The sequence below is a fragment of the Neoarius graeffei genome, chromosome 17, assembly GCF_027579695.1.
Source record: "Neoarius graeffei isolate fNeoGra1 chromosome 17, fNeoGra1.pri, whole genome shotgun sequence".
In the NCBI taxonomy this organism is placed as follows: domain Eukaryota; kingdom Metazoa; phylum Chordata; class Actinopteri; order Siluriformes; family Ariidae; genus Neoarius; species Neoarius graeffei.
Window position 1 is genome coordinate 27,302,021 of NC_083585.1, and position 72,089 is coordinate 27,374,109.

At 44.0% G+C, this 72,089-nt stretch overlaps 2 protein-coding genes across 4 annotated transcripts; one reads left to right on the forward strand and one right to left on the reverse strand.

Moving 5' to 3' along the window:
• Nucleotides 1-707: 707 nt before the first annotated feature.
• Nucleotides 708-15,957, forward strand: LOC132901501 (gastrula zinc finger protein XlCGF57.1-like). 3 transcript variants are annotated; one of them, XM_060943940.1, is made up of 6 exons: nucleotides 895-954; nucleotides 3,442-3,611; nucleotides 5,518-5,719; nucleotides 5,959-6,050; nucleotides 6,133-6,232; nucleotides 14,417-15,957. In XM_060943940.1, exons 2-6 carry the CDS (start codon nucleotides 3,552-3,554, stop codon nucleotides 15,862-15,864), a joined length of 1,902 nt encoding a protein of 633 aa, XP_060799923.1. In that variant the 5' UTR covers nucleotides 895-954; nucleotides 3,442-3,551; the 3' UTR covers nucleotides 15,865-15,957. The 3 variants fall into 3 exon arrangements, with proteins under 3 accessions (XP_060799922.1, XP_060799923.1, XP_060799924.1); XM_060943939.1 differs by lacking the exon at nucleotides 3,442-3,611 and having other exon boundaries at nucleotides 708-954; XM_060943941.1 differs by lacking the exons at nucleotides 895-954; nucleotides 3,442-3,611 and adding an exon at nucleotides 5,023-5,068.
• Nucleotides 15,958-16,263: 306 nt separating this feature from the next.
• On the reverse strand, nucleotides 16,264-24,833 carry si:dkey-182i3.11 (slit homolog 2 protein). The gene is made up of 2 exons (XM_060943922.1): nucleotides 24,630-24,833; nucleotides 16,264-20,692 (listed from the first exon to the last, which is right to left on the reverse strand). The coding sequence occupies exon 2, from the start codon at nucleotides 20,674-20,676 to the stop codon at nucleotides 17,197-17,199; it is 3,480 nt and encodes a 1,159-aa protein (XP_060799905.1). The 5' UTR covers nucleotides 20,677-20,692; nucleotides 24,630-24,833; the 3' UTR covers nucleotides 16,264-17,196.
• Nucleotides 24,834-72,089: the final 47,256 nt, after the last annotated feature.

Below are 72,089 nucleotides of genomic sequence, written 5' to 3' on the forward strand. Positions count from 1 at the left end.
AAAGAAAGACCCCTGTTGGCCACTAGGCTCGAACCCAGGACCTTCTTGCTGTGAGGCGACAGTGCTAACCACTACACCACCGTACCGCCCACCATGTGGAGATAAATTCATCTCATCTCATCATCTCTAGCCGCTTTATCCTGTCCTACAGGGTCGCAGGCAAGCTGGAGCCTATCCCAGCTGACTACAGGCGAAAGGCGGGGTACACCCTGGACAAGTCGCCAGGTCATCACAGGGCTGACACATAGACACAGACAACCATTCACGGTCAATTTCGAGTCACCTGTTAACCTAACCTGCATGCCTTTCGACTGTGGGGGAAACCGGAGCACCCGGAGGAAACCCACGCGGACAACATGCAAACTCTGCACAGAAAGGCCCTCGCCGGCCACGGGGCTCGAACCCGGACCTTCTTGCTGTGAGGCGACAGTGCTAACCACTACACCACTGTGCCGCCCTTCTATTTATTATAATAATAATAATAATAAAATTGGAAGCCTGTGACTTGAATTCAGTAGCTATTTTTCAGTAGAAAAATAATTGGGTATCAGGGAAATTTTTTTATAACCTAAACTTGAAAAATCTGAAAGGCAGTACAGCTTTAATATAAATTTCACATTCAACAAACTTCCTGTGAGCGGCTGTTATTTTGAAATTCAGCAGCCTGTAGGAGCGACAGTGTAGGCGGAAGTGACGTTTGGCATCTTTGGTCTTCCGAGATGCATCATTTGTGATATTTAGCTTAGCAATGTCTGTGGTGTTAGCCACCATAGCGTCTGAATAAACAATAAACCTGTAGCCATTTAAAGCAACTTATGTTGAGGCATAATGTCGCAGTATGAACTATTTCAGAGTCAGACCATGTCGATAATGAGGTTGTTAGCCGACACAGCCCGTGCTGAGATCTGCAGGGTTTATCATGATAACACAGATACAGAGAAAGAGCTCAAACTGGTAAGTTTAGACCGGTAAAGGGTTGTTTTACAATCAGGGTACGCAAGCTAAAAATCACATTTAACACTTATTCTCTTCAATATCAAAAGGCTTGACTAAATAAACTTGGTTGTTTATTGTAGCCCTGTGATAGCTCTATTTACCATGCAAAAAAAATTGGTGATAACGTTATTTTTGGTGAATGTATGGCAATATATGTCATATTTAGCAAAATTACTCGTGTCATTTAGAAAAAGTGCTTTTTTGACCACAGGTAGCTCCAAAAGGGATGCACTTAAATCATTCTTTATACCATAAAACACATATTTGGTTCCATATCATTGGAAACATAGTTAAGTTTTAATGTTGAATGCCAGTAAGTTTTCAGACTATTTTGATCAAATTAGTATGTAATTGTGTCCAAAAAATGTCCTCTAATTTTTCAATATAAAATAACATATCTAAAATGATTATTTTCATCCTAAAATGTGGTCAAGATATTGGGACATAAATATTAGAGACAACTAACACAAAGCTTACAGCCTTATATTTAAAAGCACTCTGGAAGTAGTGGATTCTGAATTGTCAAAAAAAAAAAAAGTCCTCTCCGAGAATCACTTCATTTGTTTCTCCCAGCCCTGCTTAAAGCTACACTTAATTTACTTAGAAAAAAAAAACCCTGAATAGTTCATGAACATGCGATAACATTAGGTGAATGTTATGGACTACTAACAATTTCTTAACTGTTGGAATTTTATTTCTATCAGCTATTTTTTGACAAGGAGTCTTTAACATTTTTGCTACTTTTCTTTACCTTATAGCAGATTACACAAAACTCATCTCATCTCATCATCTCTATCTGCTTTATCCTGTTCTACAGGGTCGCAGGCAAGCTGGAGCCTATCCCAGCTGACTACGGGCGAAAGGCGGGGTACACCCTGGACAAGTCGCCAGGTCATCACAGGGCTGACACATAGGCTGCGTTTACATTAGACCGTATCTGTCTCGTTTTCTTCGCGGATGCACTGTCCGTTTACATTAAAACGCCTGGAAACGCCGGGAAACGGGAATCCGCCAGCGTCCACGTATTCAATCCAGATCGTGTCAGCTCCGGTGCTGTGTAAACATTCAGAATACGCGGATACGCTGTGCTGAGCTCTAGCTGGCGTCTCATTGGACAACGTCACTGTGACATCCACCTTCCTGATTCGCTGGCGTTGGTCATGTGACGCGACTGCTGAAAAACGGCATGGACTTCCGCCTTGTATCACCTTTCATTAAAGAGTATAAAAGTATGAAAATACTGCAAATACTGATGCAAATACTGCCCATTGTGTAGTTATGATTGTCTTTAGGCTTGCCATCCTTCCACTTGCAAGTGGTAAGTGATGTGCGCTGGGATCACACACACAGCGGCTCAGTCCCAAAAACACTGCTAGTGTGCTTCACTCGCGCGCTCTGTGAGCTGCGCAGGGCCGGAGTGCGCACCCTCCAGAGGGCACTCGCTGTTCAGGGCGGAGTGATTTGGAGCGCAGGATGCCTGCGGAGCCGAGCATATCCGTGTATTGGTATTGTTGTGTGCACGCAAATCGTGTATTGGTGTTGCTGTGTGCACACTAATCGTTTTAAAAACGTTAATCTGATGATCCGCTGATACGGTCTAATGTAAACATGGGCATAGACACAGACAACCATTCACACTCGCATTCACACCTACGGTCAATTTAGAGTCACCAGTTAACCTAACCTGCATGTCTTTGGACTGTGGGGGAAACCGGAGCACCCGGAGGAAACCCACGCGGACACGGGGAGAACATGCAAACTCCACACAGAAAAGCCCTCGCCGGCCACGGGGCTCGAACCCGGACCTTCTTGCTGTGAGGCGACAGCGCTAACCACTACACCACCGTGCCACCCCTATTACACAAAACTACCATACACATATGTCAAAAAATTACCTGAAATCTGTTCTTTAACTTGTCCTTCACTTAAAAACTGGTACAAGAACCAGTTTGAATCAATTTGAATTTTGGACCCCTGTGACACAAACTTTGTACCCTGATTGTAAAACAACCCTTAACATGCTAATCAAAAGGCTGGCTAACTAACATTAGCCATATCGTGTAGCTGACAGGGAACTCGACACTAACTGACTCAGCTAGTGGTGCTTCAGGAGTCTGAACTTCACCTCCTTCAAGCTTCAAATTCAGAGTTGTGATGTGTCGACTCTTATATGTATATATGATTCTTTTTGTGTGTGAGAATATGCTTTTGCCAGCATTGTCATTATTTGTTATATTTATTGTCTAATTGTTTCTTCTCTCTCTCTGTGCTTTTGTAATATTTTACTTTGGAAGAGAAATGACAATAAACCTGGACTTAAATTTGAATGTAATGGAAATAAACAACTGAACATGACTTTTTTTTTTTTCATTTCATTTCATTGATTGATTCTTCATTTCATTTTTAAAAAAGGTCGTTTAACATTTAAACATTTGTCAACCTCAGCAACTCCTATTATACTATCCGCATTCACTGGATATGAGCAATCGTGCGCTCTGATTGGCTACTCTACTACTAGGATATCAGCTCATATACCGTGAATAGAGAAAAACAAAATGGCGGAGCGTGTTGCTGAACCAACTGAGGATGAAATAAAACCTACTCAAAAGTATTTGGTAAGAACGTATCTTTGTTTAATTTTTCAAGAATTATTATCGCATTTTTCACAAATTGCTCCTGTCATTTCACCGGTTTGTTTACATTCTAAGCAGAAATGATTTTGTCGGATGTTTTGTATAAAATTTTTATTTATCAAATTTGGAAAAAAATAAAAATGCACAGTTTCTCAAAATCCAATGAAATGTGGATAGAATAAAACAGTTATTCCACTCAATCTCGTCGTTCATGGCTTATCAAAGTACGTGGTCATACATTACACCAAGAAAATGGTGTCTTCACTTCTCTGTCTTGTTTACTTGGCGCTCCATGCCTCGTCAGCTATCAGCTCATGTACGACTCGATTTCGTGGAATAACTATTAATTAGCTGCATGTGCTATAAACCATGTAGGTGGAATAAAAGTCTTTTATTACTCTTTAAATGGATCCCACTTCCATTTCATTGATTGATTTTTCATTTCATTTTAAAAATAGGTCGTTTAACATTTAAACATTTGTCAACCTCAGCGACTCATATTATACTATCCACATTTACTGGATATGAGCAGTCGTGCACTCTTATTGGCTACTCTACTACTAGGATATCAGCTCATATACCGTGAATAGAGAAAAACAAAATGGCGGAGCATGTTGCTGAACCAACTGAGGACAAAATAAAACCTACTCGAAAACAAAACACCAAAAAAGTAAGAAAATATGGAATAAAAGTATTTGATGGTAGGAATGTATCTTTTTTTTTTTTTTTCATTTTTCAAGAATTATCGCATTTTTCACAAATTGCTCCTGTCATTTTGCCGGTTTGTTTACATTCTAAGCAGAAATGATTTTGTCGGATGTTTTAAGATAAGATAGCCTTTTATTATCCCACAAGGGGAAATTTACATTGTTACAGCAGCAAAATATAAAAAGAGAAAAAGATAAGGCAGTGAAGGAGTAGTGCAAAAGTACTAAGTATACAAAAAGGGCATATATAAAAGAAATAGGGGCGGCACGGTGGTGTAGTGGTTAGCGCTGTCGCCTCACAGCAAGAAGGTCCGGGTTCGAGCCCCATGGCCGGCGAGGGCCTTTCTGTGCGGAGTTTGCATGTTCTCCCCATGTCCGCGTGGGTTTCCTCCGGGTGCTCCGGTTTCCCCCACAGTCCAAAGACATGCAGGTTAGGTTAACTGGTGACTCTAAATTGAGCGTAGGTGTGGATGTGAGTGTGAATGGTTGTCTGTGTCTATGTGTCAGCCCTGTGATGACCTGGCGACTTGTCCAGGGTGTACCCCGCCTTTCGCCCGTAGTCAGCTGGGATAGGCTCCAGCTTGCCTGCGACCCTGTAGAAGGATAAAGCGGCTAGAGATGATGAGATGAGATGAGAATGAACAAATTTGCATAAATTAACAGGATTGCAGATATACCTACAGTTAACAAGTGTATTACACAGGTGGAATTGCACGTGTAAATATTGCACAGGTAGTATTGCATGAGCCATTTTAACAGTGTGTAGCTAGCAGTTTGCTGTAAAGTACTGATGCTGATAGTCAGTGAACACAGTATTGTATAAAATTTTTGTTTATCAAATTTAAAAAAAAAAATGCAATTTCTCAAAATCCAGTGAATGTGGATAGAATAAAAGTTATTCCACTCAATCTCATCGTACATGGCTTATAGACAACTCGGTGCTTCGTTGGCTGTCAGCTCATGTACGACTCGATTTCGTGGAATAACCGTTAATTAGCTGCATGTGCTATAAACCATGTAGGTGGAATAAAAGTCTCCTTTTATTACTCTTTAAATGATCCCACTTCCTCTAAGATTCTCAGTGCCATTATCTTGAACACTATCTGAAATACAATGATCACTCCATTACAATATATGCAGTGTGTTTGAACAGTTGTCAATAACTATTTTGTCAATAACAGGCAAAGCTTAATGCTGTCATGGAGGTTTTGGTGAAGGAGGCAGTACAGAAAATCTGCCTTGTGTTCAAGTTGTGCAGTGTAGAGAGAGACTGTAATGCAGTGGATTTGGCCAGTGCGTCTGAAAGATCAGGAAATACACAGAGTCTGCCCGAGCCGAAGGAACCAGCTGCACAACCCAAATATGCTCAAGCTACAATATCCGGTAGGGCTTTACTCCATGTGGTGAATGCCATGTAATTTGCATCTTTTAAATAATACTTTTGCATAAATAATACTTTTGTTAAATGTTCCATGATTAATAAAGGTCGCTTGGAATGTGTTGTTTGTTTTTAGTTGAGCCATATGCATTATGTGACTGTTCTGTGTAATAGAGCAGCTGTAGTATCTCACATTGAATATATCTTTTTTTTTTTTTGTACCAAAATGTTTCTAATGTTCCAGGAGGAACTGTGTATCTCTTGGTGAGTGCGGAAAACCCACCGGCTTTACCAACAACTGCAACTCCACAGCAAGATGTCATCAGAGAAGCTGAGGTCCGTTCAAATAAACGCTTTAAGTTCTTGATTTTGTTTGATATTTTGTGATTGATATTTTTATACTTTTTGTTCCTTTTAGCGTCCTGCCACTCGAGTGCTTGAATCTGTCACACCCAGGAACCCTTCTATGAAGGTGGAAAAACGTGGAGAAAAGATCCAAACCATCTTGATAATGAAAGGTTGAACGCTTTTATTTCTTAAAGACATGTTATTTTCTTATAGTCTGGGAAGAATGCTTTCAGCATCACTAATTTAGTCCATTTATGTCTCGTGAGTATAACAGTTGGGATTAAGGAGGAACTACAGTGGTGCTTGAAAGTTTGTGAATCCTTTAGAATTTTCTATATTTCTGCATAAATATAACCTAAAACATCATCAGATTTTCACACAAGTCCTAAAAGTAGATAAAGAGAACCCAGTTAAACAAATGAGACAAAAATATTATACTTGGCCATTTATTTATTGAGGAAAATGATCCAATATTACATATCTGTGAGTGGCAAAAGTATGTGAACCTCTAGGATTAGCAGTTCATTTGAAGGTGAAATTAGAGTCAGGTGTTTTCAATCAATGGGATGACAATCAGGTGTGAGTGGGCACCCTGTTTTATTTAAAGAACAGGGATCTATCAAAGTCACAACACATGTTTGTGGAAGTGCATCATGGCACGAACAAAGGAGATTTCTGAGGACCTCAGAAAAAGCGTTGTTGATGCTCATCAGGCTGGAAAAGGTTACAAAACCATCTCTAAAGAGTTTGGACTCCACCAATCCACAGTCAGACAGATTGTGTACAAATGGAGGAAATTCAAGACCATTGTTACCCTCCCCAGGAGTGGTTGACCAACAAAGATCACTCCAAGAGCAAGGCATGTAATAGTCGGCGAGGTCACAAAGGACCCCAAGATAACTTCTAAGCAACTGAAGGCCTCGCTCACATTGGCTAATGTTCATGAGTCCACCATCAGGAGAACACTGAACAACAATGGTGTGCATGGCAGGGTTGCAAGGAGAAAGCCACTGCTCTCCAAAAAGAACATTGCTGCTTGTCTGCAGTTTGCTAAAGATCACGTGGACAAGCCAGAAGGCTATTGGAAAAATGTTTTGTGGATGGATGAGACCAAAAGAGAACTTTTTGGTTTAAATGAGAAGCATTATGTTTGGAGAAAGGAAAACACTGCATTCCAGCATAAGAACCTTATCCCATCTGTGAAACATGGTGGTGGTAGTATCATGGTTTAGGCCTGTTTTGCTGCATCTGGGCCAGGACGGCTTGCCATCATTGATGAAACAATGAATTCTGAATTATACCAGCGAATTCTAAAGGAAAATGTCAGGACATCTGTCCATGAACTGAATCTCAAGAGAAGGTGGGTCATACAGCAAGACAATGACCCTAAGCACACAAGTCGTTCTACCAAAGAATGGTTAAAGAAGAATAAAGTGAATGTTTTGGAATGGCCAAGTCAAAGTCCTGACCTTAATCCAATGGAAATGTTGTGGAAGGACCTGAAGTGAGCAGTTCATGTGAGGAAACCCACCAACATCCCAGAGTTGAAGCTGTTCTGTATGGAGGAATGGGCTAAAATTCCTCCAAGCCGGTGTGCAGGACTGATCAACAGTTATCGCAAACGTTTAGTTGCAGTTATTGCTGCACAAGGGGGTCACACCAGATACTGAAAGCAAAGGTTCACATACTTTTGCCACTCATAGATATGTAATATTGGATCATTTTCCTCAATAAATAAATGACCAAGTATAATATTTTTGTCTCATTTGTTTAACTGGGTTCTCTTTATCTACTTTTAGAACTTGTGTGAAAATCTGATGATGTTTTAGGTCATATTTATGCAGAAATATAGAAAATTCGAAAGGGTTCGCAAACTTTCAAGCACCACTGTACAGTAAGTATGAGTTCAGGAGCAGACAAATTTACTAACCAGGGAAAAGCAGATTATTTGGTTGTCGGTTTTTACTTGCCGTCTCCCATCTATCAAACAGACAAAAAAAAAGTATATGCATTACTTTGTGTTACTAAAGCGTTTGAGAATTTGTGTATTTTTGGCGGGGTGATGTACCTTGCTGAGGTTTGATATTCAATCCTAAATCATATCTTTGCAACTATATTAAAAAAAAAAAAAAAGCTGGGAACACATTCTGGCTGTTGGCAGGAAGCATTTTTATATTTAACAGTTATTCTCTGAAGGCAAGGTAAATATCAGTGAATAATAACAGACGAAATGGAGGTTATTATTCACTGAGTCCGAGGTGGATAATTGTTTTAGCATAAATACACAGGTGATTTTTTTTTTAATTGTATTAAAAATAATTTATTTCAAACTTCAAGTGGCATGCAGATGTAATAACGGTGTCACTTGTCTACGCCGAGTCACGTAAAATCCTTCGTTTTAAAATGGATAAATTAAATCACAATTCCACGTTACCTTTGAATCGTTTTAGACCAAACTTTGTAGCATCTTTAGTGCTTTTAGGAACAGCATTTTCTTTCATCATTTGTAATTCTTCCTCGCTTACGGTGACAAAGCGATTGGCCGCCATTTTGCCGAGTCGCTCGAGGTGATTATCGAGAAATAATCCGAATCTCTCAACCAGTCAGCGCACACAATTTTCTATAATCACCTGCGTATTTATACTAATTATATATTATTGATAAATTACACTCACTGACTCCTTTATTAAGAATACCTGTACACATACTCATTCATGCAATTATCAGCCAATCATGTTGCAGCAGCAGCACGATGGATAAAATCATGCAGATACAGGTCAAGAGTTTCAGTTAATATTCACATCGAATGTGGCATGATGTCACAAAGACATCCCCAGTCACTTGACCTGAATGCAGTGGAACATCTAGGTGTAGCTGACAAATCTGCAACAGGTATGTGATACAGTCATGTCAACATGCACCAGAATCTCATGATGTTTCCAGCATCTTGTGGAATCCATGCCATGAGGAATTGAGGCAGCTCGAGAGCAGATATGGTAATAATACCCAGTATTAGTATGGTGGGTGTTCCTAATAAAGTGTCCAGTGAGTGTACTTTCACACCTGTCTGCAATAATGCACTTAACTAGTTCATTATTAAATTAAATTTGGTTAGCGTAAACATTTTTAGCCTAGTCAATGTTCCTAGGTTAGGCAATGTAATATTAAATAGCTTGCAAGATGCCTCTATGCTTACAAGACTTTTTTTGCTAGTACAGGAAGTAAAAAAAAACAAAACAAAAAAAACCCCCACAAACATGAATTAACCCCATAAGGAGATGAGCAAGCACATTGGAACATTTACTTACCTTGTTAGCTAGCTAATAAATATATTATTATTATTATTATTATTATTATTATTACACTCATGAGGTTTAACTGTTTATTTCCACAGTGATGGCCTTAAATTTACAGATTTCTTTCCTTGATATGTTTGCGGAATACTTTTGTACAGCATGTTTGGTCTGGTGGGATCATCAAGCAACAGTAAAATTTAAGAATTTTATTTAAGCAATATTTCATGAGCATGAGTGCTATTGTACTGAATATTTCATGTGATTATTTAAAGCTAGACGGCCTTTCAGATTTTTCAAGTGTAGGTCATAAAAAGAATTTTCTCTGACACTCAATTATTTTTGTTTAGTGGACCGAAAGCTACTGAATTCAAATCACAGACTTCCAATTTTATTAGTTTTTTTTTTTAAATAGAACATTAATGAATTTATCTCGACGTGGCCCTAAATTCTCCGCTATTTTTTCCTGCTCCACCATGACCCAATTCAAGATACTACCGGTACATCATGCATCACATATCTGTGAAGATTCTCAATCATCCAGGTCATAGTAAACTGTGGGTGGTAGAAAAAGGGCAACTGGACTTGCTTGAAGATTCTTGAAAACGTTTCACCTCTCGTCCAAAAGGCTTCCTCAGTTCTGTCTGACTAATAGGGAGTATCAGATATTTATCCTCTCCTGAGAGGATAAATATCTGATACTCCCTATTAGTCAGACAGAACTGAGGAAGCCTTTTGGACGAGAGGTGAAACGTTTTCAAGAATCTTCAAGCAAGTCCAGTTGCCCTTTTTCTACCACCCACAGCATGCATCACATAGTGGGCTTTCCCTGTTCACGCAAGGCATTATGGGATATGAATTTGAAACAGGAGAGAAAAATGGCGGATGTGAGTGTGTGAATGAAACGTGAAAGACCGACTACAGTAACGGAAAGCGAGAAGAAAGGACGTTATGTTATATACGAAGGAAAGGAAACGCAGGACCAAACTAATAAATATCGGCAGTTAGCGAGCACCTCGGTGTGATCAGCTGTTGGTTTAGCGACAGAATGATGTAACTTTTGAAAAAAGAAGGAATCCAAGGCACTCTTCGTATCCAACTATATAAAAAGCCTTTATTTTACATGGCTATTTCATACAGAAAACATAAGCTGAGCAGCAACCCACGTGTAGCGGCACAAACAGCCTTCTTCAGGGCATGCTGCTCGAACAAACAATTTCCTCTTAAGAGGTAGACTAATTTTAAACACCTGAATGCAAACTGGTAATGAAAGAGGAAATTGTTTGTTCGAGCAGCATGCCCTGAAGAAGGCTGTCTGTGCCGCTACGCGTGGGTTGCTGCTCAGCTCATGTTTTCTGTATGAAATAGCCACGTAAAATAATGGCTTTTTATATAGTTGGATACGAAGAGTGCCTTGGAAACCTTTGAAAAACCTTTTTTTTTTCAAAGGTTTTTTGCATTCCCTATACCAAAGAGCACCTTCAATTTTTTATTTTTTATTTCTTTTTTTTATCAATTCCTGAGCTCTTTGGATTTTTTCTCATCTTAGAATGATGTAACTGTCAGTGCATGGTCAAAGGTAAACCTGTGCGCACACAGACTTCCTCTGTCTGCTTGACTGTGCAACGTGAGCGATTTCATGCACATTATTTGCTCGGGAATCCCCTCAAATTAAATAACTTCCCAGCCACAGAATGGCCTGATATTTTGTGCGATATTACAGAAATAAACATACATCACAATGAGCAAATTTCAGAGGGAACTAAATTTCACCGATTTTATGAAATCGAAAGGCCATCTACTTTTAACAGTTATTTGGATAATTGTTTTTTCATATAAATATGGGTCATTCTACGAAACCGGTGCCTTTTGTGTCCGCATAATTTCATGACCTCTAAAAAATGTCAGAAATTGTGAAAATGTATTTCAAATGAACAAAACTGTTTATTTAAGTGTTGTGAATTACACAATGCATGTTTTACTGTCACTGTAAACAAAAATTTTACATTTTTTTCATCTTTTTATCATATACACAACCTATTTTCCCATGTCCGGGAAGTCCCGTATGGAATTTGCACCTAACATATTTACATAAATATATACATTTTTCAAACAATTTTTATTAATTTCATGAATAAAATTACATCCTTCATAAAATACAATAGTTTTGTTTAGAATAAAAGTATCATTTATTATCTAAAAATCACAATTTATGCTCGTCCCACAATTTTACATACCACCCTGTAACGCTTACACGTTTTGGCTGTTAGAAAGACAGTGTCTCTTTAAGTGACATCACAGGAAGCTGATGACATCACTCAAACCCTTGGCCAAAGTCAGGATCCCAAGCAGGCAAGTTCCCACACAATTTGATATGATTTGCTCTTTTTGGTAGTTAGATAGGGTCCGTTAAGCTTAACCTTACCACCCTGTAACGCATAATAGACAGGGAAACTATAAAAAATTGTTTTTTTCAGCTTTTAAGGAAAATAGAGAGATTTGTAAACTGGATTGTACACTTGTTAGCTATGCTAGTTATTATCAGAACTAGCTGAGGTCATTCTGAGGTGAAATTTACCACCCTGTAACATACCACCCTTTAACACTTTGTATTGTTACAGGGTGGTAAAGGGAACATATGAGGGCTTGTCAGTGGCATTAAGATTATAATTCATTCAAATGTTGTATCTATATTTAGGGATTTACATACTATTATAAGTACAGAAACCTATTTATTATTTATTTATTTATTTATTAAGAGCACTGGGAATACAATCAAAGCTTCAGTGAGTCATTAGCAGTGAGTTCATACCAGCCAGATAGTTTGAATGCTGCGTTTTTATGTAAACAAAATCTAACAACCAGTTATGAGTTGTCCCTCTTTAAACTTATCACACTCACTTGTATCATTAATTATAATTTTCATAATTTAATGTTAATTTGCAGATGATCATGGCCCCAATGAGCAATGCAGAACGGCAACGATTATTTCGTGCCCGCCGCAATGCTGATCCTGTGAGGAGGCAGCAGTATCTAGAAAAAGAACGGCAGAAATGGAGACGAGATGTAGAACCAGGGAAGAAGTTACTCATCAGAGATCTGAATGAGAGGGACCAGCGACAGCTAAGAAAAAAGTGGAGAGAACAGAATGCAAGAAGAAAGCAGGCAAAGGATAGGATGAAAGCTTTTGACAGCCCTCCTGAGAGCCCTGAGGTTTTCCAACCACAAAATGCCGAGAGGGAATGCTGTGAAATATCCCCAAAATAATTGTTTTATCATAATGTGATAAAATAAGCCTATTAACAAATGTAACTTTCATTTCACAGTATGGGGTAAAATGGCCAATATTGTTAAAACACCAATTAAAAAACACTGAGAATTCATGTTATGGAGATAGAAATATAAATTACATAAATATCTGATTAAAAACCCAACTTGCAATTTCTAATATCATATTATGGACATTTATGTGAGAGGAAAATATAAGATGATTTGAAATTAATATATGCATTATGCTTCAAATTTAGTGCATCTTGTCCGTTACAGGGTGGTAAAACACATGACACCTGGGTCACAATAAAAAGGATAATATTAACAGGAATTTATGCACGAGGTGGGAAAATACATTTTTTTGCGGCTCTGATGTCACATATTTAATATGAGTATCTTAAAAAATAGCTTATCTTAAATTATTTTTTTAAGAATTGCAATGTGGAAAAGGCACCAGTTTCATAGAATGACCCATATACTAGTGATTATTTTTAAAAAAAATCATATTAAAATAATTTATTTCAAACTTCATGTAGACTTGTCACTTACCGGTATCTACGCCAACTTGCATAAAATCCTTTGTTTTGAAATCGATAAAATAAATCACAATTCCACCTTACCTTTGAATCATTTTAGACCAAACTTTGTAGCATCTTTAGTGCATTTAGGAACAGCATTTTCTTTCATCATTTGTAATTCTTCCTCATTTACGGCGACGAAGCGATTGGCCGCCGTTTTGTCGAGTCGCTCGATGGTGATTATCAAGAAATAGTCCGAATTTCTCGACGAGTCAGCGCACACAAGTTCCTATAATCACCTGCGTATTTATACTAAAAGCGTTTACTGCAGGTAATCAGTAAATCTGTGCTGATATTCAGTACAGCAGCATGATTGTGAGTATGATGTTGCTTTTATCCAACAGTTTATAAAGACATAATTAATATTGAGTAAGTCATATTTCAGTCATCCAGAACTGTTATATAATTATGCAAATTTTTTTTATCAATTTTTAGACTTTTGTGTTTTGAATATGAACTGATTGTTTTGGTCTGTGCTCTACCATTTGTGTATTTTTTCCTTTACATGCTGTTGCATGTATTGTATTGGTAAGGAACAGCATCAAGTTGATATGTAGCAATTCTATCAGACAGCGTGGCACAAATCCAAAGCCAGGAGTGTCCGTGTCCTGATGGAAAACGTGTGTCAAATTAGTAAAGCACTCGAAATTAAAAACACATTTCTGTGGCTGAATCTCTAAGGGTATTTTATTGTGCATGTAGAGCACTAAGTACAGTGTACTATATATATATATATTACACACACACCCTGTTTAGTGAACAAAGTGCTTATTTTGTCCGATTCTTAATCAGCACAGAATAAAACCTCACTGTTGGTCACGATGATAAAATTGTGATGTTGCTTCTAAAAGTCCATTTGACTACACTACTGACAATTTGTTGATAATTAAAAGTTATTCAAACGAGATATTATCAGGGTGATTCTGCAGTAATTGAGTTTAACCTCTATAACCTCCAGTTGCACTAATTTTAGCTACACTCATATGTCCTGAGTCACCTTTAAGTGTACTGTATATAAGAAGACAGATAACTAAATTCAGAACAAATTTAGAACGCAACAGCCTGCTCAGCATTGGAAGGTGGTGCTAAAATGTGTTATCCTGGATAATATCCTGAGCCAAAATGTGGCACGCTGTCTGAAAAGATATTATGGATGCTTTCCATCAGTATGAGTTGCAAACTCCACACCATTTGTTGTTTGATTTTGCTCCAGATGCAGACTCTTTTCCCGTTGAAGCTAAAGATGCAGTAAAAAGCCCAGCTGTGCAAGCCACCGTTCAACCAGATGAGCTCGACCACATGTCCTATAAATGTGATGTGTGTGAAAAGGCATTTACAATGAAGCGTTACCTAATGCGGCACAACCAAGTGCATTCCAAAACAGCCCATCACACCTGCAGTGTGTGTGGGAATAAGTACAGATTTTTAAAAGCACTGAACAAGCACCTCTTGTCTCACGGCAAAAAGAAGAGGGAGACGCAGCCATGTAAAATATGTGGCAAAAGCTTTGTAAACCTGGACAAGCACGAACTCATCCACTTAAACGTAAAGCCGTATCTTTGTGGCGTGTGTGGAAAAGGCTTCACTCAAGAGTCGGTTTTACTGGTGCACCAGAGACTCCATACTGGAGAAAAGCCGTATCAGTGCGAGACGTGTGGGAAACGCTTCACGCAATCCAGCACCCTTTACATTCACAAGAGGGTTCACTCAGACAGGAAGCCCTGGAAGTGCAGCCTGTGCGACAAGAGTTTCAGGAGGCAGTCCAGCTTGAAAAAGCACAATATGGTCCACACTGGAGAGAAGCCACACACATGTGAAACATGTGGCCAGAAATTTAGTCATAGGGGAAATCTCAAAAGACATGCCCTTAATCACTTGGGCATAAAACCATATGCGTGCACGGTCTGCGGTAAGCACTATAGTCAGATGAGCTCGCTAAAGGAACACATGCCAGTGCACGGAACAGTCAAACCCTTCATGTGCGAGACATGTGGGAAGACCTTTGTGTACAATTACGCCCTGAAAAATCACATGTGGACACACGCGGAATTTCGAAAAGCACACGGGGCTGTAAAGAACCCTCGGTGCTGCGAAGTCTGTGGGAAATGCTACAGCTCCTCTTATGCTTTCAGAATGCATAAGAGGCTTCACGCTGAGGACAATCCATTTAAATGTAAGGTATGCGGGAAGACTTTTACCAGTATGTCTGGCCTGTACGCGCACGAGCAGCGTCACACGGGGGTGAAAGTTTTCAGGTGTGAGCTATGCAAAAAGACTTTTGTGAACAAAGCGTATCTGAAAGTGCACGAGTTTTTGCACACCAAAGAAAAAGTCCATAAGTGCTTGCTTTGTGGGAAAGGATTCAGTCTGCCCAATGGACTTAAGCTGCATATGCTTATTCACACTGGTGAAAAACCACACAAGTGTGAAATATGTGGCACGTCTTTTCGCATCTTGGGAAATTTGCGGCGGCATAATCGCGTTCACACTGGAGAGAAGCCATTTAGTTGTGAAGTTTGTGGGAAAAGCTTTAGCCAGCCAAACAATGTGAAAGCTCACATGCAGATGCACACTGGTATAAAACCATACACTTGTGAGAAATGTGGGAAGAAGTACGCTTATGTTAGGAATTACAATGATCATAAATGTGTGCCTGTGTAAAAAGTAACATGCAGTGTCGTTGTTGATAGTAATTTACTGAATTGTTTTACATGAGATTAACATGCTTTCAATAAAGCACATGAATCATTTGAATGAATATCTAGTCTGTAATATAAAAGCTGAAGTTGTACTGATTTTTTTTTCCCAGAATGATGTCAAATAACATGACAAAGGTATTAATGCTTCCTTTGTCAGATTTTCAGCTTAAAATTAAATGTGTGTGTGGTGTTGGTGTGTGGTTATGACTTGAATTTAGGGGCGAAAATGTACCCAAGACTTCCACACAGTAGTATTTGAAAAGACGTGAGCACAGGAAAATATATATAAATATTTTATTTTAGAAGCTGTTACAGAAGCATTTTCTTTGTATAGCATTTAATACACAATCATAAAGCAGCTGTAGAGAAAAGTGTCAGCTTGACAGCAAGAATTTTTAAAGGTTATACAAGATGCTATGTTGCATGTTTGTAGCTAAGATAAAAAAAAAAAGTTATTAAAGCCAGACTGCCTTTCAATTTCATAAAATCGGTGAAATTTAGTTCCCTCTGAAATGTGGTCATTGTGATGTATGTTTATTTCTGTAATATCTCACAAAATATCAGGCCATTCTGTAGCTGGGAAGTTATTTAATTTGAGGGGATTCCTGAGCAAATAATGTGCATAAAATCATTCACTTCACACAATCAAGCAGACAGAGGAGGTCCGTGCGTGTCCATGTGCAGGTTTACCTTTGACCGTGCACTGACGGTTACATAATTTTGTCGCTAGACAAACAGCTGATCACACCGAGGTGCTTGCTGAGTGCCGATATTTATTAGTTTGGTCCTGCGTTTCCTTTCCTTCGTATCATAACGTCTTTTCCGTTACTGTAGTTGGTCTTTCACGTTTCATTTGCACACTCACGTCCTCCATTTTTCTCTCCTGTTTCAAATTTGTATCCCACAATCCCTTGCACAAACGGGGAAAGCCCACCACGTAATGCATGACGTAGTATCTTGAATTGGGTCATGGTGAAGCAGGAAAAAATAGCGGAGAATTTAGGGCCATGTGGCCCTAAATTCATTAATTGTTCTATTTTAAAAAAACTAATAAAATTGGAAGTCTGTGATTCGAATTCAGTAGCTTTCGGTCCACTAAACAAAAATAAATAACTGGGTGTCGGGGAAAATTCTTTTTATGACCTACACTTGAAAATCTGAAAGGCAGTCTAGCTTTAAATTGTTGATAGTCACTTTTTACAGCTTAACATGTGCACACACAGGCTAATTTTAAGACAAGTTTTGGGCTATATTGCAAAGAGAAACAAAAACTAATTTATGCAAAATGGTGATCTCACAGATTGTAAGCAAGCACAAAGAAAACTGTGATAATAGTTATTATGTGCTTGTGTGGTTTACATGCAAAGGAATGTGCAGCACTGACACAATGCTCTAAAACCATGACAGGAAGAGACCGGTTTCCAGAGCAGGTAGAGTTATCCTTTATTAACTGTCTGTTCATACTCATCCATGTCCTGACATACATATTATTAGATGCACAAGAACAGTCCCATGGATTAGCACTGAGATATATGGATTTCAATTCTGTCAGAGTCTCCAAAGTCCCTTTATCCAGTGACTGCAATTGGTTCGATTTGAGATGTAGATGTCTCAAGTCCTTCAGATCTTGAAACTGTGCAGTGGGAAGAACCTGCAGCTTGTTGTTATCCAAATGAAGATCTTGCAGAAAGGTCAAAGAAGAGAACACCGTTGGAGGTAGATGGGACAGGAGGTTGTTTTGCAAGAAGAGCTTCTGCAGCCTGCCCAGAGCCCTGAAAACGTTATGTGGTAGTTCATTGAGTTTATTGAAACTCAGATCTAACTCTCCTAATGTTATCAAGTCTTTGAAATCATCAGTGGACAGGGAAGTCAAATCATTGTTGGCCAAGTCAAGCATCCTCAACTTTTGAAGCCCTGTGAAAAACCCAGGTGGGAGGATCTTTATCTGGTTAATATTTAGCCAGAGCTCCCGTAGGTCATCAAGACCAGTCAGCATCTCAGATTGGAGAGCAGATATACTGTTGTTGCTGAGTCTCAGAGAACGAAGCCTGTGAAGGCCTTTGAAAGCAGACCGTGAAATAGTGTGAATATGATTGTTCATCAGATGTAGAACTTTCAGATGTTGTGCTTTCTGTAGAAAATGCTTGGGAATTCTCTTAATAACGTTGTTGTTTAAAAAGATTTGCTGGAGCTTTGTCAGTGTTCTAAATGAAGATGAGTTGAGCTCAAAGATGTGGTTGTTATCGAGCTGTAATTCCCGGAGTGCAGTCAATGGGTGGAATAGATCTGGTACGATGACAGATATATTATTTCTTTCAAGCACCAATTTCCTTAATTTTGTCAGATTGTTGAACAAGCCAATGGGAAGTGATGCCAGAGCATTGTGGTATAAATTAAGAACCTCCAGGTTGCCCAAGTCCTGGAACACATTTGAGGGAAGATCCTGCAATTGGTTGAAGCTTAAATCTAGTTCATTAAGCTGGAAAAGACCCATCAAGGAGTCCTCATGCAAAATAACCAGGTGATTTTTGCTTAAATCCAATTTTTTCAGTTCAGATAGTCCAGAGAAAGCATTTTTAGGTACACAAATGATAGCATTTTTATGCAAGTAGAGGCCAATGAGATTGGTAGTATACTTAAGGGCACCCATAGGAATAGTAGTGAGCTTGTTTTCACTGAGATCAAGCTCAGTCAGTCTCACTGCGTTCTTAAAAGTTCCTTCCTGTGCACTTTTCGAGTGGTTGTTGAACAGAAAGAGCCTGATTGCAGCGGTGCAGTTCATATCTATCATCTCAGCATTATTACTGACTAAGAGCTCCCTAAGTTCAGCATCTGTTAGTAAAGCTAGGGATTTCACATGAGCATTGGATGGTGGCGTAATGTTGAAAAGATCCTTGGAATTTTTTGTCAGGAGGTTATTCATCAGTGCTGTGCATGAAGATGAGTTAAATGGATGGAATAGATCCGGTAAGATGTCATTAAGATTATTGCTATCAAGACGTATTTCAGTTAATTCAGGCAGATTGTTGAACATGCCATTGGGAAGTGACACTAGGTCATTTTGGTGCAATTTAAGGATCTTCAGTTTCCCCAAGTCTTGAAGCACACTTGTAAGAGTTGTCAGTTGGTTGAAGCTCAGATCTAACTCCACAAGATTGAACAGAGACATCAGGGACTTCTCATTTAAATTTAAAATGGCATTATTGCTCAAGTCTAATTTCTTAAGCACAGATAGTTCCGAGAAAGCATTTTCAGGGATGATTGTGATCTTATTTCTCTGCAGGTAAAGACTTGTGAGATTAGGGGTATCCTTAAGTGCACCAATGGGCACAGAGGTAAGCCTGTTTTCACTGAGATCAAGATGAGTCAGGACCAGTGCACCCCTGAAGGTCCCTTCCTCTAAATTTTCCAAATGGTTGTTGGACAAGCAGAGTCTGTTCAGATTGGCATAGTTTTCAAACATGTGCTTGTCTATCACACTAATTTTTTTATTGCTCAGTTTAAGTTCGCTAAGCGCAGAACCCCTTTGTGAGGATTGGTTTTGGACATCCTGATGTGGCAATGGTGCCTTATGTAAAATCCCCTTTGAAATTTTTGTCAAATGATTGTTGCTTAGATCAAGGTGTTTAAGCTTTCTCATTGTTGCAAATGAGGATAGGTTGAGCTCCAAGATACGATTATTGCCTAGCTGTAAATATCTGAGCTTTGAAAGTGGCAGAAATAGATCTGGTGGAATGACCTGAATATTATTTCTGTCAAGCTGTAGTTCATTTAACTTCTTCAACTTATTAAACAGGCCTTGTGGAAGAGATGTCAGTGCATTGTGATATAGATTAAGGTTTTGTAGTTTGCGTAGCGCTTGAAATACCTGCGAGGAGAGATTATGCAACTGGTTGAAACTCAAATCTAGTTCGCCAAGCTGGTAAAGACCTCTGAAAGAGGTCACAGCTAAAACATCAATGAGGTTATTGCTCAGATGCAGTTTTCTTAATGCTGCTAACCCATAGAAAGCATTTTCAGGAATTAACTTGATATCGTTTCTCTGCAGGTAGAGGCTGGTGAGATTAGAGGTGTCCTTAAGGGCATCAGTGGGAACAGTGGTAAGCCTGTTGTTACTGAGATCAAGGTGAACCATGCCAAGTGCACTTTGGAAGATCCTTTGATTTACATTTTTCAAAAAGTTGTTAGACAGGAAGAGCTTCTTCAGATTGACGCAGTTTTCAAACACGCACATATCGAGCACCTCAATGTTATTACTGTTCAGGTGGAGCTCCCTAAGTGCAGATGCTTCTTCAAAAGTGCCACAGGAAATGGTATGTATCTGGTTTAAGCTCAAACTAAGAGTTTGAAGGTTGCTCAGACCTTGGAGGAACTTCTGTGGGATAATTTTAATATGGTTTTCACTGAGGTCCAAGTACGTCAGGTTCTTCAATTCTTGAAATAGCCCAGTTGTAAAAGTACTAAGTCCATTTCCTCTTAGAAATAGCTGAGTAAGACTTCTCATATTTGGTAATCTGGTAGTACCAGTAAGCCATTCATTAAGGTCGTTGTTGGTAAGATCAAGGACATGTAATTCTTCTAATCCTTCACTGGGGAGAGACTGGATCCTGTTGTTACTAACAAAGAGGTCCTTGATACCGTGCAGAGGTAGAGGCAATTCCACCAGATTCTTGTTTAAACAAGTGATCGTGGTGTTGTCCACACACTCACAAGACATTATACAAGCATCAGCCACTGCAACGATGGTGATTACCACACTGAAGTGTGTAAGCATGGTTCAAAACTTTTACCTAAAAGCAGAATAAACAACTCTTCACTGAGGATCTTGGGTGAGAATACAATTAATGTATGTTTTCATGTGCCAAGTCATTTGAACATGATATTATGGTAATGCAAAACTGTCAATACTGAACACAGGTTAAGATTGGTGTGGATGGGGCTCTGGAAAAAATTAAGAGACCACTTCAATTTTTTCTTAAATCAACAGCTCTATGTACGGCAGCCATTTCCTTCCAGTGTCTGTGCTGGAATTCCAACACAAGCACACATCATTTTACTCAACGAGGTACTGATTAGGTGATCGCCTGAACCAAATCTTATTTACTGAGGAAAATTATAAAAACCACTGCTGTGGTCATCACTATCCTCTTGCAATAGAACCAGTTTAGATGGCAAAAACAGTGCTAGTAGTACCTTAAATTTTATTGGATTGCAGAAATATCTAATCATCATGCCAAAAGAGTTAAAAAGAAAAGTTTTGAGTGAGAAAAAGAAGGGTTCAATTCTGGCTTTACTGGTAGAGGGATACAGTGGGCGTCAGGTTGCTTCCATCCTCAAAATTTCAAAGAAGGCAATTCATAAGAACAAGGTCAAGCAGAAGATATTGGGGACAACAAAGTTACAGACTGGCAGAGGGCAAAAATGACTCTCTACTGACTGGGATGATCGTCAACTCCTTCGAATGTCACTCAACAACTGTAGGATGACATCAAGAGACCTACAAAAAGAATGGCAAATGGCAGCTGGGGTTAAGTGCATGGCAAGGACAGTTTGAAACGGGCTCCTCTGGGTGGGGTTGAAGTCATGCAAAGTGAGAAAAAAGCCCTTCATCAATGAGAAGCAAAGAAGAGCCAGGCTGAGGTTTGCTAAAGACCACACAGATTGGACCATAGAGGACTGGAGGAAGGTCATCTTCTCCGAGGAGTCCAATTTTCAGTTTTTCCCATCACCTGATCATCTAATGGTTAGACAGAGACTTGCACCCATTGTGAAATTTGGTGGTGGATCAGTGATGATCCAGGAGTGCTTCAGCAAAGCTGGAATGGGGCAGATTTTTGTTTGTGAAGGGCACGTGAATCAAGCCATGTACAAGGTTATCCTTGCTTTCTTCTGCTCTGACAATGTTCCCTAACTCTGAGGATTGGGTTTTCCAGCAGGATAATGCTCCATGCCACACAGCCAGGTCAATCAAGGTGTGGATGGATGACCTCAAGATCCTGTCATGGCCAGCCCAATCCAGACCTGAACCCTATTGAAAACCTCTGGAATGTGATCAAGAGGAAGATGGATGGTGACAAGCCATCAGACAAAGCTGAGCTAATTGAAGGTTTGCACCAGGAGTGGCATAAAGTCACCCAAGAGCAATGTGAACACTGCAAAAATTGAAAACTGAATTTGAGGAGAAAATTATTTAATCCTTGTGAAATTATCTTGCTGCATGGACAGATATTTTTATTTGATAAGACATCTTAGAATAAATTGGCTGCAATCTAGAACTAGGTTTAATAATCTCAGAATTGGTATCTTGTATTCTTCTAATAGGAAATGCTAGATTGTTTCAACTATTTTCAAGATATTTTCACTTCCTATGATGATATTTTTTGCAGTGAAAGACTGGTGGAGAGAATGCCAAGACACATGAAAGCTGTGATTAAATGGCAGGGTTATTCCACCAAATACCGATTTCTGAACTCATCCTAAGTTCAAACTTTAGTCTTGTGTTGTTTAAAATTGAATATGATCTTGATTTCTATGCATTATTCAAGGTCTGAAAACACTTCATCTTTTTTGCTATTTTAACCAGTTGTCATTCTCTGCAATTCAATGCTCTCAGTGACAATATGTGGAATTTGGGGGAAATGTCAGTCATTTATGGAATAAAACAAAAATGTTCATGTTCCTCAAACACATACCTATAATAAATAGTAAAAACAGAGCAACTGATAATTTTGCGGTGGTCTCTTAATTTTTTCCAGAGCTGTACATATGTGTACACACACACACACACACACACATATATATATATATATATATATATATATATATATATATATATATATATATATAATAGATAGATAGATTATTGTATCTATATACAAGGATGAATCAAATGAAGTTTTTTTCCCATTGATTATTGCATGCATGCATAGATAGATAGATAGATAGATAGATAGATAGATAGATAGATAGATAGATAGATAGATGCATGCATGCATGCATGCATGCAATAATCAGTGGAGGGGAAAAACTTTTCATTTGATTCATCCTTGTATATAGATATAGTTAGGTCCATATATATTTGGACACTGACACAAATTTTGGTTTTTTTTACCTGTTTACTGAAACATATTCAGGTTATAGTTATATAATGGACATGGACATAAAGTCCAGACTTTCAGCTTTCATTTGAGGGTATCCACATTAAAATTGGATGAAGGGTTTAGGAGTTTCAGCTCCTTAACATGTGCCACCCCGTTTTTAAAGGGACCAAAAGTAATTGGACAATTGACTCAAAGGCTATTTCATGGGCAGGTGTGGGCAATTCCTTCGTTATGTCATTCTCAATTAAGCAGATAAAAGGCCTGGAGTTGATTTGAGGTGTGGTGCTTGCATTTGGAAGATTTTGCTGTGAAGAAAACATGCGGTCAAAGGAGCTCTCCATGCAGGTGAAACAAGCCATCCTTAAGCTGCGAAAACAGAAAAAAAACATCCGAGAAATTGCTACAATATTAGGAGTGGTAAAATCTACAGTTTGGTACATCCTGAGAAAGAAAGAAAGCACTGGTGAACTCAACAATGCAAAAAGACCTGGACACACCCAGAAGACAACAGTAGTAGATGATCGCAGAATAATTTCCATGGTGAAGAGAAACCCCTTCACAACAGCCAACCAAGTGAACAACACTCTCCAGGAGGTAAGTGTATCAAAATCTACTATAAAGAGAATACTGTATGAAAGTAAATACAGAGGGTTCACTGCACAGTGCAAGCCATTCATAAGCCTCAAGAATAAAAAGGCTAGATTGGACTTTGCTAAAAAAAACATCTAAAAAAGCCAGCACAGTTCTGGAAGAACATTCTTTGGACAGATGAAACCAAGATCAACCTCTACCAGAATGATGGAAAGAAAAAAGTATGGCGAAGGCGTGCTACAACTCATGAGCCAAAGCATACCACATCATCTGTAAAACACGGCGGAGGCAGTGTGATGGCTTGGGCATGCATGGCTGCCAGTGGCACTGGGTCACTAGTGTTTATTGATGATGTGACACAGGACAGAAGCAGCCGGATGAATTCTGAGGTATTCAGAGACATACTATGTGCTCAAATCCAGCCAAATAATAATCGGCGTTTCATAATACAGATGGACAATGACCCAAAACATAAAGCCAAAGCAACCCAGGAGTTTATTAAAGCAAAGAAGTGGAATATTCTTGAATGGCCAAGTCAGTCACCTGATCTCAACCCAATTGAGCATGCATTTCACTTGTTAAAGACTAAACTTCAGACAGAAAGGCCCACAAACAAACAGCAACTGAAAACTGCTGCAGTAAAGGCCTGGCAGAGCATTAAAAAGGAGGAGAAACAGCGTCTGGTGATGTCCATGAGTTCAAGACTTCAGGCAGTCATTGCCAACAAAGGGTTTTCAACCAAGTATTAGAAATGAACATTTTATTTACAATTATTTAATTTGTCCAATTACTTTTGAGCCCCTGAAATGAGGGGATTGTGTTTTAAAAAAATGCTTTAGTTCCTCACATTTTTATGCAATCATTTTTGTTCAACCCACTGAATTAAAGCTGAAAGTCTGAACTTCAACTGCATCTGAATTGTTTTGTTCAAAATTCATTGTGGTAATGTACAGAACCAAAATTAGAAAAATGTTGCCTCTGTCCAAATATTTATGGACCTAACTGTATATATAGTTGGTTTTTAAGTAAAACTTACCAGTTTATTGCAAGCAGAATCCAAGGGTTTTCAGTGTTTTAGAAGAAAGGAAATGAAACTCTGCAGAACTATTGTGTGCGTCTATATAAGAAGAAAAACCACATTCATAAGAATGTACCTGATTCTTGCCACATCAAAGAAAGAGGATAGCATGAAGTACATCAGCATGTGAGGCATTAAAATGCAAAGGTATGCAGTTCAGAAATGCTTACAACGCATTATGAGGAGAGTGGTTTCATGTCATATTTGAACAACATACGTAGAGTGTGAGGGGAGGAAAGATTGATGAGGTTTATGATGGGGAAATGTTTACCGTGCATGTTTGTGTGTGTTAACATCTCATTATTTCCAATAAAATATTATGCTTAGTTGTAATGTGTTCGAATGGCATAGCTAAAAACTAAACCAGTTAAGATAATTTACTCTTTGACATCCATGCTACGAAAAGTATTTTCTGAAACTTTTTGTGTATTTAAAATTGTATACAATAAAATTACAATGCCGTTATCATCAACATTATATTAGGTACTGAAGGTAATCTCTAGTTCAGGTACCTAATGTTTTAATTCAGTATAGGGGTGCTGAATTTGCAAGTGTTTGTGCCAGGTTTAAGGCCGTATATCATACGGCCACATATCAGCACAGTGGTGCAGTTTCACATGTTCTCCCTGTGTCTCAGTTTTTGTCGGGTTCTCCATCCATTATTTGTAGCCACTTATCCTGTGCAGGGTTGCAGGAGCCTATCGCAGCTGACTATGGGCGGGAGACGGGGTACATCACAGGGCTGACACATAGAGACAAACAACCATTCACACACACACACACACACACACACACCTACGGTCAATTTAGAGCCACCAATTAACCTAACCTGCATGTCTTTGGACTGTGGGGGAAACCGGAGCACCTGGAGGAAACCCACGCAGACTCCACAGAGAAAGGCCCCTGTTGGTCACTGGGCTCAAACCCAGAACCTTCTTGCTGTGAGGCAACAGTGCTAACCACTACACCACCATGCCGCCCTCAGGTTCTCCAGTTTCCTCCCATCCCAGTAGGTGGATTGGACACTTTTTTTTTTTCCCTTTTTTTTAATTTCCCCAAGATATGATTGGGTGTGTGAATGTGCTTGGTGACCTGTGATGGATTTGGGTTCCATCCAGGATATATTCTTGCCTCATGTCCAGTTTCCCAGAATAAGCTCTGGATCCACTGTGACCCTGACAAGGACAAAGCAGATACTGCAGATGAATGAATGTACATGCAAGCAAATGGTCAAATGTCATCTTTATTTATTTATTTTAGTAATGTATTTTTATTACTAACCACAAGATGGTGTGATTGGGATGTTTGGACCTTGCTACATTGCCCCAATGCTTAAGTTTTCACTTTGTACTTCTGTATTTAGAGTTCTTTAGACCAGGGGTCTTCCATCTAATCTGCAAAGAGCTGGTATGACCCAGCCCAAAAAAAAATCCCCCAAAAAAAACTCACTCCTAAGATATAGTCCTTGCTGCAGAACCAAAGGTCCAAAAGGTTGAAGCTGGACCTGATCCAATGCCTCCTATAACCCTAATCCATGAAAAACACTGAATTGTTTCCATCCTGAACTTTTTGATATATTTATACTTTACTTGAATATTACTGAAATTGAATACTTGCAATATGAGCAATCGTGCACTCTGATTGGCTACTCTACTACTAGGATTGCAGCTCATATTGCTGGGTTTCATGTGACATCACATCCGTCTCATTAGTTATTCAAAACTTTAGCTGGTGGTCTACCAAAGCTCAGTTGACAAAGCATTAGTACGGAGAAGGTGCATTGCTCGCATGAAAAATGCCTTACACTTGCATTGTTTTAGGTTGTTCGAATCGATCAAACCATGAAACTGATAAAAGTTTCTTCAGGGTTCCTCGTGAACTAATAAAAAAGGGTGAACGAACACAGGATTTCACAAAAAGACATGGAGAAAGGTGGCTTTTGAATCTCTGTGAAATCGAAGGGAGCCGAGTCGAAGCATGCTTGAGTTTGCAGTGATCACTTGGTGAAAGGTTTGTATTTCCCTCTCAGCTATGTCCTTAGTGTTTTCCAAGTACTTTTCTTGCTGTGTGTCATTATTTTATGGTAATTTTTTTTGTCACGAAGCGCTAAAGTCCCCAGCTGTTTCTTTGTTTACTCCTCACAAAGTCCAAACGCATGAAGGTCGCGACAAAATTCTTCCCCAGCCGTACAGTTACAATGCGCCATGATCACTTCTCCGTCTTGTTTAACTAAGATCCAGGTCTTTAAAGGGGTTTCTGATGATCTTTGTGAATGATTTAGCTGAGAGATAAGAGCCAACACAAGTGAGAATCAAGTGAACCGTTGTTTGTTTATACTTCAACTTGCAGCACTTCGTTGTAAAGACGTGAACAAAAAGCTTAAAAAAACCCACACATACTTACATGGGCAAAAACAATACAGGATTCATTGGGCAGCGACTTGATACCAAGGTCCTTTACCCAGCCACATACAAAAAAGTTGTAAGCCTCCATACTCTTCCATGCTTTCATCTGTTTTGCGGTGTAGAAGGACGTCTGCAACACCAGATAGTTCGAGATGTCGGGGAACTCGACTGAAGGGTAGTTTTCGAGATTGTATGACAAATCCTTCTTTCCCAGACTGTAGGGGTCGATTCCACTGCACATAGCAATCTTTTGAATATATCTAAAGCATACTCTGATAAGTTATCGCTAGTTGTTTGCATTACAGTAGCTGTTTAGACCACCAGCGATTTCACTTCCCGTAAAACCGCTAAGAAAAGTCACGTGACTGAAACCCAGCAATACCATGAGTAGAGAAAAACAAAATGGTGGAGCATGTTGCTGAACCAACCAAGGACGAAATAAAAACTCTACTCAAAAACCCCAAAAATACAAAAAAGCAACAAAATATGGAAAAAAAGTATTTGATGGTCAAAGTGTATCTTTTTTTATTTTTCAAGAATTGTTATTATTGCATTTTTCACAAATTACTCCTGTCATTTCACCAGTTTGTTTACATTCTAAGCAGAAATGACTGTCGGCTGTTTTGTATAAAGTTTTTATTTATTAAATTTACAAAAAATAAAAATGCTGTTTCTCAAAATCCAGTGAATATGGATAGAATAAAACGGCTATTCCGCTCAATCTCGTCATACATGGCTTATAGCCAACTCAGCACTATGTGTCTCGTCGGCTATCAGCTCATGTAAGACTCGATTTCGTGGAATAACCGTTAAATATTTGTTTAATGTGAACTTGTCTCTTCACTTACGGTAAGCTGGGCTGTCAGACTTGGGGCTTGCAGAGCCACAGAGTGCTGCATAGTTTAGCATTCAACTTTTTACTGCACATGATTTACTCATCCAATTGCCACCAGCTTTACTGACTGATGAGTGTTAGAGAGAAAACACAAGGAATGGAGGTTAATGCTCATAAGTGTCAATTATCTTGTAAAAATTTAGTAAAATTAAGTTAATATTTGGGGGCGGCATGGTGGTGTAGTGGTTAGCACTGTTGCCTCACAGCAAGAAGGTCCTGGGTTCGAGCCCAGTGGCCGACGAGGGCCTTTCTGTGTAGAGTTTGTATGTTGTCCGCGTGGGTTTCCCCCAAAGACATGCAGGTTAGGCTAATTGGTGGCTCTAAATTGACCGTAGGTGTGAATGTGAGCGTGAATGGTTGTCTGTGTCTATGTGTTGGCCCTGCGATGACCTGGCAGCTTGTCCAGGGTGTACCCTGCCTCTCGCCCATAGTCAGCTAGGATAGGCCCCAGCTTGCCTGCAACCCTGTAGGACAGGATAAGCAGCTACAGATAATGGATGGATGGAAGTTAATGTTTGGTAAAATAAATTAATGTTACATAAATTTGGTTTGGAAAGTCTCATTCAGACCCCTTCATGTTTTCACGCTTTACTGTATTATAAATTTTACTTTTACTTTTGTGCACACAATCTTCCATAAAGGCAATGCAAAAACATATTTTTTAGATTTTTTTGAGAAATTTATTAAAAATCAAAAACTGAAATCTCATATTCCCACATACAAATGGAGGAAATGTCCTAGATCTGGTGGCCCCTCTGTAGCTAGAGAGGTTCTAAACATTCCGCACACCATTACACCACCTCCACCAGCCTGGACTGTTGACAAAAGCAGGTTGGATCCATGGAGTCATGCTGTTGGTGCCAAATTCTGACCCTACCATCCGTGAGCCTTGGCAGAAATCAAGAGTCATCAGAACAGGCTACGTTTTTCCAGTCTTCAATTGTCAAGTTTTGGTGAGTTGTTCCCACTGCAACCTCAGCTTTCTGTTCTTGACTGACAGAAGTGGAGACTAATTTGGTCTTGTATTGTCGCCCATCCGCCTCAAGGTTTAATGCATTGTGCATTCTGAGATGCTTTTCCGCTCACTATAGTTGTACAGAGTGGTTATATGAGTTAATGTAACCTTTCTGTCAGCTTGAACCAGTCTGGCCATTCTTCATTGGCCTCTCTCATTGACAAGGCGTTTCCAAACTGCCTCTCACTGGATGTTTATCTTAATAAACTGTTGACACTGCTGTGCATAAAAATCCCAGGAGATGAGCAATTCTAGAAATACTTAAATCATATTAATCTCATCTCATTATCTCTAGCCGCTTTTATCCTTCTACAGAGCCTATCCCAGCTGACTATGGGCGAAAGGCGGGGTACACCCTGGACAAGTCGCCAGGTCATCACAGGGCTGACACATAGACACAGACAACCATTCACACTCACATTCACACCTACGGTCAATTTAGAGTCACCAATTAACCTAACCTGCATGTCTTTGGACTGTGGGGGAAACCGGAGCACCCGGAGGAAACCCACACGGACGCAGGGAGAACATGCAAACTCCGCACAGAAAGGCCCTCGTCGGCCACGGGGCTCAAACCCGGACCTTCTTGCTGTGAGGCGACAGCGCTAACCACTACACCACTGTGCCGCCACTTAAATCATATTAAATATTAATACTTAAATCGTTCTTAAATATTAATACTTAACACCTCATCTCATTATCTCTAGCCGCTTTATCCTGTTCTACAGGGTCGCAGGCAAGCTGGAGCCTATCCCAGCTGACTACGGGCGAAAGGCAGGGTTCACCCTGGACAAGTCGCCAGGTCATCACAGGGCTGACACATAGACACAGACAACCATTCACACTCACATCTACGGTCAATTTAGAGTCGCCAGTTAACCTAACCTGCATGTCTTTGGACTGCGGGGGAAACCAGAGCACCCGGAGGAAACCCACGCGGACACGGGGAGAACATGCAAACTCCACACAGAAAGGCCCTCGCCGGCCACAGGGCTCGAACCCAGGACCTTCTTGCTGTGAGGCGACAGCGCTAACCACTACACCACCGTGCCGCCCTAATACTTAACACCCCCCCAATTCTGATAGTTGATGTTAGTTGATGTGAACATTGCCCTGCATGTATCTGCATGTTTTTTATGCACTGCACAGCTGCCATACAATTGGCTGATTAGATAATTGCATGAATGTGTACAGGTATTCCTAATAAAGTGCTCAGTGAGTGTCACTGTTGTTTAAATAGCATTAGGATCCTTGGTTAAAGGGATCCTCCAGTGGATTTATTCTCAAACTTATTTTAAGTAAAAGTAGTCACAGATTGCAAAAATCAAACTTTCATTTTCAGAGACCAAACAGTGTTCGAGAAAAATTAATTTTCTTTAAAATGTCAGATGGGCTTCCTGCGATAGTGACGTATTCGATGATGTCAGGTAGTGGTCACTTGGAGCAACTCAGCTATTTATATTCTCTGTTTATATCGTAGTTTTGCTAGTCTGGCTAACGCAACTTCAAAGCTCTCCGAGCATTTGGTCTGGCCAAGATATTAAGCCAAACCGTTTCCCAGAGCCCGTGGTTGACCCGCCTCCCTGAAATGCCTCAGTTTGCTACTGGTCAAAGCCAGAAAAGGCTGTGACGAAGCTTAAACCAATCACATCACTCTTTCCTCTGACGTATGTGACGCGACGGAAACTGCTTGAGTAACAGGAAGCAGAAGGAGGAGCCGGTCGGGAGCAAGGCGAAAATGTCCTTCCTTTCAATAAATACCTCCAGGGCTGCTCTTTGCTCCATTTTCAATGAGAACTTCCCGTTGAATGCTTTCAATACAGCATCTACCGCTGTGTTAAAGGCTTGCCGCTGCTCCATGTTCGTGATGTGAATGAAGCGCTTCCGGCATAGATTCTGTAAACAATCTATGGCTTCCGGTCGCAGTTCTACTACGTCACTGCCTTGAACACGCCTCTACCCAGGGCCGTTGGAGATGCTCAAAGTTGATTGGTTCCCGATTTTTCGGGAGCTTGGAAATGCTGTAGATAGCCTGCCTGGCCAGACTAAGCTCGGAACAGGCCCTCGTGTTGCGTCACGCTTAGGCTGGGCGGGCCCAGGCTATAGTTTTGCTAGTTTTACAAGTTTTTTTTTTTTTTTACCAAATTTATCAGTTTTTAAACAAGTATGCCTCATTGTGTAGCATATAAATGCCACAATGATGCTAAAAAGAAAGCACAAGCTGGAACTAGACTGCATTTCCACAGAGAAAATGCAAAGTGTGCTTCCTCAGCTGGAACAGAGAGTCACCAACAGAAACTGGATCAGACATGAGATCTCGCGCTGCAATTTTTAAAATTTATTTATTTATTTATTCATTTATTTATTTTTTACATGATCTAAGAAAGTGCATGGCGTAGTGTGTGTGGCTGTGAGCTCTCAAATCTTGGTTTAAAATGGCTCAACTCGCAGCGCGACATGACACTCTGTGCTCTAAAATCTTTTTTTTTTTACATGATCTACAGCATCCTGAACCTGTGTAGTGCACTTGTATACAGCTTTTGGATAGATGCACTTGTTCTCTCGTTCTTGTCATTTTCCTGTCATTTTTTCCCCCATAGAGAATGAATGGGGCTCATGAATTGAACCGTCCTGCTCGGACACGCTTCATCAGAGACGCACTGAACTTCATGTGATGCCTCAGGCCAACTCCCCCGACACATACATGCAATCGGTTTTGACCTGCACTCATCTTTTCCTTTCTTTACACTCATCCCCCATTCACTTCCAGTTTTTTCACTTACGTAACATTAGTAAGCTTAGATCTATGGTGTCCCACACTGATCTAGAAATGCTCATCCATGCTTTTATTTCTTCCCGCATTGATTACTGCAACTCTCTTTTTCTTGCCCTCAACAAATCTGTCATTTCTCATGTGCAATCTATCCAAAATGCTGCCGCTAGGCTACTCACTAGGTCCAACAGATGTTCTCACATCACCCCTATCCTCCGCTCCCTACATTGGCTTCCAGTCCAGTACCGTTTTCAGTTCAAAATCCTCACCATTATCTAGAGATCATTTCATGGTCAGGCCCCTGCCTATCTTGTTGAGTTATTGCACCCCCTATCCTCTGCTCGCTCTCTTAGATCCAATAATCAAAACTTACTGTCTGTCCCACGTACCCGCCTTAGGACTTGGGGTGATCGTGCTTTTGTAGTGGTTGGCCCCAGGTTGTGGAATGACTTACCTGCTGAACTCAGGTTTGCGCCTTCTTTGGATGCTTTTAAGAGTCAATTAAAAACACACTTTTTTAGACAGGCGTTTGGTTAGGTTGTTTTTATCTGTTATTTGCTTTTCTTATTGTACAAGTGGGCCCATTGTGTTTTTGAATTTGTTTTAATTTATACCTTTTTTATTAGGTTTGTTTTGCTTGTTTATTGTTTATTTATATTATTTTTATTTTTTCCTTTCCTATTGTTTTTGGCTTTGATACATTGTAAAGCACTTTGTGACTGTTTGTCTGTGAAAATGCGCCATATAAATAAATTTTACTTACTTACTTACTTACTTACTTACTTCCATTCATTTTTCCCCCATTCAAATGAATGGAGTTTCAGGAGAAAAACTTAGTGTCATGTCACGCTGCGTGCTTCGCGCTCTAAAGTCTGTTTTAAATCATGTCAAACTCTCTGTTAATCTACCCAGCACCATGTAGATCATGTAAAAAAAAAAGCGCGAAGTGTTATGCTGCGAGTTGAGTCATTTTAAACAGAGATTTTGGAGCACAAAGCCACACACACACACTTTGCCACACACACTATCTGTAGGTTATGTAAAAAAGATTTTGCAGCACAAGGTCTCAGGTCTGATCCAGTTTCTGTTGGTGACCCTCTGTTCCAGCTGAGGACGCACACTTTGCATTTTCTCTGTGGAAATGCGGTCTAGTTCCAGCTTGTGCTTTCTTTTTTAGCATCATTGTAACATTTATATGCTACACAATGAGGCATACTGATTTTAAACACTTCTAAATTCAGTAAAAAAAACTTGTAAAACTAGCAAAACTATGATGCAAACAGAGAATATAAACAGCTGAGTTGCTCCAATCAACCACTACCTGATGTCATCGTATATACCACTACCACAGGAAGCCCATCTGACATTTTAAAGCCCATCTGACATTTACATTCTCAAATACGATGTGGTCTCTGAAAATGAAAGTTTGATTTTTGAAAAATGTGACTACTTTTACTTAATATAAGTTTGAGAATAAATCCGCTGGAGGATCCCTTTAAGGCGCTCCAATCCGAGCTCAGGTGCATCCAGTTTGCTTGACCTTTGCTTTGCTGTCTCTAGAACTTGACTGGAGTCCACCTTTGGCAAATTCAATTCACTAGACATGATTTAGGAAGGGCGGCACGGTGGTGTAGTGGTTAGCGCTGTCGCCTCACAGCAAGAAGGTCCTGGGTTCGAGCCCCGGGGCCGGCGAGGGCCTTTCTGTGTGGAGTTTGCATGTTCTCCCCGTGTCCGCGTGGGTTTCCTCCGGGTGCTCCGGTTTCCCCCACAGTCCAAAGACATGCAGGTTAGGTTAACTGGTGACTCTAAATTGACCGTAGGTGTGAATGTGAGTGTGAATGGTTGTCTGTGTCTATGTGTCAGCCCTGTGATGACCTGGCGACTTGTCCAGGGTGTACCCCGCCTTTCGCCCGTAGTCAGCTGGGATAGGCTCCAGCTTGCCTGCGACCCTGTAGAAGGATAAAGCGGCTAGAGATAATGTGATGTGATGTGATGATTTAGGAAGGCACACACCTGTGTGTGTATGGGCGATTCTATAATTTTTGTTCAAATTCACACTTTTTAACATCTTGAAAAAAATGTGTTATTTCCTGCAAACTTTGTAGTTTTAGGCATACAATAACATCTAAGGAACATTATTCTACTGATGGGACACTTTAATTCCCTACTGAATTTTTATACAAATTTAACATTTTTTGTCTCTCCCCAAATGTGTCACAACCGAAACACAATATCATTTCATATAAAAATGAAGTTTCCTGGGCTGTATTTTGCTTTAATTAACATTCCAAATATACTTCTAGTGATTTTTAAAGACAACTTCCAGGATACTAAAATTAAAAAATATCATTTTAACACAATATTAAGGGTGGTTCTTCAAATTAATAGCATTTTGAAAACAATACTTCTCTGTAAATTCCATACAAACACTGATACAACTTTCAGATCCAAGGATTCATTAGTTTAATAATTTATCTAACTATATGTAATGAACCCATCATTTCAGCTATCAAAAAAATATTTTATTTTCCCTAAATATCCATATTTATCGGTAGTGACATGAAATATTCGGTAGTGACGCCATGTTTCAGTTGTGACAACTATAGAGTCTGTAGACTATTAGACTACTTATATTTTGTGTAAACAAGTTAAAAGTGGTGGTCATACCAAACAACATGTATAGCACAAAGAGCCTTCAACAACACATATAGTAAAAGCACTTCACAAGCTGGAAAATAGCTTAGATGATGGATACCAAATATTTTCTTGATTTCCACTACTCGTCAGAAAAAAGATGACAATATGAACAATTTCAGTAACATCTTTTATTACATTAATCAAAATATAAACATATGCTACGGAGCCCTGGGGACATGAAGAGAAAAAAAAAACAGAGAAAATGTAGTCACAGCTGTTTAAAATAGGCTACCTTTTCCTTTTACCGTTCATCTTTAGAATGATACTGTACTTAACTAAGTCTTAAAGACCAACCATACAAACATACATACATACATACATACATACATACATACATACATACATACAAAAAAGAGAATATGAAAGCTTCAACTGAGGCATTTCCAGAATCAACTTGTGATACAAATTAATCATGCTATCACAAAGAAACCTCTTCTGTTTCTTGATTTTGAAGCGTGTAATTGCATCTTTTTTTCCAGCGGACACACGGCTGTTATCATCTCGACTGAGGAAGGTTTTCACAATCTCCACACTCTCTTTTGAGTATGTTTGTGCTCGAACTGACGGCCAGGATGTTGTTCTGTTTGCCTCAAGTTCATGGGAGAGATGCCTAAATATCTGTGTGTCATAGAGCCAAGTCTGTATTTTCTGACTAATGAAGATGTGAGCGCTCTTCTCAGAACACGTTTGTCATTGTAGCTTGCAGACTTATATTTTTCCTTTATTTGGTGCATCATCGTGTTGTGAAAAAGAAGGGTCTTCCTCACACATGAAGGGATTCTGGTCATCTCTGCGTCTTTCTGAATCTTTGACCGGGGAGAGGTTTTTGAGTGTTGTGATTTCATCCTATTCTGTAATCTTTGGAGACGCTTTCTGTATTTTTCTTTGTTCCTCTGTGATTGTTTAATCTGCTGTTCTAATTCCTTTATTCTTTTACGTTTACTGCTTCTACACACTCTCTTCCTCTTCTTGCTTTGTGTGTGTGTGGATTAACCTGTGGTGAATGATCACCCTCACTGGAGCTAGGAGGAGAGGAAGCCCTCAGAAATGCCTGCATCTCATCCTGTCTCTTTACCATTTCCCTGTGTTTCTTCTGCCTTTCTCGCCATTGTTTTCTGATGACTCTTTGCTTCCTGGCAGATAATTCATTTATTCGCTGTAATTTCCCTTCTTTCCTTCGTTTCTCATTTCTTTCTCTTTCCTTTCTTAGGTATTCTTGGTATCTTTCTGGGTCCTCCCTCAGTCTTTGTCTGTAGTTCCTTAGTCTCTCCGCAGTAGTTAAGGCTTTCTGTTTAGGCATTATTTTTCCGCTCTCTGTCTGTGGCTATCTGTATGATTTAAGCAAATATATTTGCACTATTAGCATGCAAGGAAGTCCTTTTGACTGAAATATAAGTATCATAAATACAATACTATAAATGGACTATTGTTTTGTATTTATTTCATGAAATGATGAAATCCAGACCATTTTGTCACTACCGAAACAACTATGTCACACCCAAAACCTCAACATATGTTTCGGTTGTGACTGTTTCGGTTGTGACAATTTAAGCTAATGTTGACCCTACTGCTAACATGCTAGTCAGTACAAAGTTAACTAGCATGGATCTCAACTTTGAAACATCAGTGAAAAGTAGATTACCAGCAAAAACAATTAAAAAAAAATCAAGATTATTTGCTAAAAAGCTGTGTTTGGTAGTGACATTTTGAAATGTCACCTGCTGATTTTCAACCTTACAACCCAATTTACTTCAAAATATTTTGACTGATTAACTTAGCATGCCACCATGAGGGAGAGAAAGGGTAGACTAACTTCCTGATCCAAAATGTAGGGGTGTGGTTTAAGGCTGTGTCATAATATGGGCCAAAGTGTAGAATGTTTCGGTAGTGACATAAAAATGTGGGACAGGATTTTTTACATGGTTTTTTGTGATTATTACCATAAAATGCCAATAGAAATATGGTTATGGCATAATTAACCAAAAGTCTTCATAAAGACATTCCTAAAAATGTGTTAGAAAAAATTCTAAAAAATATTTCATATTTTTTTTTTCCATTGTGAAATTAAGTCTTTGGAATTTGGGACAGCTACCTCGCAATTGAAAGTACCATAAAAATGATAGTATTTTCTATATTAAACTAGCAGCTACATCAAATATTACTTAGTGTCCTGGTTGATATTTCCTTACACTTTGATATCATTAAAAGAAATTACATAAAAGGTTTTTAAATTTTTTTTTTGGTCCAGGACAGCATTTTGAACAACTTTTGTAGAATCGCCAGTATATGGTCCCACAATTCACAGTGCATGCCAGACCAAAAACCAAGCTATGAAATCCCAAGAACTCCAGAATCAAATTGTGTAAAGACATGGATTTGGAGAAGGGTATAAACCATTCTTAAACTTTGAATGAGGACAGGGAGACTGGTCAAAATTGAGGGAAGAATGCAGCTAAGTGCAAAGAATTTATTGAAGAAAACTTGCCTCAGAGTGCACACAAAACATTACTGGAGTGGCTTCAGGGCAAGTCTCTGAATGTCTTTGAGTAGCATAGTGCAGTGTTTCTCAACCACAATGGGCCACAAAACACCATCTAGTGGGGCACAATTTTTTTTTCAAGTTGAAGTTAATTTTTTACTCTTAGTAGGTGTAGCAATGAGAGCAGGTGGGTGGAGCACCCACCTTGAACTGCCACCTTATTGTGGTGGAGGGGTTTGTGTGCTTGAATGATCCTAGGAGCTATGTTGTCGGGGGCATTATGCCCCTGTCAGGGTTTCCCAAGGCAGACAGGTCCTAGGTGACAGGCCAGACTAAGAGCAGTTCACCAAAACCCCTATGGAGAAAAATCCGAGGACCGTGACGTCGCCCGGGATGACGCAGCCGGGGCCCCACCCTGGAGCCAGGCCCGGGGTTGGGGCTCGTATGCGAGCGCTTGGTGGCCGGGCCTTTGCCCATGGGGCCCGGCCGGGCTCAGCCCGAAGAGGTGACGTGGGCCCGACCTCCTGTGGGTTCACCACCCACAGAGGTAGCAGTAGGGGACTGGTGCAATGTGGATTGGGTGGCAGTCGAAGGCAGGGGCCTCGACGACCTGATCCCCGGACACAGCGGCTGGCTGTTGGGACATGGAATGTCACTTCGCTGGGGGGGAAAGAGCCTGAGCTTGTGCGGGAGGTTGAGAGGTACCGGCTAGAGATAGTCGGGCTCACCTCCACGCACAGCTTGGGCTCTGGAACCCAGCTCCTCGAGAGGGGCTGGACTCTCCACTTCTCTGGAGTCGCCCGTGGTGAGCAGCGGCGGGCTGGTGTGGGCTTGCTTATAGCTCCCCAGCTCAGCCGCCATGTGTTGGAGTTTACCCCAGTGAACGAGAGGGTCGCCTCGCTGCGCCTTCGGATTGGGGAGAGGGCTCTTGCTGTTGTTTGTGCCTATGGCCCAAATAGCAGTATAGAGTATCCGGCCTTCTTGGAGTCCCTGGGAGAGGTACTGAGGAGTGCTCAGACTGGGGACTCCATTGTGTTACTGGGGGACTTCAATGCTCACGTGGGAGATGACAGTGACACCTGGAGGGGCGTGGTTGGGAGGAACGGCCTCCCCGATCTGAACCCGAGTGGTGTTTTGTTATTGGACTTCTGTGCTAGTCACGGTTTGTCCATAACGAACACCATGTTCGAGCATAGGGGTGTCCATAAGTGCACGTGGCACCAGGACACCTTAGGTCGGAGGTCAATGATAGACTTTGTAGTCGTTTCATCTGATCTCCGGCCCTATGTCTTGGACACTCGGGTGAAGAGAGGGGCTGAGCTGTCAACTGATCACCACCTGGTGGTGAGTTGGATCCGCTGGCGGAGGAGGAAGCTGGACAGACCTGGCAGGCCCAAACGTATGGTGAGGGTCTGCTGGGAACGTCTGGCCGAGCACTCTGTCGGGGAGGTCTTTAACTCCCACCTCCGGGAGAGCTTTTCCCAGCTTCCGAGGGAGGCGGGGGACATTGAGTCTGAGTGGACCATGTTCTCTACCTCCATTGTGGACGCAGCTGTTCGGAGCTGTGGCCGCAAGGTCTCCGGTGCCTGTCGTGGCGGCAATCCCCGAACCCGGTGGTGGACACCGGAAGTAAGGGATGCCGTCAAGCTGAAGAAGGAGTCCTATCGGGCCATGTTAACCTCCAGGACTCCCGAGGCAGCTGACGGGTATCGGCAGGCCAGGTGTGCTGCAGCTCGGGCAGTTGCGGAGGCAAAAACTCGGAACTGGGAGGAGTTCGGGGAGGCCATGGAGAAGGACTATCGGTCGGCCTCGAAGAAATTCTGGCAAACCGTCCGGCGCCTCAGGAGGGGGAAGCAGTACTCTGCCAACACTGTTTACAGTGCGGGTGGGGAGCTGTTGACCTCGACTGGGGACATTGTCGGGCGGTGGAAGGAATACTTTGAGGATCTCCTCAATCCCACCGTCATGTCTTCCACTGAGGAGACTGAGGCTGATGACTCAGAGGTGGACTCGTCCATTACCCAAGCCGAAGTCACTGAGGTGGTTTGCAAGCTCCTCGGTGGCAAGGCACCGGGGGTGGATGAGATCCGCCCTGAGTATCTCAAGTCTCTGGATGTTGTGGGGCTGTCTTGGTTGACACGCCTCTGCAACATCGCATGGCGGTCAGGGACAGTGCCTCTGGAGTGGCAGACTGGGGTGGTGGTCCCTCTTTTTAAGAAAGGGGACCGGAGAGTGTGCCCCAATTATAGGGGAATCACACTTCTCAGCCTCCCAGGGAAGGTTTACTCCAGGGTACTGGAGAGGAGAATTCGACCAATAGTCGAACCTCGGATCCAGGAGGAACAATGCGGTTTTCGTCCTGGTCGCGGAACACTGGACCAGCTCTATACCCTTCATAGGGTGCTCGAGGGTTCATGGGAGTTTGCCCAACCAGTCCACATGTGCTTTGTGGATCTGGAGAAGGCATTCGACCGTGTCCCCCGTAGTATTCTGTGGGGGGTGCTTCGGGAGTATGGGGTTCGGGGCTCTTTGCTAAGGGCTGTCCGGTCCCTGTACGAACGGAGCAGGAGTCTGGTTCGCATTGCCGGCAGTAAGTCAGACCTGTTCCCAGTGCATGTTGGACTCCGGCAGGGCTGCCCTTTGTCACCGGTTCTGTTCATAATTTTTATGGACAGAATTTCTAGGCGCAGCCAGGGGCCAGAAGGAATCCTGTTTGGGAACCACAGGATTTCATCTCTGCTTTTTGCGGATGATGTTGTCCTGTTGGCTTCTTCAAACCAGGACCTTCAGCATGCACTGGGGCGGTTTGCAGTCGAGTGTGAAGCGGCTGGGATGAGAATCAGCACCTCCAAGTCCGAGGCCATGGTTCTCGACCGGAAAAGGGTGGCTTGCCCACTCCAGGTTGGTGGAGAAGTTCTGCCTCAAGTGGAGGAGTTTAAGTATCTCGGGATCTTGTTCACGAGTGAGGGAAGGATGGAGCGTGAGATCGACAGGCGGATCGGTGCAGCCTCCGCAGTGATGCGGTCGCTTTACTGGTCCGTTGTGGTGAAGAAGGAGCTGAGCCAAAAGGCGAAGCTCTCAATTTATCGGTCGATCTACGTTCCGACTCTCACCTATGGTCATGAGCTTTGGGTAATGACCGAAAGGACAAGATCGCGGATACAAGCGGCCGAAATGAGTTTCCTTCGCAGGGTGGCTGGGCGCTCCCTTAGAGATAGGGTGAGAAGCACAGTCACTCGGGAGGAGCTCGGAGTAGAGCCGCTGCTGCTCCACATCGAGAGGAATCAGCTGAGGTGGCTCGGGCATCTTTTTCGGATGCCTCCTGGACGCCTCCCTGGGGAGGTGTTCCAGGCATGTCCCCCCGGGAGGAGGCCCCGGGGAAGACCCAGGACATGCTGGAGGGACTATGTCTCTCGGCTGGCCTGGGAACGCCTCGGTGTTCTTCCCGAGGAGCTGGCCGAGGTGTCTGGGGAAAGGGAAGTTTGGGCTTCCCTGCTTAGACTGCTGCCTCCGCAACCCGGTCCCGGATAAAGCGGAAGAAGACGAGACGAGACGAAACGAAACTTGCCTCAGAGTGCACACAAAACAATACTGGAGTGGCTTCAGGGCAAGTCTCTGAATGTCTTTGAGTAGCATAGTGCAGTGTTTCTCAACCACAATGGGCCACAAAACACCATCTAGTGGGGCACAATTTTTTTTTCAAGTTGAAGTTAATTTTTTACTCTTAGTAGGTGTAGCAATGAGAGCAGGTGGGTGGAGCACAGAAGTACGGCAGGCCAGAATGGAGTGCCAAAAACTCTTTTATTTTGCACTTTTCAGTCGCAATATACTCTCCCAGCCATGCACGCACACACACACAAGTCGTCTGGTTGGGGAGAGAGATCTCTCTTCCTCTGCTCTCTCTCTCCTTTTAGAGGGCGTGGTCACTGGGGAAGACACACAAACACAGGTTAATTCACATCAGGTGCAGTGATTCTACCACTTACCTTCCCTGACTCCACCCTCTGTTCACAGACTGACGCTTGACCACGCCCCTGCTGCCACATACCCCCACCACCCGACTCAGGCCGGGGAGCCATCCGGCCTGTAGCTAAACCCCCCCCCCCCCCCCCCCCCCCCCCGACAGGAGAGGAAGTCTGCCACGACCATCTGTGCCCCCCGGCCTGTGGATCACCTCGAACGTAAACGGCTGGAGTGCCAGATACCAACAGGTGATCCGCTCGTTGGCATCCTTCATGCGGTGGAGCCACTGCAGGGGCGCATGGTCCGAACAGAGGGTGAAACGGTGTCCCAGTAGGTAGTAGCGGAGGGTGAGGAAAGCCCACTTGATGGCAAGGCACTCCTTTTCTATAGTGCTGTAGTGGCCCTCACGCACCGACAGCTTTCTATTGATGTACAGCACTGGGCGGTCCTCTCCCTCCACCTCCTGGGACAGAACAGCCCCCAGCCCCCTGTCCGATGCGTCCATCTGCAAAACAAAGGGGAGAGTGAAGTCAGGGTAGTGTAACAGTGGCCCCCCACACAGTGCAGCCTTTACCTCAGAGAAGGCCCACTGGCATTGCTCCGTCCACTGGACCGGATCTGGTGCCCCCTTTTTAGTGAGATCAGTCAGCAGGCTGGTGACGTCCGAATAATTAGGTATAAACCTACGATAGTAGCCAGCCAGCCCCAGGAACTGTCTCACCCCCTTTTTGGTCTTGGGCCTCGGGCAGGCCGCAATCGCTGCTGTCTTATTAATTTGGGGACACACCTGCCCGTTGCCCAAGTGGAAGCCCAGATACCGTACTTCCACCCGCCCAATTGCACAGTTCTTCAGGTTGGCTGTGAGACCTGCTCGCCTCAGCGACCTAAGAATGGCCCTCAGGTGTTGTAAATGCCATGACCAGTCATTACTGTAGATTATAATGTCGTCTAGGTATGCGGCCGCATAGGTGGCATGGGGGCGGAGGACCCTATCCATAAGCCGCTGGAACATAGTGGGTGCCCCAAACAGCCCAAAAGGAAGTGTGACAAACTGGTGTAAGCCAAACGGTGTGAAAAAGGCTGTTTTCTCTCGGGATAATGGAGTCAAGGGAATCTGCCAATATCCCTTTGTTAAATCCAGTGTCGAATAAAAACGAGCCATGCCTAGTCGATCAAGCAACTCGTCAATACGAGGCATTGGGTATGCATCGAATTTAGACACCGCGTTGACTTTTCTGTAGTCCACACAAAACCGGACCGACCCGTCGGCCTTGGGAACCAAGACCACTGGGCTGCTACAGTCACTGTGCGACTCCCTGACGATGCCCATGTTGAGCATGGCCTCAAGTTCTTCCCGAACCACCTTTTTCTTGTGTTCGGGCAGCCTGTAAGGGCGGCTGTGCACTACCACCCCCGGGGGCGTCTCAATGTGGTGTTCTATGAGGCAGGTGCGGCCGGGCAGGGGAGAGAATACGTCCAAAAATTTGGCTTGCAACTGGGCAACCTCCTTGGGTTGGGTTGAGGAGAGGTGGTCTCCACAGGGGACCGGAGTGGTAAGTGATGCCAATGTTCCCCTTTGAACCTCCGGCCCCAGCTCCGCCTTCTCTGGAACCAATGACACCTCCTCGTTCCAAAGTTTTAAAAGATTGAGGTGGTAAATCTGTACCACCCTGCCCCTGTCCATTCACCTCACCTCATAGTCGACGTCCCTGACTTGCCGTGTGACCTCAAAGGGTCCTTGCCACTTGGCGATCAATTTGGAGCTCGACGTGGGCAATGGTATGAGCACTTTATCTCCCGGTGCAAACTCCCTAAGGCACGTGTCCCTGTCGTACAGGCGGATTTGCCATTCTTGAGTCTGCCGCAAATTCTCCTGGGTTAGGTGTGTGAGTGTGTGGAGTTTTGCGCGCAGGTCAATAATGTATTGAAATTAATTTTTGCTTGTTGAAGGTCCCTCCTCCCAGTTTTCCCGCAGCACATCTAGGATGCCGTGCAGCTTTCGCCCACATAATAATTCGAACGGGGAGAACCCCGTGGAGGCTTGTGGGACCTCTCGCACTGCGAAAAGCAGGGGCTTGAGCCATTTATCCCAGTTACGTGCGTCCTCCCTTACAAATTTTTAAATTATGGTCTTGAGGGTGCAATTGAACCATTCGACTAAGCCGTCCATTGATAAACGCTGGTGCGGATAGGCTTAATTCCCAGTAACCCATACAGTTCGCGCAGTGTGCGTGATATAAACGAAGTGCCTTGATCAGTCAGAATCTCTTTGGGGATTCCAACTCGGGAGATGACATGGAAGAGTGCTTCCACAATACTACGTGCTGAGATATTGCACAGCAGCACTGCTTCCGGGTATCGCGTTGCATAGTCCACCAGAACTAAAATAAAGCGATATTCTCGTGTTGACCGATCTAATGGCCCGACGAGATCCATCCCAATTCTTTCAAACGGGGTCTTGATTAATGGCAGAGGGCGCAAAGGAGCTTTTGGAATGAATTTACTAACTGGCATTCGCGGCATGCCGTATACCACCTACGGACATCGCCTCGAATCCCTGGCCAATAGAACCGGGCCATTATCCGGGCTAGTGTCTTATCCTGCCCTAAGTGTCCAGCCATGGGATTAAAGTGAGCCGCCTGGAATACCAATTCCCAGCGGCTCTTTGGAATCAAAAGTTGTGTTATCGGCTCCTTAGTCTGATTGTCCTGCGTCACTCGGTATAATCTATCTCTCATAATGGAGAAATAGGGGAAGGATGGTGTGGCATTTGGCTGGAGCATTTGACCATCGATTACTCTCACTTGGTCAAATGCATGCCGCAAAGTCTTGTCTCACGACTGCTCTAATGGGAAATCCGCAAGGGATTCCCCGAGAGAGGGAGGAGGAGCCTGCTGCTCCTCACTCTGACGCGGTGATGACATAGACGGCTCTGTGACAGCTGCTCCCGCCAATGCCACGCCGGGACCTTCCCCCGCTAAACTATGGCAGGACCCACTCTTCACTAAATGAGTCAATAATTCCCGAAATCATGGCCAATCAGTCCCAAAATTATCGAGTGGGTAAGGCGAGGATTAACCGCCGCCTTTACACTAAATTTCTCCCCTCAAAATAGAATGTGGACTAACACTAAAGGGTAGTTGTGAACATCCCCGTGCACACACAACACCTTCACCAACTGTGCTCTCCCCAATGCCTCGTCTTGCACCAGGCTTTGGTGGATTGAGGTCTGATTACAGCCAGAGTCCACCAAAGCCTGATATGTATCCCCTTGGATACTCACCGATATGCGATATGCTCCGGCCCGATCGAGGGCGGTCCCTGGCAACGTCAGGGATCCAGACCACCGCGCCCACCTCCATTACCGATCACTGATGCTGGAGGTGCCCCAGCTCCCCACAGCGCCAGCAAACCGGCCCGAGCTCTCTCTCTGCACTGGTGCTCTGGGGCTCACTCACCGGGGGGAGACAGACACGGAAGTGGGAAATGGGAGGGCACTGCGGGTGCGGCGGGCCGACTGGGGTGGAGCCGGCCCCCGCCTCCGTGGTGGAGGAACAGGGCGAGGATGAGACATAGAAGGGGAGGGGGAAAGAGAGAGAGAGAGGAGAGGGGAGAAGAGATATGCTGTCCTGCTGTCAGAACAGCCGCCAAATGGTCTTCCGCCAGCTCGATGGCCTGATCCAGTGACGCCGGGCAATGGCACTGGACCCACTCCACGGTCCCCTCGGGCAGTTGGGCGATGAATTGTTCTAATACCACCAGATCTACGATTCCCTCGGCGTCGCAGTTGTCAGCCCTCAGCCACCACCGGCAGGCGTCCCGGAGTTGCTGGCCAAATGCGACCAGTCAGCCGACCTCCTCTAGGCGCAGAGCGCGGAAGCGCTGGTGGTGTTGTTCAGGGGTGCACTCCACACGCTGGAGGACGGCCCGGCGCAGGTCTGTGTAGACCAGCCGGCTGTCGGCGGGGAGCTGTAGCGCGGCCAGCTGCACCTCGCCCGTTAACAAGGGGAGGAGGTGCGCCGCGCGCTGTTCCACCGGCCAGCCCCAGGCCTCTGCTGCTTGCTCAAAGAGCGCGAGGAAGGCCTCGGGGTCATCGTGTGGGCCCATCTTTGTTAGGGTGAGGTGGGAAGGGCCCGCGACGGTGGAGGTGGTGGACCCCGCTGACGCGAGGAGGTGCTGGAAACGCCTGACGCTCTTCTTGTTGCGCCAGCACCAGGGCCTCAAACTGTTGCTGTTGCTCCTTCTGGAGGGCTACTAGCATCTGGTGCTGGCTCTGTTGGGCCGTGGCGAGGGCGTGGATCAGGTCCTTGAAGGGGGAGGACTCCATGGGGCTGTTCTCCTCTGTGCTCCCGTCCCGGCTTTCGGCACCACTGTAGCAATGAGAGCAGGTGGGTGGAGCACAGAAGTACGGCAGGCCAGAACTGAGTTCCAAAAACTCTTATTTTTTGCACTTTTCAGTCGCAGTATACTCTCCCAGCCATGCACGCGCACACACACACACACACACACACAAGTCGTCTGGTTGGGGAGAGAGATCTCTCATCCTCTGCTCTCTCTCTCCTTTTATAGGACGTGGTCACTGGGGAAGACACACAAACACAGGTTAACTAACATCAGGTGTAGTGATTCTGCCACTTACCTTCCCTGACTCCGCCGTCCGTTCACAGACCGACGCTTGACCACGCCCCTGCTGCCACAGTAGGGTACAGTTGCTGGGTTGCATCCAATGTTACGTCCGCCTCATTAAGCTACGGTCACACTACAACTCGCAATGCTTTGCAATGGGTTATTTGATAAAAATGAGGCATTTTGGTGGCCATATACATGTGAGCTAAAAGTTGTGGTCACACAGTAGGTGAACACTTGACTGTCACACCTTTGCGTGCTTGAGTCTGGTGCAGCTTGAGTGGTCATGCACACTTACGGAGTGCATTGTGCGCGCGCTTGGGACCCAGTCATTATGGGAAACACCTGATACTGATTTGAGTGCAATCAGCATGCACAGATATGGAAGCTGTTTCATGGAGGCTTTGTGACACATTATCACTGTCATGTTTGTTTCTAGCCATGTTTATAATGCTGCTTTCTGTTTTGCTTTTGTAAATATCATGCTTGCTAATAAATACTCTTCCTGCACTTAGCTCCGTCTACCGCTGTCTATCTTGTAGTGTCCTGATCCCCAGATCTTTAACCCAGCCACATATAAAAAGTTATTCTCCTCCATACTCTTCCAGGTTTTCATCTGTGTGTCCATGCAGAACGATGTCTGCAGCACCTGGTAGTTTGAGATGTCGGGGAACTCAACAGATGGATAATTTTCCAACTCATAGGAAAAATCCTTCTTTGTTAGCGTGTAAGGATCTAATCCCATTGAGTGGTTTCTGTATCCATTTCTTTTGAGTGTACTTCTTGGTTTTAATAACTTGCTTGTTTGTTGTACACAAGCATGGCAGTAAGTTCTTGTGTTAATGGACCAGACTCCACTTTTGGATCGTTAATCCCATGCGCTGCATGCATGGTTTTATGTTGGCTTCTGGCACATTAATATAGTTTTAAATACAATACCTACAATTAAAAACAGTTTGTTTTAATTGCATTTATTTAATTCCTGGGCTCCCATCTGTAACAGGGAGTGATGTTGCATTCCGTTAACACACTTTACAATAGATTATTAGATTCTAATAGAATAGATGAGCCAAAATAATTGGGCCCCAAATCATTACAAGTATGAATAGGTGGGCCTCAAGGCAGAAAAGGTTGAGAACCCCTGGTGTAGTGAAAGCCAAGATTTGTATGCTATTGAACATCTGCAGAGAGACCTGAAGATGGCAGTTCACAAACTTTCCCCATCTAATATGATTGAGCTTGAGAGGATCTGCCAGAAAGAATGGAAGAAACGGTCCAAATCCAGGTGTCCAAAGCTTTTAAAAATTTATCCAAGAAGCTGTAATTGTTGCCAGCATGCTTCTACAAAGTTCTGAATACATTTTATATTTATTTATTATAACAGTAGTAAACTAGAAGGGCACTCAGTAGAGTGTATACCTCCACCAAGCCACATGTTATCAACATCAAAATCAAATCACTTGACCCTGGGATAATACCAAAGCTGTACACCAAATTTCATCAGAATCCATTCATTACTTTTTGAGTTATGTTGGGAACAGGCAAAAAAAAGAAAATCCTGGATCTGCATACAATCTTAATCCTGGATCCACATACGTATCTGAATTTGCATCAAAATGTAATCTGTTGTTCCTTGCCCCATGGCCCACCTTTAAGTTACATCTGTTCACTACTCTTTAAGTTACATTGGGAACAAACAAACAGAGGTGAAAACACAACTTCCTCCAACAAAGTTGGCGGAAGTATTTTAAAAAATGCAGAAAGTATTACCACAGTATATATTAATGTCTACATGAATTGCTGATATTATTAAGGCCAGCAAAAAATGTGCCCCTACACCACCCAAGCGGTTATCAGAATGGAGGAGGACATGTAGCAGGAAGCAGATTTTTGGCAGCGTGCATAGCACGCTGTTGAAGTGACTTCATTGTGACTTTGCACAGGCTTTTTCCTGTAAACTATATATAGACACATGGTTTTCTTCTGACTGTCTAACAGCATAAAGAGCTGTACTGACATTATATCAGCTGTATAGGCTAGCTGCATAAACATAGTAAATCATCTGTTATATTTCTCATCTCATCTCATTATCTCTAGCTGCTTTATCCTTCTACAGGGTCGCAGGCAAGATGGAGCCTATCCCAGCTGACTACGGGTGAAAGGCAGGGTACACTCTGGACAAGTCACCAGGTCATCACAGGGCCAACACATAGACACAGACAACCATTCACACTCACATTCACACCTACGGTCAATTTAGAGTCACCAGTTAACCTAACCTGCATGTCTTTGGACTGTGGGGGAAACCGGAGCACCCGGAGGAAACCCATGCAGACACGGGGAGAACATGCAAACTCCACACAGAAAGGCCCTCGCCGGCCACGGGGCTCGAACCCGGACCTTCTTGCTGTGAGGCGACAGCGCTAACCACTACACGACCGTGCCGCCCTCTGTTATATTTGTTAAATTTAAATTATTTTTCTTGCTTATGATTAGAAACAAGTCTTTCCCAGTTTTAGCTGTGGTTGTCTACCTGGCCAGGCTTAAAGGACATGCAGAACCTTTATTTTTAAATAAACTTCGGAGTGGATAGTATCTCCATCCTTGACTCTTGTATGCTGCATGAATGGGAATTAAAAATATATATGAGCCAGCCAGCCCTGAGTGCGTGACGTCACAGCAGGAACTGGTTTTAAGGCCAAGGCCTTTTACAGCTATAGACCAAAGTCATATAAATAAAAATTTATGGTGAAAGTAAGAAATACCATTACCAACTTGCTCAACTAAGACTGATTTGACTTCATTGATTGTGGGTTGACTCTCATTAAAACAGGATAGGTGTTATAACTTATGCAACATACATGTACAGTGGTGCTTGAAAGTTTGTGAATCCTTTAGAATTTTCTATATTTCTGCATAAATATGACCTAAAACATCATCAGATTTTCACACAAGTCCTAAAAGTAGATAAAGAGAACCCAGTTAAACAAATGAAAGAAAAATATTATACTTGGTCATTTATTGAGGAAAATGATCCAATATTACATATCTGTGAGTGGCAAAAGTATGTGAACCTCTAGGATTAGCAGTTAATTTGAAGGTGAAATTAGAGTCAGGTGTTTTCAATCAATGGGATGACAATCAGGTGTGAGTGGGCACCCTGTTTTATTTAAAGAACAGGGATCTATCAAAGTCACAACACATGTTTGTGGAAGTGCATCATGGCATGAACAAAGGAGATTTCTGAGGACCTCAGAAAAAGCGTTGTTGATGCTCATCAGGCTGGAAAAGGTTACAAAACCATCTCTAAAGAGTTTGGACTCCACCAATCCACAGTCAGACAGATTGTGTACAAATGGAGGAAATTCAAGACCATTGTTACCCTCCCCAGGAGTGGTCGACCAACAAAGATCACTCCAAGAGCAAGGCGTGTAATAGTCGGCCAGGTCACAAAGGACCCCAGGGTAACTTCTAAGCAACTGAAGGCCTCTCTCACATTGGCTAATGTTCATGAGTCCACCATCAGGAGAACACTGAACAACAATGGTGTGCATGGCAGGGTTGCAAGGAGAAAGCCACTGCTCTCCAAAAAGAACATTGCTGCTCATTTGCAGTTTGCTAAAGATCACGTGGACAAGCCAGAAGGCTATTGGAAAAATGTTTTGTGGATGGATGAGACCAAAATAGAACTTTTTAGTTTAAATGATAAGCGTTATGTTTGGAGAAAGGAAAACACTGCATTCCAGCATAAGAACCTTATCCCATCTGTGAAACATGGTGGTGATAGTCTCATGGTTTGGGCCTGTTTTGCTGCATCTGGGCCAGGATGGCTTGCCATCATTGACAGGATAATGAATTCTGAATTATACCAGTCAATTCTAAAGGAACATGTCAGGACATCTGTCCATGAACTGAATCTCAAGAGAAGGTGGGTCATGCAGCAAGACAATGACCCTAAGCACACAAGTCGTTCTACCAAAGAATGGTTAAAGAAGAATAAAGTGAATGTTTTAGAATGGCCAAGTCAAAGTCCTGACCTTAATCCAATCGAAATGTTGTGGAAGGACCTGAACCAAGCAGTTCATGTGAGGAAACCCACCAACATCCCAGAGTTGAAGCTGTTCTGTACAGAGGAATGGACTAAAATTCCTCCAAGCCGGTGTGCAGGACTGATCAACAGTTACCGGAAACGTTTAGTTGCAGTTATTGTTGCACAAGGGGGTCACACCAGATACTGAAAGCAAAGGTTCACATACTTTTGCCACTCACAGATATGTAATATTGGATCAATTTCCTCAATAAATAAATGACCAAGTATAATATTTTTGTCTCCTTTGTTTAACTGGGTTCTCTTTATCTACTTTTAGGACTTGTGTGAAAATCTGATGATGTTTTTGGTTATATTTATGCAGAAATATAGAAAATTCGAAAGGGTTCGCAAACTTTCAAGCACCACTGTACATGCATGCATTTTCACTGATAAAATGTAAAAGGCTAATTAAATAAACAGATGAACTGAGACAATCACATTCTGAAGCAAATTAAATAATCTTATACCGGTAACTTAAACACACAATACAAGTTACATGTATTAATTTAAATGCAGGTAAACAACATGTTTTTGTTGTTTTTATATCCAAATGAGAGTCGGAGCTTACCCATCTGTGTTCTCACTTCTTGAAGGCCGATCTTGTGGCCGATTGTTTTGAAACAATCTGACTTTCAGTTGTTCTTTCAGTTCTCCGTTCATTCACTTCTTCCACGTAAGGGCGAGATGGCAGTGATATCCAACGGAGAAACCAGACGGCTGGGCCACTCATTCTCCATTTTCTCCATTACTGAGTACTCCGTCATTACTGCTCGGCTCAGGCAATTATTAAAACCTGGGATGGAGCGGAGCGTCACCGGTTTTAGCAACAACCCCGGGGAGGTCACTGCCCAAGCGATATGTGCCGTCCTGTTCCATCCCGGGTTTTACCAGCAACCCTCGTCTCACACTGCGGGAGAACTGGTGCAACTGAAATTATTTTCCTTTTAAAAAATAAAGGAAATAAATTATTTTCTTGTAGTTTTATTTAATTGTTGGTACTGCACCCTCTTTCACTACGGGCTTATAGTCAACTCTCCTCAACAGATCAGAGGTCTCGTACGAGTCTTCAGTAAAATATGCAGAGCAGAGGAGAGACCACTTCATGGGCGCCCAATGTGCCCATGAACTTCTTGCAAAACACGTCCAAATCTTTGCAGCTTGAACATTCTTGGGCCATGAATGCAACGTAAATCCACCTTCTGTCATGTTGCTGGCGAGTGCAGCAACACATTTACATGGCATGGTGATAAATTAGCTCAAAATGGAGGATCGCAGTTGCAGTCAGCTCTGTGTTTTAGTATAGTGGACATGGCGATGAGACCGATAGACTGCTGTGACATTACGGACATCAACGTCATTCATTCAGACCGCTACCTATATAAATCACTTTAATCATAAAAAATACTTTATTAGATTTATTGTTAATGCTTAAAACTATTCCTGTGCCATTCTTGTGGTCTCAAGGCATTTACTGGTATAAACGAAAGTGAGGCCATGGTTCTGCATATACGCTTTAAGGTCAAACTTCCAGTTACCTGGGAACGTTGTCCACGTTGTGGCAGAGACCAATGATTTACGATCGCCAGTTGGTGATTTGGGCTTAATCACAGGGTCAAAGGCACCAGCAGAATCCAGGTCTCGAGTCTTACAGCCTACTTCTTCAATGGTCATGTCATTGAGGGCACCTGCAGTAGAAATTTTCAAAACACAAGCATTTTCAGGAAGCAGCGGGGGCGTGGTCAAGCGGCGGTCTGTGAATGGAGGGCGGAGTCAGGGAAGGTAAGTGGCAGAATCACTGCACCTGATGTGAATTAACCTGTGTTTGTGTGTCTTCCCCAGTGACCACACCCTTTAAAAAGAGAGAGAGCAGAGAAAGGGAGCTCTCTCCCCAACCAGAACACTAGTGTGTGTGCGCGCATGCGTGTGTGGCTGGGAGAATGTTGAATGCTGAAAAGCTAGAAATAAAAAGAGTTTGAGAACTCAGTTCTGGCCTGCCGTGCTTCTGTGCTCCACCCACCTTCACGATTCCTACAGTGGTGCCGAAACCCGGGACGGAGTACAGAAGAGAACAGCCCCATGGAGTCCTCTCCCTTCAAGGACCTGGTCCATGCCCTTGCCATGGTCCAACAGAGCCAGCACCAGGCACTGATCTCCCTCCGGAAGGAGCAGGAACAACGGTTCAAAGCCCTGATGCTGGTGCAGCAGGAAGATCGCCAAGCGTTCTGGCACCTCCTCGTGTCGACTGGGTCCACCATCACCACTGCCGCGGACCCTCCCCACCTCATCCTAACGAAGATGGGTCCGCAGGATGAACCCCAAGCCTTCCTCACTCTTTTTGAGCAGGCAGCAGAGGCGTGGGGTTGGCCAGTGGAACAGCGCGCGGCGCACCTCCTCCCCCTGCTAACGGGCGAGGCGCAGCTGGCCGTGCTACAGCTCCCCGCTGACAGCCAGCTGGTCTACGCTGACTTCCGCAGGGCCATCCTCCAACGCGTGGGGCGCATCCCGGAGCAGCAAAGGCAGTGCTTCCGCGCGCTGCACCTGGAAGGGGTCGGCCAGCCATTCGCGTTTGGCCAGCAACTCCGGGACGCCTGCCAGTGGTGGCTGAGGGCCAACAACCGCGACGCCGAGAGAATCATCAATCTGGTGGTGCTGGAACAATTCATCGCCCGGAAGGAACAGCTGAGTGGGTCCAGTGCCATCACCCAGCGTCACTGGATCAGGCCATTGTGCTGGCAGAGGACCATATGGCGGCTGTTCCGATGGCAGGACAGTGTGTCTCCTCTTCTCCCCTCCTTTCTCTCCCTCTCTCTCCTTCTGTTCTTCATCCTCGCCCCATTCCCCCACCGCGGAGGCGAGGGCCAGCTCCACCCCAGCCGGCCCACCGCACCTGCGGTGCCCTACCGTTTCCTACTTCTGTGTCTGTGTCTTCCCCCCCTCAGGTGAGTGAGCTCCAAAACACCGGTGCAGAGGGAAAGACTGGGACGGTATGCTGGCACTGCGGGGAGCCGGGGCACCTCCAGCATCAGTGCTCGGCGATGGAGGTGGGCGCGGTGCTCCGGATCCCCGATGCGCCAGGGACCGCCCTCGATCGGGCTGGAGCGTATCGCATACCGGTATCAGGCTTTGGTGGACTCCGGCTGTAATCAGACCTCAATCCACCAAAGCCTGGTGTAAAACGAGGCATTGGGGACAGCACAATTGGTGAAGGTGTTGTGTGTGCACGGGGATGTTCACAACTACCCTTTAGTGTCGGTCCACATTCTATTTCGAGGGGAAAAATTTAGAGTAAAGCGGCGGTTAATCCTCGCCTTACCCACTCGATAATTTTGGGACTGATTAGCCGGGATTTCGGGAATTAATGACGCATTTCGTGAAGAGTGGGGCCTGCCATAGTTCAGCGGGGGAAGGTCCCGGAGTGGCATTGGTGGGAGCAGCTGTCACAGAGCCATCTACATCATCACCGCATCAGAGTGAGGAGCAGCATGCTCCTCCTCCCTCTCTCGGGGAATCCCTCGCGGATTTCCCGTTAGAGCAGTCGCAAGATGGGAATCTGCGGCATGCGTTTGACCAAGTGAGAGTAATTGATGGTCAAACTCTCCAGCCAAACGCCACACCGTCCTTCCCCTATTTTTCCATTATTAAGGATAGATTATACCGAGTGACGCAGGACACTCAGACTAAGGAACAAATAACACAGCTTTTAATCCCAAAGAGCTGCCGGGAATTTATATTCCCAGCAGCTCACTTTAATCCCATGGCCGGACACTTGGGGCAGGATAAGACACTAGCCCGATGGCCCAGTTCTATTGGCCAGGGATAAATTCGCGATGTCCGAATTTGCGGCGATGTCCGTAGGTGGTGTACGGTGTGCCGCGAATGCCAGTTAGTAAATCCCATGGCCATTCCAAAAGCATCTTTGTGCCCTCTGCCATTAATTGAGACCCCCTTCGAAAGAATTGGGATGGATCTTGTCAGGCCATTAGATTGGTCAACACGCGGATATCGCTTTATTTTAGTTCTGGTGGACTATGCAACGCAATATCTGGAAGCAGTGCCTCTTCGCAATATCTCAGCATGTAGTATTGCAGAAGCGCTCTTCTGCATCATCTCCCGAGTCGGAATTCCCAAGGAGATTCTGACTGATCAAGGCACTACGTTTATGTCATGCAGACTGCGCAAACTGTATGGGTTACTGGGAATTAAGCCTATCCGCACCAGCATTTATCACCCACAAACGGATGGCTTAGTTGAACGGTTCAATTGCACCCTCAAGAACATAATTCGGAAATTTGTAAGCGAAGACGCACACAACTGGGATAAATGGCTTAAGCCCCTGTTATTTGCATTGCGAGAGGTCCCACAAGCCTCCACGGGGTTCTTCCCATTTGAATTATTATATGGGCGTAAGCCGCGTGGCATTCTAGATGTGCTGGGTGAAAATTGGGAGGAGGGACCTTCAACAAGCAAAAATGAAATTCAATACATTATTGACCTGCGCGCCAAACTCCACACACTCATGCACCTAACCCTGGAGAATTTGCGGCAGGCCCAAGAATGTCAAGTCCGTCTGTACGACAGGGGCACGTGCCTTAGGGAATTCACACTGGGAGATAAAGTACTTGTGTTGTTGCCCACGTCGAGCTCCAAATTGATTGCTAGGTGGCAGGGACCCTTTGAGGTCACACGGTGAGTCAGGGATGTCGACTATGAGGTGAGGCGAACGGACAGGGGTGGGGCATTACAGATTTACCACCTCAATCTGTTAAAACTTTGGAATGAGGAGGTCCCCGTGACATTGGTGTCTGTGGTTCCAGAGAAGGCGGAGCTGGGGCCGGAGGTTCACAAAGGAAAATTGACATCACCCACCGCTCCAGTCCCCTGTGGAGACCACCTCTCCCCGACTCAACTCATGGAGGTTGCCCAGTTGCAGGCAGAATTTTCTGACATGTTCCGCCCCTGCCCAGCCGCACCCATCTCATAAAACACCACATTGAGACACCCCCTGGGGGTAGTAGTGCGCAGCCACCCTTACAGACTGCCCGAACACAAAAAAAAGGTGGTTCGGGAAGAACTTGAAGCCATGCTCAAAATGGGCATCGTCGAGGAGTCCCACAGTGACTGGAGCAGCCCGGTGGTCTTGGTTCCCAAGGCCGGCGGGTCGGTCCAGTTCTGTGTGGACTATAGAAAAGTCAATGCGGTGTCTAAATTCGATGCATACCCAATGCCTCATTTTGATGAGTTGCTTGATCGACTAGGCACGGCTCATTTTTATTCGACACTGGATTTGACAAAGGGATATTGGCAGATCCCCTTGACTCCGCTATCCCGAGAGAAAACAATCTTTTCCACACCGTTTGGCTTACACCAGTTCGTCACACTTCCTTTTGGGCTGTCTGGGGCACCCGCTACGTTCCAGCGGCTTATGGATAGGGTCCTCCGCCCCCACGCCACCTACGCGGCTGCATACTTGGACAACATCATTATTGATAGTAATGACTGGCCGTGGCACTTAGGCCACCTAAGGGCCATCCTTAGGTCGCTGAGGCGAGCAGGTCTCACAGCCAACCCGAAGAACTGTGCGATTGGGCAGGTGAAAGTACGGTATCTGGGCTTCCACTTGGGCAATGGGCAGGTGCGTCCCCAAATCAATAAGACAGCAGCGATTGCAGCCTGCCCGAGGCCCAAGACCAAAAAGGGGGTGAGACAGTTCCTAGGGCTGGCTGGCTACTATTGTAGGTTTATACCTAATTATTTGGACATCACCAGCCCGCTGACTGATCTCACTAAAAAGGGGGCACCAGATCTGGTCCAGTGGACGGAGCAATGCCAGTGGGCTTTCTCTGAGGTAAAGGCTGCACTGTGTGGGGGGCCACTGTTACACTCCCCTGACTTTTCTCTCCCCTTTGTTTTGCAGACGGACGTGTCGGACAGAGGGCTGGGGGCTGTTCTGTCCCAGGAGGTGGAGGGGGAGGACCATCCAGTGCTGTACATCAGCCGCAAGCTGTCGGTGCGCGAGGGCCGATACAACACCATAGAAAAGGATTGCCTCGCCATCAAGTGGGCGGTCCTCGCCCTCCACTACTACCTGCCGGGGTGCCCTTTCACCCTCTGTTCAGACCACGCACCCCTGCAGTGGCTCCACCGCATGAAGGATGCCAACACGCGGATCACCCATTGGTATCTGGCACTCCAGCCATTTAAGTTCGAGGTGGTCCACAGGCCGGCGGTGCAGATGGTCGTGGCGGATTTCCTCTCCCGTCAAGGGGGGGGGGGAGTCAGCTGCAGGCCGGACGGCTGCCCGGCCTGAGTCGGGCGGTGGGGGTATGTGGCAGCGGGGGCATGGTCAAGCGTCGGTCTGTGAATGGAAGGCGGAGTCAGGTAAGGTAAGTGGCAGAATCACTGCACCTAATGTGAATTAACCTGTGTTTGTGTGTCTTCCCCAGTGACCGTGCCCTTTAAAAGGAGAGAGAGAGCAGAGAAAGGGAGCTCTGTCCCCAACCAGAACACTAGTGTGTGCGCGCGCGTGTGGCTGGGAGAATGTTGAATGCTGAAAAGCTAGAAATAAAAAGAGTTTGAGAACTCAGTTCTGGCCTGCCATGCTTCTGTGCTCCACCCACCTTCAACGATTCCTACAGCTGGTTATTCAATAAGGTTGTTATGAAAAGCATAGTGAAATGCCTACCGTCTGCAGGATCAGCGGGCAGGCCTGCATGCTTGTTCCACACCATTTTAAGATATAAAAAATAAAGGCAGTGCAGGATTCATTCTGGTCTTGTTTAACACCTGCTACTGGCAAGAGAGGGCGGCACAGTGGTGCAGTAGTTAGCACTGTCACCTTACAGCAAGAAGGTTCTGGGTTCGAGCCCAGTGGCCAACGGGCCCCTTTCTGTGTGGAGTTTGCATGTTCTCCCTGTGTCTGTGTGTGTTTCCTCCAAAGACATGCAGTTAGGTTAACTGGCTACTCTAAATTGCCCAGACGTGTGAAAGTGTGTGAGTGCGCAGAAAGGAACTGGCCACCCTACTGCTGCAATTCTGGCCAAGTCAACCAAACATGGTTTTCCTCAAGCCCCGATTGGGTTTAGCAGTGACAACGATGATTTGAGAGACATCAGAAGCAGATTGAAATTTGTTCTTCAGAAACCTGGTTAACATGTTTCACATCGGACCATGCAAAATAATACCTCCCAATTGTCCTCTGACCCCTATGTAGGTTCAAAAGGCAGGTCAAAGTAATCACTTAAAGCTTTCACCTCCTTCTGTCATTCTTATCAGCCTTTTTCCCACAAGTGCAGGTCCTGTCCCAATTACTAGTGCATCTCAAACAATTAGGATATCGTGAAAAAAGTTATTTTTTTCGTAAATTAATTCAAAAACATAAACTTTAATGTATTCTATATTCATTACATGTAAAGTGAAATATTTCAGGCCTTTTTGTTTTAATTTTGATTATAGCTAATAGCTCATAAAAATCAGAAATCCAGAATCTTAAATTATTAGAATATTTCCTAAACTCAATCAAAAAATGATTTACAATACAGAAATGTCCAACTTCTGAAAAGTATATGCATTTATACATGCATTTGTACTTGTTTGGGGCTCCTTTACCATGAATTACTGCATCAATGCAGCATGGCATGGAGGCGATCAGCCTGTGGCACTGCTGAGGTGTTATTGAAGCCCAGGTTGCTTTGATAACAGCTTTCAGCTTGTCTGTATTTTTGGGTCAGGTGTTTTCTCATCTTCCTCTTGACAATACCCCATAGATTCTGTCTGGGGTTCAGGTCAGGTGAGTTGGCTGGCCAATCAAGCACAGTAATATCATGGCCAGCAAACCACTTGGTAGTAGTTTTGGCACTGTGGGCAGGTGCTAAGTCCTGCTGGAAAAGGAAATCGGCATCTCCATAAAGCTTGTCAGCAGATGGACGCATGAAGTGCTCTAAAATCTCCTGGTAGATGGCTGCGTTGACTTTGGACTTGATAAAACACAGTGGACCAATGCCAGCAGATGACATGGCACCCCAAATCATCACAGACTGTGGAAACTTCACACTGGACTTCAACCACCTTGGATTCTGTGCCTCTACACTCTTCCTCCAGACTCTAGGACCTTGATTTCCAAATGAAGTGCAAAATTTACTTTCATCTGAAAAAAGGACTTTGGACCACTGAGCAACAGTCCAGTTCTTTCTCTCCTTAGCTCAGGTAAGACACTTCTGACATGTTGTCTGGTTCAGGAGTGGCTTGATATTAGGAATGTGACAGTTCTCGCCCCTTTCCTGAATGTCTGTGTGTGATGGCTCTTGATGCACTGACACCGGCCTCAGTCCACTCCTTGTGAAGCTCTCCCAAGTTCTTGAATTGACTTTTCTTGACAATCCTCTAAAGGCTGCAGTCATCCCTGTCATTGTGCACCTTTTCCAGCCAGCCTTTTCAGCAATGACCTCCTGTGGCTTACCCTCCTTGTGGAATGTGTTGATGATAATCTTCTGGACAATCAAGTCAGCAGTCTTCCCCATGATTGTGGTTGTGTGTACTGAACTAGACCAAGAGATACACGGTATTTATACTGTTTTTACTCAAACTTGAAATGAAATACTCTGATATTTTGAGATTTTATTTGCAGTGTAGGCCATAATTATCAAAATTAAAAAGGAAAAATGCTTGAAACATTTTAGTTTATGTGTAATGAGTCTAGAATATATTAAATTTTCACTTTCTTAAATGACTGATGAAAAATATTGAACGTTTTCATGATATTCTAATTGTTTGAGATGCACTAGTATGAGTGCAGCTGGGATAACCAAAAACTACTTCATCCAGTCGACCCTAGGAAACACCATAGGACTCTTTATGCGATGCATGTGTGCGCGTGCAAATGGGATAACCACATTTCAGATCTTCAGATGGAAGAAGGGAAACCAATGTACTTAATGGAAAAAAAATTCTCTTACCTTCCATGAGGAGATCCTGGACACAAGCCCCCAGAAAACTGATTGGTTTTGATCTGTTTGTACTGAAGGAGGTTGAATTGACAAAGTATGATCTAGGAATGTAGACCTCTGCCGCCCAGGAGATTCGGCCTCACGGATCGATCCAGGAGCAACAATCATTGACACGGACACAGCTGCTCAGAGATGTTTTTCAGTTTATTGTAGGACAAAAATGAGTATATATTCACATTCAAGAATGCGTTGTAGTTATATGATTAGATGTTGATGATGATGTGATTAATGAAGCTAATTTATCTATATAGGACAAGACAATGTAAATGGGTGATGTAACATTACATCACTTGAGAGAGAGATTACAAATAACTTTCATTGAGCAGAGATCGGATGTGTGAGCGAAGATAAATCTCAAGGATTTAAATAGCCAAAACAAGTAGCAATCAGGCCAGCCTGTACCAGTTTCAAGCATCCCAAACAGATATCGCTATCACTAACAAACCTCACTTGAGCTGATAAACTAGTAATACTGTACTTATGGTGGCTATGGTATGTGGTGATTAAACATGTGGAAATATAAGTCAAATTATTTCAATCAAACCATTTCTACCATGTTAAACAACACTAGACCACTGGATAAACAGAAGAAGTGGAAGAAGGGGACAACAAACTGGTCCAACACTGCACTCTACTGGTAACCCATTGCACTTTATACAGTATTTAGTTAATTAAACTACTATCTAATTAACTTCATGGTACAGACCTATATTTTCTACAACCACAGATTACAGTAGATAAGACTAAAGACTGGTATAAGTCATTTGAAAGTGATCATTTTTTTTGTTTTTTTTTCCATTGGATTTTTGTGCAGAATGTCGTATTTGATTTATACTGAGTGAACTGTGTAGGAATTAGCCAATAAGAGTGATTTACAGTCATTTACATCATTTTAATTAAACCATTTACTCCCATAAAGCCCCAAGATGTATTTTTTTAAAATGGCCAAAAAAATTGTTTTTCCCCTCATCCTTTGTGTTTCATACATATTAATAAAAGGCGAAACTATGGCCTAATGGTTAGAGAAGCAGCTTTGGGACTAAAAGGTTACTGGTTCAATTCCCTGGACCAGCAGGAATGGCTGAAGTGCCCTTGAGCAAGGCACCTAACCCCCAACTGCTCCCCAGGCTGTGCTGGGTATGTTGTACGTCACTCTGGATAAGAGTGTCTGGTAAATGCCTGTAATGTAAAAGTTGGGTAATTTGGAAAAATGTAAGTATGTATGCCCTTCTGAATGCGCTGAAATTCTGTTTGATACATTTTTTAGTCTGTATCTACAGTAAAAGGGCAATAGCACTGTGTTTTAGTGTTTTTCTGCTTTAAACTACTAGGTTTGCTTCATTCGCTGATTCTGTAGCCCCGCCTTGTTAAATCAGCTGAGTTTTAGTGTTGGAAAAACTGTGCAGAGCTATAATGCTTCCTATAAAGTGTTTTCCTCTGATCAGCACAAACACATTATTGTTTAGCTTGATGTCACTGTGTAACACTAACATCTGTGCATGTGACCATGAAAAAAAAAACCTGACAGATTCATACAAGGCCTATTACTAACACTCTCATTAGTGATATGGAAAGTTTCGCCATGTGAAACTGGCCTTTGGGATATTTTATACCCTACCAAAGTATTGGAATAGGGTGGGGGGTTATTGTTTGTTGGAGTTTGTTTCTTTTCCTTTTTCTTTTTAACCTAAGGATATCCCCAAACTTCTGTCTCCTGTCTTCAGTCTGTATGTAATCAGAAATGTCAAGATATAATCAGTGGAATTATAAAGTCTACATTATACAGAGTGAATCTTTTTTCCATCAGTGATTAACAAACAGAAAACAACAACAAATTAATTAAATGGTTTTTAATTACTTTTCAGACATTCCAATGCACATTCATTAGTGAAATACAGAGGTAATGGTGAAGCTTAGACAAGAATCGTGGCCTGTAGGGATGACGTTGTTTTTTTTTTTCAATGTAACTAAAAAAGGCCAAAGTACAACTGCTTTCATAGTGTATAAAATAACATCTTGTGCTTGTTTCCTAGTAAGTGTTCAAGATTTATGAGTACTTCACACAACCATAAATGCAGTGCCAATACACATTTGGAGTTCATTAAATCCTGGGATGCATGCATTTCAGTGGGTGACTAAATTCAGTAGTCTGACACACATATATATATATATATATATATAAACTGAAAATAGCAATAGATATGTGGCAAAAGGATGCGGTAGCTTCTCTGTGCCAACATAAAATGGGTTTGTTTGACAGCACTCATTGGATTGACCAGAAACAGTACAATAGGAAAGTCCAAGGAGCTCAGTGCAGAACTGAGAAAGTGGATCATAGATTTATGCAACTCATGGATTCCAATATCATTAGTTCAAACATTTGTACATGACTACATGTTATTGGGAGGTGTAGCCGCTTTGCCAAGCCATTTTGCTGGAAGAAAACCCAAAGAGTCACCCTCAGCTGAGAGGAAACTGCTTTGGATGGTCAAGAGCAACCCAAAACCATCAAGGCCTGCCATGAACTGGAAACTGCTGGAACACTGTGTACAGTCAAGCAAGTTTTATATCTACATGGACTGAAAGGCTGCTGCCCAAGAAAGAAGCCTCTACTCCAAAACTGATACCTTTGAGCTCAAATAAAGTTTGCAGCAGACCACATGGACAAAGCAAAGGCCTTCTGGAGGAAAATTTTATGGTCAGATGAGACAAAGATTGAGTTGTTTGGCCACAATGACCAGAGATACAGAGGAACACAGTACCAACTATTAAGCATGGTGGTGGTAGCATCATGCTATGGGTCTGTTTTGCTGCCAATGGAACTGGTGCATTGTACAAAGTGGATGAAATAATGAAGAACATCAGAATTCTTCAGCATAACCTCAAATAATCAGCTAGACAGTTAAAACCTGGACCCATTTGCGTGTTCCAACAGGACAGTGACCCCAAACATGGATCAAAGCTGGTTGTGGAATGGATAAAGCTGTCTAACATTAAGCTTAAAGCAAGTACTGACCTCAACCTTACTGAAAATATGTGGACTGTGCATGTCATGAAACACATAAATTTATTTGAATTCTACTAATTCTGCCAAGAAGAGTGGTCAAATATCCAACCAGAGTTCTGCCAGAAGCTTGTTAGTGGCTACCAAAAGCATCCGGTCAAGGTGAAACTGGCTAAGGGACATTTAACCAAAGATTAGGCATGCTGTATTTTTATTTTTGACAATATATGTAGAAATTTGGCCTTGTGTTGTTTTCAGAAAATCTAAATAAAAATCTCATTCTCTCTAGCCGCTTTATCCTTCTACAGGGTCGCAGGCAAGATGGAGCCTATCCCAGCTGACTACGGGCGAAAGGCGGGGTACACCCTGGACAAGTCGCCAGGTCATCACAGGGCTGACACATAGACACAGACAACCATTCACATTCATGGTCAATTTAGAGTCACCAGTTAACCTAACCTGCATGTCTTTGGACTGTGGGGGAAACCAGAGCACCCGGAGGAAACCCACACGGACATGGGGAGAACATGCAAACTCCGCACAGAAAGGCCCTCGCCGGCCACAGGGCTCGAACCCAGACCTTCTTGCTGTGAGGCGACAGCGCTAACCACTACACCACCGTGCTGCCCTAAATAAAAATAAAATAAAAATAATTTAAACTTTTGAACCCAATTCTTTTTTTTTTATTAAAGATGTTTGTTGTATAATCATTCTGCCACAGAAAAAGAACAGTTCAAAGAAATCATTGAAAGTCTAATATTGCTATGACATTCATGTCCATGTATGTAAACTTCTGACCACAACTGTATGGGTGTTGTGGTCAGGTGTCTACAGATGTTTGGCCATATTTATATATATATTATATAGACAGGAGAGTTTTACTGGGAAATATACCGCTTGTATTTTTCATACGAGCTACATCCGGGATATGGAGAACCAAAACAGTGACACAAATCTCTATATGTCACTCGTGAGGAAATCGATGAATTGTTTTGATAAATTTAGGTACTTTTTGTTTGTGAATGTGTCTATTGTTAGGACTGGGACTGTTTTGGCCTCTAGAGGCCACTGTTATTTCCTTTTCTGGTCATGCTTGTTTTGGGCCTCTAGAGGTCACCACTGTGTTCTGTGTTTTGTTTTTGTCTTATTGCCTGTTTCCTGCCCCGCCCTGTCCTTAATTAGTTTGTGTATAAATACCCCTCTGTTTGTTCCCTTGTCACGGAGTCTTTTTCCTATGTTATGCTGTTAGTGCTAGTTCCCTCTGTCCCATGTACCTTGCCTGTGTCTTTGTATTCTTGGTTTTTGCTTCTTTCTTTTGGACTTTGTGGATTTTGTTTTTGACCTTTTTGATCTTCTGAGCGTTTGAGTTTTTGCCTTTTTCTTATTTGGATTTTGGACTTTGACCCTTTGGATATTTTTATTTTTGTTATCTTCTGAGCTTTTGGATTTTCTTTTAGTTTTTTCCCATCGGATTGTAAATATTGTACAGAGGTGGAAAGAGTACTAAAATATTATACTCAAGTACAAGTACTGTTACTCTGATGAAATTTTACTTAAGTACAAGTAAAGTTACCAGACAAAAAATCTACTCAAGTAAAAAGTAGATCATTTAAAATGTACTTTGAGTAAAAGTAAAACGTTACTTTTAACAATGGGTGTTTTCTGCCTCCATTGTGTTGTGCAAAAATGAAAAAGAAGAGGAAACAAGGATATATGTACATCTCAACCCAGATGTTTTATTTAAAGGAAGTGTATCAAATTGAATGCTTAGGATAATGCTGCATTAAAACTGAGACAAACAAAAAAGGTCAATACACACAGTCATGTCTTTTACATCGCCCTGACCACACACAAAGCATTGTACACGAAATATGAAAGTGAAATGTTGCACCGAAATCTCGTAGCTTGCCTGTGTGCACTGTGTGTTATTGAACAATTCAATTCAAACATTATTTGTTTTGCTTAGTATTCCTTTCTGGCCTGTTGGATGTAGAATAGTAGGAGGACTGATCACGTCAGGTTGGCGAGCTAACTTGCTTGCATGATTAGCCAACCGAATAACAGACTAGTTACCGTTATGTTACAGTACCAACAGGTTGCTACTTCAACATTAGCAATGCCATCCACTATTTTTGGAATATAACCAGCCTATTGTCGGTTTTACTATGGAAAGGAAACATTATCATCAGGGACGCAGATACGTTTTTTGAACTGGGGGGGACAAAAAACTGGGGGGGACAAAGCTGCCAGCAAACCAACCCCAATCCCGATATGCCTGTCAAACTTGTTGTGGGTAACCATAGCAACCAAGCTCGAGCTCGCAACCTGTGCAGTCTGCGCAGCTCAACCAACCGAATATCAGTCTTTGTTTTGTTTTATGTGAGTTGTTGCAACTATGTATGCACTGCTGTGCACCTCAATAAACCGAATGGTAATTAGTCTTTTGATTTTTCTGTGAGGTTTGCCTTATGCAAAGAAAGACAGCATAGACGTTTTTTCCTCCCTATAAGTGGGGGGGACCGAACGAGGTGAATTTAAATCTGGGTGGGACGAATACCACCCGTCCCACCCTCTATCTGCACCCGTGATTATGATGCCAATGACAATACTTACCTCAACATGCTTGCGCAGATTAGACGTCGAATTTTTGTATGCCGCAATGGTTGTCTTCTTGGGCACACATAATCTGCATTGCATAATGAAACTGTCACCCCTTTTCTCTACGAAGCTGAAGTGATCACGTATGTAGGGCCAGGGGTACACTTCATTACTGGAAGAAATTGCGTTTTCTGCAGGGTCGTCCACCACAGGTTCCTCGGTCTCCTCCATGTCCGCAGGGGCGCTTTATCAACACCCGTGGCCCAGGGGCTAGGCCCCTCATAGGCTACCTGTCAACCCTACCCTTACCGTTGGCCAGGAAAACACTCTTATTTTATTTGCAATACGTGTCAAGCATTTACAGTGTAAGCGCGTATTTAGCCTAGAAGCCTACGATAGGTTACGTTTGGCTCAGCATAGCTGCGCAAGGCCCACGCTCACATCGCTCAACACATCCAACCACAGAGGGAGAGAAGAACATGCGCATTATCATTACAGAGCCGGTTCTGATTATTACCACGTACAGGACAGTGATACTGCGTAACTTTCACGCAGGGGCATGGCCAGAGATAACCACACAAGTGCGCGTGCGCTAATGTAGACCTATGTGTTGTAAACATAAAACACACACACCTACAGACAAGTCCTTTTAAAAAATAAAATACATAAAAATAGCTCGGCGGCATGAAAACAAACATTCACTGCAAGACAAGGTGCCCTAGAATCGCCATCAGTTTTTAGTATCTATATGGACTTTGTTGTCAGGATTGCACAGCATGAGATATCAAAACTGTACCCAGATACAGGCTTCAAGTTCAGATATTGCATTCCAAATGAGGTATCCACAAGAGAAATGCGTACGAAAGCACGAGCATCAGGAGAGGGTTGCATAACAGAGATTCTGTACGCAGATGATCAGGCCATACTCGCTGGATCCATCGAGGAGCTTCAGAATATTCTTCAGTTGTATGATAAGACCTACACCCGCTTTGGTTTACAAATATCATATGTCAAAACAGAAACAATGGCTTTTAACGTCAATGAGGATATCAAATGTAAACCAAGTATCATTTCCCTTGGCGGCACTAATATTAAAAACGTCTGCACCTTTAAATATCTTGGTTATAATGTCAGCAACTGTGATGAATCCTCACACTTCCTGCATGCTAGGATAAGTGCTGCATTCATGAAATGGAATGAACTGAAACACGTTCTAACCGACCACCGAATACTACTAAAAACCCGTATAAAGTTCCTAGTGGCATGCGTTCGATCTCATCTCCTGTACAGCACACAGGCATGGCAACTATCATCCAGTGAAATTCACAAAATTGAGGTAGTGTGGCACGGCTTCCTAAGGAAAATGATTAAAGGTGGATATAAACGAAAGAATGCCCCTGACCAAAAGAACACTACAAATGAAGATATAGACTGGAGCTACAAGATGTCCAATGCTGACCTCCAGAAACTGACAGGAACCCAGGATATAAAACTATCCTGATACGTACAACAACTAAAATATATTGCTCACGTTTGCCGGATGGGCAATAACCAAGTGCAAAAGCAGCTCCTGTTTGACAAAAATGGTTACAAATGGACGAAATGGGAAAATCTGCTGGGCATAGACACCCAACAGATAAGACGTATGATGATGGACAAATCAAACTTTGAGCAACTGCTGCAACTGCTACAGCAGAAGCACCCCTAGAGAGTTTAACTTTTGACAGGGGAACATGATGATGATGATGAAGGTACTTGGCTCGGCGGCCACATGAAACGTAAACACCATGGACAGCGGCCAAACTCATAACTCTACAGACCGAAATACACGAAACCAAGTCCTACTAGGGTCTATTTTACCGATCTATGTTCAAGCATCATGCAAGTCTTCCTTCTCCTTGAATAAGACCGTGCATTCAACTGCCTTTTTGACATGACTGCATAGAAATACCACTTGCAACAATATTTCACGCACTCCATCAAGAAAAAAGTTAAACATGATGAACACGGGCATACTGTTTTGAGCATACGATTTTTTAAAAAGAAACTAGCTACATCAAAGTCCTTCAATAAACCCATCCTTTAGCGCAAATGAGCTTAACCTAGTTCAAAGCATGACACTAGCAGTAGCTGCATAAGGCAAAATCATGTGGGCCTTTCGTCAACAACAAGCCACGGCGGGCAAACATTAATAATCAAGCGTCCTTACCTTAAAACGTTGTCTTGACCACAGAACTTCTCAAGTATTTCACTTAAATCCACACGGGTTAACAACACACCCAACACAGCTAGCGAGAAATGTGAATCTGCGCTAGCTTTGTATTGCTATTCCCCTCAGTATGCTTACTCTGTCTGCTGCCCAAACTGTGACAATTATAGGCTACAATCTTTTCATCAATTTCTTCAGTAGATGCCGTTTTAGACATTTTATTATCCCCATCGAAATATGCTATTATACTAACAGGATTATAACTCAAATCACACGATACGCATTCAAATCACAACTGATTTATTTTACTGTTGGACAGATCATAGCATATCTAGCCGAGCTGCACATAGCCTAGCTGCTGGTAGGCTGATAACTGATAAATAGCTGATATTCTGAACAGATTGGTGATCCTTACCTTAAAAAAGTCTGTGACTTTAGGCAACGATTCTATCATTACCTGCATCTCTCTCTTTTTTTCCTTTTATGTGCCCCGCTAACATGTGAACGCTTCATCTTTCAAAGCCTCTAAATTTGTGTCTCAGTAGTCTGCAGTCTTTGGCGCGCTTTCGTGCGTGACGTTACATTTTGTTACATTTTATTCTGGTACAGTTGTGGGTGTTCGTCTCGTGAACCACATCCACCATGTCTCTTACAGCAGGCTACTGTGCGCTCATTTATTTCTAACCTTATTTCTATCCGTACATTAATGTAGGCCCACGATTCCGACAGTTTATTATTTTATTAATATTACAAGGCCCCTGATTGGCTGTGGCCCAGGGGCTTGAGCCCCCCCGAAGCCCCCCCCTTAAAGCGCCGGTGCATGTCCGCCATCGTCTGTGTGAGACTCGCACGCGCGACAACTGTCCTTCCCGTGATTCATTTCCAGAACGCATTTCCCCTTCTCCGTTTTAGCCTTTTTTTATTTTTTATTTTTTATTTTTTTACTCAGTAACGGTTGTGATGTAAAATGTACCGAAGTACACTACTTAAAAGAAAACATACTTAAGTAAAAGTAAAAGTACACTGTAAAACTCCCTACGTGTGGGTGGAGCACAGAGGACGGCAGGACAGAGATCAGGTTTTATAATTCGGCTTTATTGCCACACTTTTCAGTTTAACAATAATTATTCGTGCAGACACACACACAACCGGCGTCTGGTTCAGGGATGAGCTCCTTCTGCTCTCGCTCCCTCCTGATATAGGGCGCAGTCACTGGGAAGACACACAAACACAGGTTAATTGCTCTCAGGTGATGTGATTCTGCCACTTACCTTCCCTGACTCCGCCCTCCTGTCACAGACCGGCGCTTGACCACGCCCCCGCTGCCACATACCCCCACCGCCCGACTCAGGCCGGGCGGCCGTCCGGCCTGCAGCCGACTCCCCCCCCCCTTGACGGGAGAGGAAGTCCGCCACGACCATCTGCGCCCCCGGCCTGTGGACCACCTTGAAATTGAAGGGTTGGAGCGCCAGATACCAACGGGTGATCCGCGCGTTGGCATCTTTCATGCGGTGGAGCCACTGGAGGGGCGCGTGGTCTGAACAGAGGGTGAAAGGGCGCCCCAGCAGGTAGTACCGGAGGGCGAGAACCGCCCATTTGATGGCCAGACACTCTTTCTCTATGGTGCTGTAGCGCCCCTCACGCACCGACAGCTTCCTGCTGATATACAGGACAGGGCGGTCCTCCCCCTCCACCTCCTAGGACAAAACCGCCCCCAGCCCTCTGTCCGACGCATCGGTCTGCAACATAAAAGGGAGAGAAAAGTCAGGGGAGTGTAGAAGTGGCCCCCCACACAGTGCAGCCTTTACCTCTGAGAAAGCCCGCTGGCACTGCTCCGTCCACTGAACCGGATCTGGTGCCCCCTTTTTAGTGAGATCAGTCAGCGGGCTGGTGACGTCCGAATAATTAGGTATAAACCTGCGATAATAGCCAGCCAGCCCCAGGAACTGTCTCACCCCCTTTTTGGTCTTGGGCCTCGGGCAGGCCGCAATTGCTGCCGTCTTATTAATTTGGGGACGCACCTGCCCGTTGCCCAAGTGGAAGCCCAGATACCGTACTTCCACCCGCCCAATTGCACAGTTCTTCAGGTTGGCTGTGAGACCTGCTCGCCTCAGCGACCTAAGAATGGCCCTCAGGTGTTGTAAATGCCATGACCAGTCATTACTGTAGATTATAATGTCGTCTAGGTATGCGGCCGCATACGTGGCGTGAGGGCGGAGGACTCTGTCCATCAGCCGCTGAAACGTCGCGGGCGCCCCAAACAGCCCAAACAGAAGGGTGACGAATTGGTGTAAACCAAATGGTGTGGAAAAGGCCGTTTTTTCTCGGGATAGTGGAGTCAAGGGGATCTGCCAATATCCCTTCGTCAAATCCAGTGTCGAATAAAAGTGAGCAGTGCCGAGTCGATCGAGCAACTCATCAATACGAGGCATTGGGTACGCGTCGAATTTAGACACCACATTGACTTTTCTATAGTCCACACAGAACCGGACTGACCCGTCGGCCTTGGGTACCAAGACCACCGGGCTGCTCCAGTCACTGTAGGACTCCTCGACGATGCCCATTTCGAGCATGGTCTGAAGTTCTTCCCGAACCACCTTTTTTTTGTGTTCGGGTAGCCTGTAAGGGCGGCTACGCACTACCACCCCCGGGGGCGTCTCTATGTGGTGCTCTATGAGGTTAGTGCGACCGGGCAGGGGTGAGAACACATCCGAAAACTCGGTCTGCAACTGGGCGACCTCCGTGAGTTGGGTCGGGGAGAGGTGGTCTCCACAGGGGACCGGAGAGGTACAGGATGCCAATGTCCCTTTTTGAACCTCCGGCCCCAGCTCCGCCTTCTCCGGAACTACCGACACCAATGCCACGGGGACCTCCTTGTTCCAGAGTTTAAGCAGGTTGAGGTGGTAAATCTGTAGCACCCCACCCCTGTCCGTTCGCCTCACCTCATAGTCGACATCCCCGACTCGCCGTGTGACCTCAAAGGGTCCTTGCCACTTGGCGATCAATTTGGAGCTCGACGTGGGCAACAGTACGAGTACCTTATCTCCCGGAGTGAACTCTCTAAGGCGCGTACCCTTGTTGTACAGGCGGGCTTGCCATTCCTGGGCCTGCCGCAAATTCTCCTGAGTTAGGTGGGTGAGCGTGTGGAGTTTTGCACGCAGGTCCATAATGTACTGAATTTCGTTCTTACTTTGTGAAGGTCCCTCCTCCCAATTTTCCCGCAGCACGTCCAGGATGCCGCGCGGCTTACGCCCATATAATAATTCGAACGGGGAGAACCCCATGGAGGCTTGGGGGACCTCTCGCACTGAGAACAGCAAGGGTTCGAGCCACTTATCCCAGTTACGTGTGTCCTCACTTACGAATTTTTTAATAATATTTTTGAGGGTGTGGTTGAATCGTTCCACTAAACCGTCCGTTTGTGGGTGATACACGCTGGTGTGGATCGGCTTAATCCCCAGTAACCCATACAGTTCGCGCAGTGTTCGTGACATAAACGTAGTGCCTTGATCAGTCAGAATCTCTTTCGGGATTCCAACTCGGGAGATGACGTGGAAGAGTGCCTCGGCAATACTGCGTGCTAAGATATTGCGCAGAGGCACTGCTTCCGGGTATCGCGTTGCATAGTTCACCAGAACTAATATAAAGCGGTACCCTCGTGCTGACCGATCTAATGGCCCGACGAGATCCATCCCAATTCTCTCAAACGGGGTCTCGATTAACGGTAGAGGGCGCAAAGGCGCTTTTGGAATGGCCGCTGGGTTTACTAACTGGCATTCGCGGCATGCCGTACACCACCTACGGACATCGCCGCGAATCCCCGGCCAATAGAAACGGGCCATTATTCGGGCTAGTGTTTTATCCTGCCCCAAGTGTCCAGCCATGGGATTAAAGTGAGCCGCCTGGAATACCAATTCCCGGTGGCTCTTCGGAATTAAAAGCTGCGTGACGCGCTCTTTAGTTTGAGTGTCCTGCGTCACTCGGTATAATCTATCCTTCATAATCGCGAAGTAGGGGAAGGACGGGGTGGCGTTCGGCTGGAGCGTTTGACCATCGATTACTCTCACTTGGTCAAACGCATGCCGCAGAGTCTCGTCTCGCGACTGCTCTAATGGGAAATCCGCGAGGGATTCCCCAATAGAGAGAGGAGGAGCTGGCGGCTCCTCACTCTGACGCGGAGATGACGTAGACGGCTCTGTGACAGCTGCTCCCGCCAAAGCGACACCGGGACCTCCCCCTGTCAAATGGCAGGACCCACTCTCGACTAGGCGTGTCATTAAACCCCGAAATCCCGGCCAATCAGTCCCCAAAATTAGAGAGTGGGTAAGGCGAGGATTAACCGCCGCCTTCACTATAAATTTTTCCCCTCTGAAAATAATGTGGACCGACACCAAAGGGTAGCTGTGAACATCCCCGTGCACACACAATACCTTCACCCCCTGTGCTCCCCCCAATGCCTCGTTTTGAACCAGGCTTTGGCGAATTGAGGTCTGATTACAACCAGAATCCACCAACGCCTGATATGTAGCCCCTTGGATACTCACCGGTATGCGATACGCTCCGGCCCGATCGAGGGCGGCCTCTGGCACGTCGGGGATCCGAACCACTGCGCCCACTTCCATTGCTGTGCACTGCTGATGAAGGTGACCCGGCTCCCCGCAGCGCCAGCAAACCGGCCCGGGCTTTCCCTCTGCACCAGTGATCTGGGGCTCACTCACCTGAGGTGGGGGAAGGACAGACACAGAAGGGAGAAACGGGAGGGCACCGCGGGTGCGGCGGGCCGGCTGGGGTGGTGCCGGCCCCCGCCTCCACGGTGGGGGAATGGGGCGAGGACGGGACACAGGAGGAGAGGGGGAGAGAGAGAGAGAAGAGGAGAGAAGAGACGATGCCATCTGCTGTCCTGCCGCCGGGACAGCCGCCAGATGATCCTCCGCCAGCTCGACTGCCTGATCCAGCGACGCCGGGCGGTGGCACTGGACCCACTCCGCGGTTCCGGCTGGTAAGCGGGCAACGAATTGTTCCAGTACCACCTGGTCGACGATTCCCTCGGCGTCGCGATTGTTGGCCCTCAGCCACCGCCAGCAGGCGTCCCGGAGCTGCTGGCCGAACGCGAACGGCCGGCCGACTTCCTCCAGTCGCAGCGCGCGGAAGCGCTGGCACTGTTGCTCCGGTGTGCGCCCCACACGCTGGAGGACGGCCCGGCGGAGGTCCGCGTAGGCCAGCCGGCGGTCGGCGGGGAGCTGTAGCGTGGCCAGCTGCGCCTCTCCCGTGAGCAGCGGGAGGAGGCGCGCCGCGCGCTGCTCCATCGGCCACCCCGAGGCTTCAGCGACCTGTTCAAACAACGTGATGAACGCCTCGGGGTCGTCCTGTGGGCCCATCTTGGTGACAATGAGGGGAGACGGGCCCGCGGCCGGAGCGCTGGTGGACCCTGCCGACGCGAGGAGATGCCGGAACGCCTCGCGATCTTCCTGCTGGGCCAGCACCAGGGCTTCGAAGCGCCGCTCCTGCTCCTTTTGGAGCGTGACGAGTGCCTGGTGCTGGCTTTGCTGAGCCGTGGCGAGGGCGTGGACCAGATCGGCGAACGGGGAGGATTCCATGGGGCTGCTGGTTTGGTGCTCCACTGTCCCGGGTTTCGGCACCACTGTAAAACTCCCTACGTGTG

What these genes read in the sequence shown, in the direction of transcription:
- si:dkey-182i3.11 (XM_060943922.1), bottom strand. Translation starts at nt 20,676, where the DNA reads ATGCTTACACACTTCAGTGTGGTAATCACCATCGTTGCAGTGGCTGAT.
- LOC132901501 (XM_060943939.1), top strand. Translation starts at nt 829, where the DNA reads ATGTCGCAGTATGAACTATTTCAGAGTCAGACCATGTCGATAATGAGG. An exon ending in CAGAGAAAGAGCTCAAACTG is followed by an intron (nt 955 to 5,517) that starts GTAAGTTTAGAC and finishes TGTCAATAACAG; the next exon opens with GCAAAGCTTAATGCTGTCAT. An exon ending in TGCTCAAGCTACAATATCCG is followed by an intron (nt 5,720 to 5,958) that starts GTAGGGCTTTAC and finishes CTAATGTTCCAG; the next exon opens with GAGGAACTGTGTATCTCTTG.